This window comes from Chenopodium album, chromosome 12, assembly GCF_948465745.1.
Source record: "Chenopodium album chromosome 12, dcCheAlbu1.1, whole genome shotgun sequence".
NCBI classification, from domain to species: domain Eukaryota; kingdom Viridiplantae; phylum Streptophyta; class Magnoliopsida; order Caryophyllales; family Amaranthaceae; genus Chenopodium; species Chenopodium album.
In genome coordinates this window covers 18,648,466-18,720,554 of record NC_137845.1, presented here as the reverse complement: position 1 = coordinate 18,720,554, position 72,089 = coordinate 18,648,466, and the positions used below count along the sequence as shown (strand labels likewise).

Here is a 72,089-nt window from a genome sequence, read left to right as displayed (position 1 = left end):
AAATTCTAATTCGAAAATCCAAATGTCGACAAATTCTCCATCTGTCATCCGGTCCGATCCGGTTTAAAGTTTAGATCCCTAGATGGATGAGATCGAGCTTGTTCTCGCTTGTTATATAATATGATTATATTAACCCACTGCATTTAGATGTTAAACACGAAAAACGGTTACATTTGAGTGATTCGAAAACAAACTAAGAACTTGCAACTCTGAATTTGAATTCTAAAATAAGCGGTTATGATCAAAGTGCATAATCCTATTCCCAAAATTACGTCATGATAAGTTGCATGCCTTAATTTTACATTAGGCATAACGTTGTTTTAATTTAATGACCTTATTCCCAAATTTATGATTCCATGAAATAAAAAATTACTAGAAACCGTCCATAAATACAACAAATTATTGCTTCAATTAGTCGTTCGAAGTACAACAAATATCATTACCTACTAGTTAATTCTAATATACGAACTAAGGGTAACATATAAAAACTCATAAAATATTATTTTAATGTCAATTCCTACATTAATCCATTTGTTGCTGTTGTTTACAAAGATTCAATGCTCATATATTCCATATATTGAAGCATCATGACCTGTATGAGAAGTTGGGCATAAATTATTTATTCAAAGGTTCCATCTAACATTAAAGCTAAATCTTAATTTATTGATCCACATTTTATACATAATTTTTAATCCACGAACCGTCTGCCCCATTCAATTTAGTGGTGTCAAAAAATTAATTCTACATTTTATGCGCTAATCTCCCCTCCGTGACCCCCCTTCAGTCTTTTCCTCATTTTATGATCTCAATTTATTAAAGCTGTGCTAATTACACATTTTATTTTAAGAATAATATTTAGACATCAGATTTAAATTGTTCTTGGATTTCTTAATAATACATTTGTCAACAGATACAAAGCTACACATGAGATTTACCGGAGATATAACTAATAAAAAACCTGATCATGACATTTAAAGAATCGTTACTAAACGCATAACTTATAAACGAATATGAACTCGAAATAGAACTGGTAATAGAACTTGAATTCAAGATGTTTACCAAAATAACTAAGTTAAGATTATTTTCCCGAAATATAACCTGTATCAAGAAGGTAACACTCAGAATAGCTAAGTTATTCAATAAGTATAAGATTGTTAGTTTTCAATTATTGATTAAGTATTGAATAATTATTGAACAAGTTTTTAAGTTTTCAATTAATCCTTTGCGTACTTATGAATTTTAAAACAAATTGATAAATTATAAGTTACGTATTACGGTGTTAAGTAAATTTTATTTTCAACTCTTATTATTTAAGTTTTGTTCGGTTAAGTTCTATACCTAATCTCCTTCTCTAATAAAATATTAAATTCAGTTCGGTTACATTCAATAATTCAGAACAGGCCCTAAGTAAGTCATTTATTCCGTACATATTTGTAGCTAACACGGCGCGATCTTATCAAATATGAATTACAACTCGATCGATTAACAATTTATATATAAAAAATTAAATAAAAATCTAAAACATTAACTACACAATGTTAAAGGTAGTTCAATTAAGCAAATTTATGGGTTAACCATTGTTTCCTTATATTTTGAATAATGGAATTATTTTACTCAAAAACCTTTCTGTGAGTAAAGACTTGAAAGGATGAAACCACTTAATTTGTTGTTCAGTTGAATCCAATCCTCCAAGGATGTTGAGGAGTGTTTGATAAATAAAAGAGCCAACCATTTTATTTATAATGATTTTATAGAATTTTAGGGTGGCTTAGCAGAACTGGAGGAAGTTGCAGGAGGGATAGGATGATGTAGAGGGACAGTGTGAAAGCTTCTAGTTTAAGTGACTTTTTATCCACCAAGGAGCATGAACATCAACCATCGTCACTAAATCGTACACACTCCTGTTGAGCTTCAAAGACGAAGTTCAGTGTTTTACAATAACCGAGGCTAAAAGTAGCTTAAGCACAAAGCCTTCAACTGACGTGTAAACTTGTTATTCGCCACCTAAAGGCTTTTGCCATAAATGAAAGTAGTTGAATTGAATTTCTGTATGAGCCTCATCTGTAAATTTTATAGTGCTATTAATCCTAGGTAGAAAAATAGTCAAAAGTCTGAAACACCTAGGTGAAGTAGACTAAGAGGTGGCAGACTCGCTAATAATAGTAGCAACAATGTATCAAATTTTTTTAGCTTCCATGGAAACCATAAAATAGAGTATGAGTTGAAATAATTTGTAAAAATGTAAGTACTTCTTTTTAGCAAAAAGTTACACTATAATATTGTCAAAAAGGGTGTATAAAAATACTTGTCGAATAAGTGTATGTAAAGATAATATGACCTACATTGATTTAAAATATAAGCGAAGAATTTTACATGGGGTCAAAGTTTGTTGTTCACTTAATCGTCAAAGAGGTATATGAAGTACATTGATTTAAAATTGAAACAAAATTTTTTTAACACGGGGTCAAAATGTGTTGTTCCCTTAATCGTTATAGTGGTAACTTTGTGTTCAATTCCGCTTTATTTATAGCGTTTGAAAATTCGTGTGTATATTATGACAATTCAGACAATTGTATATCTTAGATGAATGACTTCCTAATTTTCAAGATATAATTTTACACCTCTTATTTTGATATTATATATTCCTTATTATTAATGGAGATTCAATTTATATAAAATATTTTTATAGGAAAAATAAATAAACAAATTAAATGTTGTAGACTGTCCAAGAAATTACAATAGGTGAAGTTCACTTGAGTGCTCTACATTAAACTATATTGCTAGGTCTAATTACTAGGTGGTTGATATTTTACTGTAGATTCTTAATTAATGCAATTTTGAGTGTTGAAACTCAACAATTTGAGTTTCGAAGATGAGATGTTGTGGATAGTCTTTAATTAGACTCGCTCCAACTGTAAGAAGGATTTATTTTTCGCTATATTAGGTGAAACAATTTGAATGACTGAAGGCTATGACAATAAACCACCCAAAGTTAGATAATTACCACAATTGTTAACAAAGGTTGCTCCAAATTTAGTTACACTAGACTCCACAATGAATCGTGATAGAATGAATATTTCTTTGACATTTTTAGAATGAATATTTCTTTGACGTTTTAGTTACCATTTGCATCAATGTCGTGGATAGGGTTGTAGAATGTAAGTTGTCAATAAGTTTCCTAGGGATAACGATATTAGAATTTGGTTTTATCTTACGGAATTTATGAATCAAATATTAACACTAGACTTGACTTTATCGTTACAAAAATTGTGATGTATTCTTAAAGATTCCCGCCGATCCTTTATATAATATACGTTTACAATTTTGACACTTTTCATAAAGTCAATGAATCCTCTATATTACTATTAATGTATATGACATAACATAATCAAGCTTGTTCTTAATTAATTGGTCTCGAACAGATAATTACTGAATATTTTATTATAATTTGTACTATTAGGCAATTACCGATATTGAGGGTCACACTGTAATAATATCACTCTTACTCTCCCTACCGCCACTTAATTTTTTAATGTTTTGACTTCACAATCTCATTCTCACTCTCACTGCCACTTTATTTATGTATGACCTTATTTTTGTATCTAACAAGAAAGCTTTTTTTAAAAAAAAAATAAGCGATTGAAAAGTTTACTTTTGAAAAATAAGTTAGTGTAGAATAATACAGAGTTATTTTATAGATGGAATAAATAAAGAAATGCAAGTGGAAAATATAATAAAAATACGAATGGTTCTAAAAACACGGGTGTTTAACGTTTGCACGCTGGGCGTCTTAACTTATCTGAATATTATCTCTTAAATTATATTATCGATGATCTTAGAGTGTATTTTAGTCGCCTATTTTAAGGTGACCTATGGTTGACCTAACCCGTTATTTCAATTATTTTATTCAATAACTTAGTAAGATTATAAGCACAACTTTTTGCTTTAAGAAAACGATAAAAAGCATAATTAAAATTTGGTCATAGTTTGATTGTACTCTTACATTCTTTTATGATTGATACATGTACAAAATAAGAATGACTTAAATGAGGCTACGCTTTGAGTATTTACACAAATAAAGAATAAGTTCTTGAATTTTATTACTAATGGTTTTATTTTAGACCAAATTTTATAGTTATATTATGTAATGTAACCATTATCTTAGTAGTGATATGTACGCAAATCTTAGGCCAACTACATATTTCCAATAGCAGCGAAGTACTAGTGTAGAAGGTAATTTTTTAAAACGTAGTATTGGAATGATTATAAACAGTGGATAAATAAATATGTATAATATGAATTAAATGAGATATTTATGCGCATTAACTGGCTCTTTGAATACGAATGTACAACAAATTGGTCGATATTAAAACTTGATTCAAACGAGTGTGTCATAATAACACTTAAACGCATAAGTGAGAGAATAATTTCTGAAGTAAAACACAAGAATTAAATTTAAAAAATGTTTTTAAAATTAATTCTTGCATGGTTCGAAAGTGGTGCTCAAAGAGTATTTGGCTGTCGCCAGATAAACCATCCTAGATCAACACTTCAGGCATCTAAATATAGCTGAAAATTCGGGTTCTCAAGACAGTTTTGGGTCGGGTTAAATAAGGATAAAGTTGTGTCGGATCAATATAGCCTTAGATCTCGTTCGTGTTTGGGTCAAGTCAATATCGTTTCGTGTTATTCTTGGTTGTTACTTGATGGTAGTCGGGTTCGGGTTAGGGGTGGGTCAATTATTAATTCGGACAATCTAAAAGTTTTGTCATTTATTGGTTTTTGTTCAAATACATCAGGAGTTGATATCGATGTGGTTAAGTTGTGTCCACACAATTGCACGCTACATCATAATCAAGACTTTATTAAATGTATATACGAAATTATCTAGAACAAAAGGTATATAAGCTTAACAAGTTGTACCAATATGTTGTTAAGAATTGAGGGTTTACATAATTGTACCTAGCAGCGGATCCAGGATTTTAATAATGCTAATTAACAATTATTACTGATAATCTTTACCAACAATATACTAATCAACAATGTTTACTGACAATCCTTTCTTATTATTATTAATGTTTGTGATTATAATTGAGGAATAAATAAATTGGTGATACTTTCTTTTAAGTTAATATACCTTGTTTTTTCAAGTCTTGTTTACTCATGTGTATTAAAGTATGAATAAACTCCTTAACTCATAAGAGTAACCCTATTACTTGATAATGTAAAAGACATTTTAGGGAAAAGTAAAGATAAAGTTGGAATATTGTATGAATTTGTTTTTGAATTTATTTTTATTTTATAAAATCACCCGTAAATAACAATAGGACATGAACAATAAATATTACAACCAAAATAAATAGAATACACAATCTAATTAATTTTGTCAAATTAGGAGATAGATACAACATAAAATAAATTTGCGGACGAATATTTTTATAATAATCATTATAATTTATAAAAATAAAAAATAACATAAAACGAAAAACTAAGGGCTTGTTTGACATCATTTTTGGTTTTCAGTTTCCTGTTTTTTTGAAAACCAAAAACCAAAAACAGGAAACTAGAAAAAGGTATTTTCACTTTTCTGTTGTCAATTTTCAAAATTATCATGATTTTAATAAGTTTATATAATTTTTGATTTATCGTGGGACATATATCATATATACTTTTAAAAAACAAAAAACCAAAAAATATAAAACCACATCAATGCCAAACGAACCCTAAATTTGTAGGATTAAACTAAATTTCCTGTGACCGACCATGACCAAGGCTAGATCAGCCAATGATTGTACCAATATATAAGCTAAACAAAAGGTCTATACAATTTTATTCAAAATTAGGGGTGTAATTGTGCCGATACGTTCGTGAACTACTCACGAACAAGCTCGGTTAAAGATTGGTAAAAAGTCGTTTGTTAACCTAACAAACAAGCTTGATCAAAAATCTTAAGCTTGTCAAATAAATGAATAAAGCTCGAACAACATCAGTTCGACTCGGTAGCGTTCACGAACAACTCTTTTTGTAATGGGATGAAATCTCCGTCATTACCTTTTTCTATGAAAGAATATATGTATCTTATATAAAATTAAAGGGATGTGTTAAATTTTGAAAGAAATCATATTGTAATGATAAATTTGGGCTTGTTTATTTAATCAAGTCGATTTAGACCCGTTGAAGCTCGAACTTAAAGTTGAAATGTAAACGACTATGTTCATGAACAAAGCTCGAACATGCATAATATTTAACGAGCTCAGCTCGAATAAGATTTTTACAAGCTCGTTTAAGTTCGAGATAGTTCGACCCAAATAATTCCTATCAAGATTAGCTCGAACAGATTAAAACTCGGCTCAACCCGGATTGTTTGCACCCCTATTCAAAATCCCATGACTCGGGCGTATAGCAGGTTGTTTAATTTGTGTTATGTTATAACCATTTTCAGGTTCTAATTAATTGGGTCCGATATAAGTTGGAGTTCGGATTGTTGTCGTTACAAATAAAATGGGGTGGTTTTTCCTGTCAGCTAGGGTCAGGTTTGCGTTGTGAACATAAAGTGTTGGATCAAACCGGTTGTAGGTTAACAACAAGTGGGATTCGGTCGGGACGGGTACCTAAACTGAATTGAAATTATTGTGTATGAACTGAACTGCACTGAATTAAAATGAACTGAACTAAGATGAACTAAAAATAAGATGACGAGAACATGCCTAATTACCATGATTCATGACAGGTAAAAAAAAGGTTTCATGAGTAAGATTTTTTAATTTATATGTAATAGTTTTATGCATCACTAGATATATAGTTCTTGATTATTCAAATATAATCCATATTAACGTTACAGAAAAAAATTTATTCCTATTACCGCGTTTTTATATTAACTATTATTGATCCAGCATTGCGCCACATTGTCTTTAATTCTTTTACTATGAGTTGCCCTATTTTTAAACCAAACACTATTTTTAATTTCAATAATCAATATCATCGAATAATAAAATAACCATTAGGTGTTCACCCTCCTCGTCAATTACTCTGGCCACAATATAGACACGTCACACTCCAACCAAATTTATTATTGTTCTATTGAAATCATATGCATAAGAATTCACACCTCCTCCATCCACACTACCTTTACCTTCAAATCATGCAACCAAGTAAGAGTGATAAAATCAGTAAATCCTGAAGCCTCGAAGTACCTTGACAAGGATTCAAGTACTGCACAAAATATAATCACTACCCAAGTATTCGACTGATTTTTCATAATCTACTTAAAGGTAAATCCTAATTTGATTTTCGTTAGTTTTCTTCTTCGTCTTCAATATAAGTTTATGTCTATGTACTTTGCATGCAAACCATATATTATTAACAATATTACGACATGTATCCAACTTGTAAATCATTGATAATAAAGCCTTTGTTGTTATTATCTGTTTAAGATTGGTGTAAATGCTGATATTGTTGGTAGGATCCTTATTTGTAAACCTATAATTTGCATGATTTAAAAGTTTTCCTGGGTATACGAATCAGTAGTATAATTGAGAAATTCATAAAATTACTGATTATCTGATGTATTATGTTATTCTTCGTGTACAGTGTTATGTTCTTAGCTTTAGAATATCCTAAGATAATATTGTTATGGTAAGATAATATTGTAGAATATGTGGGAAATTATTTTGATTTGATGTGATAGAAATATGGTAATTATCTCCTTATGAAGATATGCTAGGTTGTAACTCCTAGTGCTATATATATACTTGCAAATCCTTAAACATCAATGAGGAGAAATACATTGAACATTGTGTAGGGAATATTTCAAGCATTACCCCAAACTTGAGCCTCACTGTGATCATACACTTAAGCATGGTGGCGTCCAAAGGGAAGGAAGCTAGAGCAAAAGAGTCGCCAACAAGTTTTAGGAACTTGTAAACCGTTCACAGGGTGAATGTTACACCCCTTAACGATCCATGAGATCGTCAACTCCAAAAGGTCTTGAACCAAATAGGGTTCGGGGATGAAGGTACAAATCCAACCTAAAAGAGATTGAACCTGCTCTAAAAAGGCCTCTATTTTATTCTACTCGTATTCATGTGCGCTTTCTGACTAACATACAAGCATTAGGTTTACCCTAAACCTGTTTATCTTTGTTGGTTGAATATTAATGCACAAGTAAAACTATTATTGGCGATCACTTGAATTATAATCATATTAGCCTAAACAAGATTATTAATTATCTTATTAAGCGTGATTACAAGTACAAATTCCCTTTAAACATACATAAAAGGCGTGATCAAGCAACAACAATAATAATACATCAAGCAACATAATAACAATCATCATAATTATAAAAACAATAATTATAACAATAATAATCATGTTAAAGCATAATATTAGCAAGATCCTAGGCATGATACTAACAAGATTAATAACAAACCCTAGCATGTCACTAAGCAATAAAGATCAAAGCTTTAAACCTAACATGATACTGACATGATATTAGAAAAGAGTAAAAGGCACCCTAAACATGATACTAGAAAGCAATAAAAACATCCTAAGCATGATGTTAGGAATTAATAAATAACAAACATGCTTTCTACAAGAATAGAGCAATAAGACTACATACTTTGATGCCTCGTATCTCTTTTTAATAACAAAATACACGTGTTAGTAACTTCAAGGAAAAGTAATACATCAAACAATCAAATTAAATAATGATTAAAAAGTTTAGACTGGATTTGGGACCAAACCCTCAGAAATTATAACCTTTCACGTCTAGGGCGAAGGCAACTTCGAACTTGGCGAGGCGTTTCTAGATCTCGTGTATGCGGAATTGTGTTTGTGAAAAGCTAGAGAGATGAGAGCTTAGAGAGAATTTAGAGAATAGATTAATTGTGGATTGTAGATGAGAATTGATGATCGTTGATGATTCCTGATTGTTGATGAATAAAAACGGAGGTTCAGGGCCCTATTTATAACAAAAACAGTCCGGAAATAGGTAGAATTTGATAAGGAATAAAACTCCACGCTGTCGCCGCAAAACCAAACTTGTCGCTAGGCGACAAGCTCTGTCGCGTGGCGGCGACAAGGCTTGTCGCGTAGCGACAGGCCCGTCGTTTGGAGACAGCCTGGATTCCTACGCACTTTCAAACACGGAGTCCACTTATCAATCAAAATTGACTCGTAAAGTCCGTATGAAAACTGAAATCATATTTTTCATAAGATAATATTTTATTCCAAGTAAAACTTATCAAAATATAATTATTAATTCTAATTTTATTAGGACTTAATAGAACCTTCTAGAGAATTCTAGAAGACTATAATTAATTCTAATAACTTTAGGAATAATAATTAACATTGGGCCCTCCCCTAGATCATCGGGCCGTATGTAAAGATCAAACCGGGCCCAGTTTAGTATTTTGGCCATAACTTCCTCATTATTCATCGGAATTGGGCTTATAATATATCGTTGGAAAGCTCTTTGCAAGCATCATCCAACTACACTATTATTAGACCCTTGTCGTGGACCAAACTAAACTGGATTGGCTGTTTTCATAAAATAGAGTTGTTTTTCGAAAACAGAAAGAAAGAATTTTTAATAAAAACTAACCGCAACACCTGACCTTTCACACTTTCACTTTATTCGATTATCATTTGAAGCAAAAGGTATTCATCACTGGGTTTGGTTTTGGGAGACACAAATGGGTGTCTACACATTGTTGAATCGTTGTGACTAATTTAACATTAGCCTTTTAAAATTAACAGAGCTAATTAATTGAGATATGCTCGTCCAAATCTTTGTAGGAATACCATCTCTAAATTTATTTTTTAATTAAACATTATCACGTACGTAATCCTGTCATTGAACCCGAGACTTAATCAATTACAAATTCAAATTGAACATTGACAACAAGACCTCCTTATTTAACATATTTAATGTTTGACTTACGAAGAGCACTATTTTGCTTAATTTTATTAATAAAACGTACATGTACAGTAACAACAATGGATGCCATATCAACCCCTTGGTTCCAATTCAGGGTCGATGAATCGACCAGGCAACGACTGGTACGATTTCAACCCTCTATTTCCATTTTTATCGCACCACTATAAACATTTTAACAGGAGATTCAGTGTTTTTGTAATTTGTTGCAGTATGTTCCCGATAAAATAAGGGACTTGCTTGGGTCTAGGAATGGGAAGTACTATGTTCTTAGGGGACACAACAATACACCCTTTCCAATAAAAATAAGACTTGTAGAAATGGGACCGGTTTGGAGATGCTTCATTAAAGATGGGTGGGTGAATTTTCTCGACGAAAATGACATCATGAATGGTGATGTGGTGGAGATGTTCTATTTTAGAAGCTATTATTTTAGGGTGAGAGTATTTTAAAATGGGAGCCTAGTGAAAGGAGTTGGTGATAAGGAAAAATACATTCATCGAATGAAGAATACGCCAATGTTGATGATGTGGATAGTGACCCCCTACATTCAAGGCTAAAATAACATAGCCATACATAAGAGCGGGGAGACTTATAAGATAGTCAATATGCATTGTTACATTTACATGGCACTAATATAGCATATTATTCGAAACTAATTATGTTTAATGATTTGAATTCTTATTTTCAGTATGTTCCTATCACATTCGCAAGAGAGAACATGAATGGATTTTCCGAGTGCACAAAAGTGCAAATGCTCATGGGGAGACAAATTTGGGAAGCACTACTTTAAATAAAGTATGATGCCAACAATAACATCGTGCTATGCTTTCTTGGGTGTGAGGAAGATGATTGAGTGCAACTTCATTCAGCCAGGGCAGACTCACAACGTAGAGCATTATGGGGACGTCACACCACCCCTTCTCTACATTACTTTAAATGTGTTCATGTAGTGGTGTTTAATCGGGCTATCTATCCCAATATTCAGATCAAGTCGGGGTTATTGGTTTCGTTTTTTATGCTAAAGTTGTAACTTTAATTACACGACATTTTACAATATGTTTTCACACCTTGTTCCTGCTGCATCTAATGTCATTCAGTCTAAGTTCTGTGTTGATAATTTGATATAATGGACCTTTAACTGGGTGATTAATTTGTGAATATTAAGTGGATAAGGTACCAAGTGTAGCCTCATTGCTTTAATGGATCAACAACCTCAAATTTGAATGACAATGTAAACTTGCTGCTCAAATAGAATTGGGAAAACTCGGAAAAAATTAATTACTCTTATTCATTGTGGCCTTTCTGGGTAATTATGTTTTCAGTCTGAGTTGCACTATTAGCCTCTCATTTGTATCTATTGTTGACCGAATTGATCTTTTGTCCAAGTCGACCTCTAGTAGCATCCTCTTCATTGTGTTTGAAAGTATTTTAAAATTTCTTGTTATTCTTTAATAACAAGTTTCCTGCTATTCGGCTTTTAGGAGTCGAATAGTGTGCTATTCGGCTCGTCTCATTAACGTATCGACGCACTTTAGATTCAAATTTTGGCCAAGTTTCTCTCAGTTAAAATCAAGTCGCACCAGCATTGTCTCGTATCGTACTTAATTTTCACATATATAATTTTTTAAATCATATTCAACCTTTACTCAACCCGTGTCTTCTCTCTTGTCCTTTGGGAAATGAAATACGTGTCCTACTTTTTTGCTTATAGTGTAATTTCTCAAGCACACCTTGTTGCCAAAGTACAGTCAATTTAGTACATGACTTCGTTTGACCATGAGTATTTATACTGACATAAATTGCAGCACATTGACTTTATATGTCATTCACAATCATCTACGTGAAGCTTATTCCTTGCTTGTGAGCGAAGTAACCTATAATTGTGGTGCTCCTGAGGCACACTTTTTGCTTGAGTTAGGAATGTATATACAGTGTTTCCATTGCAATACAATTATAAAATATGTAATGGTTAATCAACCACGTCTACTTAAAAACCAAACCAAAAAAAAAAACTTATGTAAATCAATTTATATAAAGTAAACTTGCCTTTCAAGTTTCGTTATGTCATAGACGAAACATACTATGTTAAACCAAAATAACAGCATATATGGTCTAACATTATTTCAGGTTTTGTATTATATATGAATATATTTGGGCTTCAGATGTGATGGCAATCTAAAAAAGTAATGTTACCACAGTGTTACCATATTTCGTACTTAAAACATTGTTTATGCTTCAAACAAAGGGTCGTGTATCATTGTCGAGGATTAAAACAAAGGATCGTTCATTTTACACGAGTGTTGTTGTTGACTTCTTATGAACTCAAATGTAGATCACCACATTCAATTAACTTACTAGCCAATTCATCCATATCAACTATAAGTGAAGCTTGTTTATTAAGATAACTTAAGATGGCATATGAGTAAGACACACTACAATAAAAAGTTGTATATGGTACATTGTGCACCATGAAGCATAATTTCGAACTACATTAATTTCATCTCTTTTGAACCCTCACCAATGGCTTTCCAAACAAGCGTCATGTCCATAAATTCGACCCTATGAAATGTACCCATGGTGTGTTTGCGCGACTCTCAACGGTGCGTAGGGGTAGCTACTTAGGCAAGCGTTTTTTTTTTTGGATATCCTTATTGGAAGGTATTTTACGTGTTAGATCTATTTGATAACATGAATTTTAATCCAAGCTCTATCTAATTAAAATCCAAATTATGGTATGTATTTATTCGTTGTATTGCAGGACCCAACTAGGGATTGTAAATTCGCATGGGAAGAGGCTGAGGAAAACTCAGGTGGTGAAGACCAAATCTTCCAATTAACTCGAACCAATGAAGCTTTACATAAAGAAAATTTAGATCTACGCCTTGAGTTACAAAGATTAACCAAATTAAATGTGTCGTTGTGTAAACATAACATGACTCTGTCATCTAGCAGGAACAACATTGTGTTACTAGTGTTTCTTATATCCGTAGTTCTATACTCTTTGTTTATCATGTAATCTAGAAGTCTCATCTATTTTAGGGTTTAATAGAATTTGCAACAAATTGTCTGCCTCAATAATCACTAGTTAGTTAAAATTATCTAATATATTATTTCGCAATTATCTAATATATTAAATGAGTCTTTGTTTCTCTTGTTCTCCAGAATATTTCGCAATTATCCAATATATTAAATGAGTCTTTGTTTCTCATGTAATCCATAACTCTCATATATTCTAAAGACAATTCATTACAAGACATTAAATTTTACTAGGAAATTTTATGAACCAACCATACTGCATCACAATTACAGGTATATGTTTTTGATAATTCATAGTACATGTAATTTATATGAACCTACTTGGATAGGAAGCACTGACTTTAAAAATCTAGCATAAAGTTTATTGTCATAGGCTTACCTATAATCTTAGGTCATATCACCATACAGAGACTACTACAAAAGTACGAAACCTTAGCTTAAGCTAAGGAAATACATATAACTTAATTTATTATAACATAAGCATTGAAATTTGTTGAGTTCGCCATGCTGGACACCATGGACTTGCTTCACCCTTCTCATTTTAAAACAAAGGACGCCTCGCAACCAGATGTCCCTAAAAAAAATGGATTATTGTTTCACAACCTGTTGAGCATACCATTTTATTACAATACAATAAATTAGGAAATTTTTTTGTTATTTCAAAGTGTAAAGGGGATGTTAAGACAACCTTAAAATATGCATCCGATTTCACAAAATCAGATTGTATGATCCTGTGGTCAATGGCAATAGTGTCATTCCTCCATAACATGACCACACCACCACAAAGTCCCTCAGGTGGGTAAAACAAAACTCTATACTTACCAGGAAGTGCATTAACAAGAACCTGCACATTCTCCAAACTCTGCCTCAACTCCAGCATTATTACAATACCTGGCCTATAGCGATCATAAGTTGCTGGAAATGTGCCACAAGAGAAGGTCTACCTAGACCTCTTACATTCCAGCATCATACATAGGTTTCTTTAGGCATGGGGATACATGGCCCTTTAACAACATTCACTACATTTGTACCCTGAAAGGGCGTGAAATCAACTTTATGGTAGCCAGGCATGATATTAGTTTCTTTTTCGAACCCCACCAACCCATGTAACACATGTGGGAAGAGAGGAAGTTTGATAATTGGGAATGCGTCGGTGTACGTAACAATACACAATCGAATTTCGGTTGGTTCTAGTACCACGACTTGGTCATTAAAGTTGATGTCAGGCTTTAAATCAACAACATGAAGCGCAAGGGTGAGGTTATTTGGGTTAAAATTTTGGCCTAGACACCATCTCAAGAATATATGAAACTAACTTCTCTGGGGATAAATGTCAAAGTAGTTTGGAAGATGCGTAGGGCAAACTAAACCTTCACCTCCAACCCTACGCATCAAGAGATTGTTCAGTAAATTTTGGATAGGACTAGTGGGATTTAGAATTAAAGAAGCAATAGTGTCACGGGAAACGACAGTGAAGGAGTTAGAATTGGCTGTATTTTTGAGTAAGTACTTAAAGGCAGTGAAGTCCATCTCCGGAACTAGTCCGAATGGTGGAGCAAAGTACAACATGGCTATAGTACCGGTTTGAGTGTGCACACGTCTTGCCATGGTTAGAAAATACGTCTTTAGAGTGATTTGGGTAGGGTGGCTTACTAGTTGAAATATGTCTTGGATGCTACAGCTTTTATAGATAAAGATATTCATCATTACTTGGGCTACAAGTTTCATATATAATGAAAATGTATACGTACATCATTGTTGCCAATTATTAAATGACCTGTGTGTTAAAGGCCTATGAACTCGTATAGTCGTAATTACTATGTTCAAAACTTATTGTAACCAATTAAAGTGATAATCTTCCAAAAAAAAAAAACCAAAGATTTGTTGCATGTTTTGCAATATTGAACAAAACATTTTTGTTAATGGAATAAGTACACATGATAGTGTAACGGATACGAGATTGAAGTTGTACATACCTTATCATTATAACAAATCACAAAACAAATATAGTTCATCTTTCTACATACCTTATCATTATGATAAATCACAAAACAAATATAAAGTACTTCTTAGAAAAAATTAAAATATACTCTTAAGGTCTGTTCTCTTCAGCTTAAGTTCAGTTCAGCTCTAATTAGTACAGTTCAATTCAGCTCTAATAAGTTCAGTTCAGTTTATCTTTATGTCTAATGATATTGCTAATGATAATTAAAGCCAAATTTCATACTTTTTAGCATATATTACAATGATGATGATGATGATGATGATGATAATAATAATAATAATAATAATAATAATAATAATAATAATAATAATTATTATTATTATAATAATAATAATAATAATAATAATTATTATTATTATTATTATTTTTCATAAATATTTTATTATGTATTTTTTATATACCCTTATATATATATAATAATAAATAATCAAAGATCATTAATCGGTAGTTAAAAATCACTTATCAATAGACAAATAGTTCAGTTCAGTTCAGCTCTAATAAGTTCAGTTCAGTTCAACTCTAATAAGTTCAGTTTAGTTCAATTCAGCTCTAATAAGTTCAGTTCAGTTTAGTTCAGCTCATTTCAGTAAATCAGAATAGGCTCTTAATTAGTAACAATTAATTACAATAAGGTAAAACATAATTTGAAAAATATACGAAGTACAATATTTAAAACATTGAAAGTTACGTTCTTTTTTACTGTATGTCACAAAATCATATCAAGGCAAACTCTACTCTAAATAATTGACAATTAACAAAAACAAAGAGAAGCATAAACTAGCAATAAGCAGTATCTAGATTAGAAATTTATGTCACAACATAATTTTTAAAGGCAAAATCATGATGGTCATAATTAATCAAATGTAGAAAAAGTATTTTGAATTTAAACCACTGAATCTTCATCTATCTAACAACTTATAAAACTTATACAAGAAATAAAACAAAGAAATAGGATTATAAAAGGAAAAAAATACAGCCAAGTTATCAAAGAAAAATAAAATATCGAGAAGAAATTAAGTGGGATCATAAATGAGGAAAAAAATGGGATCATAAAAGAGGGGGAAAAAGAAAAACCAAATTTGGAGAGTTAGAAGAATTGATCTTGTGACCTTGTGCAACGTGTTTTACCTTTTTTCGGTAAAGCAAGACTATTTATGTCTTCACCTAATAATACGTATACATAAATCTCTAAATAATCTAGCTCAACATGCCGACAAGCCCCTGCCAGCCCCCCATGAAGCTCTGCCCCTGATACAGAGTGAAGCTGAATTTAACTCAATAAAAAATGTTCTTGAAAGGATGAAAATTATAAACTATATTGATCAAACTTGGTGATTTGACTGATTTCACGGTTTTGAGTGTAGAACTACCATTTATATGTTTGACGTAATATTTTGGTCAAACTCGAAATCATGAAAGTATTTATTGAGACAAATCAAACATGATTTCACTTTGGAGTGTAAATTTTGCAAAGGCTTGTGTGTAATTATCATAAAATTACGAAGGTTGCAATGTAAAAAGAACGTAGCACGTATAATTTACAAACTTGATACACACGTTTGAATATCTTATTTCAGCGGACAACATAATTTTCTACAATGAAATTATGTTATATAGAGGAATTTACAAACAAAATATAAATTCTGATTATTATACTTCATATGAAAAAATTTGAAAGAGAAAGTAGTTACGGTGTAGGGAGCAATCTTTTGCGTATTGGGGTTGAGTAAAGTAATTGAAATAAAAGGAAACAAATTAAAAAGAATGTTGGGTAAAATAGAGAAAAAAGAATATAGGGTAGGAAATTTTGTCAACAACTACTAGTTAAAGCATGTGTTTTGAAAACAACTACCTATTAACTTTTTTTTTTAAAAAAAAGAACTATCACAAAGTTATAAAAAGTTTAAGTAGCACTACCACGCTAACAATTTTGGCTAAAATTTTCGGCATTTGGGTCTCACTTTTTATCACTTTTTACCTTAATGAAGGGTAATTTAGTCAATTTAGATGGGGATTTTAAGAGGTAAAGGTAAAAAATAGAACCTACATGCCGAATATTCGAGATGGAATTATTAGAGTGGTAGTGCTACTTAAAATTTTTACAATTTTGTGGTAGTTCTTTTAAATGAAATTTTTAATAGGTAGTTGTTTTCAAAACACGTGCTTTAATTGGTAGCTTTTGACAAAATTTCCTATAGGGTATTAAGGTTAAAATAGATTAATTGATGCAACCTACTACTCAAAAACAATATAGTACAATAATTAATTGAACCTTTAAAAACATGGACTGAAAAAATTGACTGACCAGGGATTGAACCGCAAACCCTTGAGCCAAAGTGCACTATCCAATCACTGACTTTACAATCGTGATACTCTAGTTCCTTTGCATTATTTACACACAAATTTTATTTAATTGACTTATTCTGGTTCGAAAGGACAAACTTGTACCCTTCTAAAGCTGGATCAAATTAAGTATAAAAAGGGCACAAATAATAAATTTAAATAAATAGACAAAACTTAAAACCACAAAGTAAACACTCTAGCCAGGGGAGGCGAACCAACTGAGCTAACATTATCAGCATGATGTGTAGGATAAGTAGTTGCTATTTATTGGTATGTCTAATTTGTCTCACAAAAATATATGTTGAATATATTTATATAAATTTTCCGGTAATACCATATAATTTACTAATTTCATTGTCACAATTATGATCATGTTACTGTTGGGCACTTGTGTTTGAGTACATTATTGCACATGTTTTTGGCTCTAATTCCATTGGCATTTTAATTTTATTAACATTAATTGCAAACCATTCAAATCATTACATTGTTAATGTAATCATACTCCAAGTGATATTTGCAAACAATCAAAAAATGTTTTTGACGGCCTTAGAGTACACCCCTCAAAGAATACATTGGGCCTATGCCTAATGGGCCAACCCATACGCTAGTTGACAAGCAGGCCACATAATTCGAATTTAAGAAAATACATTTAACAGATCACTTTGTCAGTGAAAGAACACTAATACACACAAACCATTCACCTAAAATTCATTTTAAAAGTATCCTTTGGCTTAACAAATGCCTTACGTAGTTCATATCACGAACCTACTCAAATTCAAACACTGTTTATATCATGGGAACGGGTATATTCTGCATCTTCCTCCTTAAAGGCTACTAAATGCACATTTAGAAACTTAGAACTCCTACGGCTAGAACGCAAGCTAAGTCACCGCGCCTTCTTCTATCCCTAGTACATACCACCTATTTGGAGACGTCCTACATCAAACACACAATCAACACTGTTACAGGAAATGGTTTATTAAGAGAACATGTTCATAATTAGGGATCTCATTGATTTACATTTAAAATTAATAAACACTCACATGATACAAAGGATAATCTGGGGGTGCTAGTGTGTCCCGCGCTTCTCTAGGGCGTCTTTCCCGTATGCGGCGTCCAACAACTGTATCATCATTAACTTTTATGTTAATATGACAAGAACATAATCTACAGACACAAAATACTCTATAATACACATTACTTTGCGACATTTAAAGGTAAATATACAACTTACCCATAATTTGCCATAGTCCCCTGACTTATTGAATTGGTCATGCTTGGCAGCAATGCCTATTTGCTTCATGTCCCAAGCCTTTAATCTTGGATAAGTTTCCCAATTCATAGGCTCCCAATTGAGTCAGCAAGGTAGAACAACTTCAGCTGATATTAAACAAATCATTAGGCTCTAAATCACACAATAAAGGTATTAAAACTTCTGTGAAATTTAAGTACTCACAATAACAAAAATGGAGCATCCACCACATCCTGCTGCAAAACCATTCGCATAAAAATGTCCTGCAAAGCTAGATACATTGTCCATTAGTTTTGCAAGTACCAACTCACTCCAATCATACTGACTACTATCCATGGCACAACTAATAGCAGGTAACAAGTCATGAGGTAGTCTTGGTGATTGAGTTGGACAAAAAATCATCTGTGCTATAATCAAGAACAAAGTCTTAAATTCTTCTTCTTGGTCCTCTTGAAAATGACCTTCCAACTTATCCATTCGCAACAGTTACTGGAATGCCTATAGAGGTGTACGACCTACCCAATTCGGTGGCTGGTTTGGTCTCCCATGTCCTACCATATTTCAATAATATGCTTTGTACCTTATCCCGTACAGTATCAGACATTCCTTTTGTAGAAGGTACTACCTTTGTTCCACATGGGATTCCTAAAACCCAACGAACTTGATTTTTAGAGAAGGGAAATACCCGGCCGTTTATGCCTATTAACACCCTACTCACTAGATCAATTCTTGTCATCAACCAATAAGCTAATTGTCGCGGTAGATGCATACCCTTAGCAAAATGGAGCAATCCCCCAAAACCCATCTCACTAACCCATCTTGTTTTCCTCTCACCAAATTTTTGACATATTCGTCCAAATGACTCGACCCGACAGTTCATATTTGGAGGCTGGACATAAAATTTAAAAATGTTATACCTTAAGGGCGCAACTAATAGTTTCATTACAAGAATAATATAAATTAGTTTAAATTAGTACGTCTCACTAATCCACCGAATAGATTTAGAATATTCCCGTATCACCATCCTTCTAGCTTCCACATATCCACCAACAGTCAAGGCATTATCCTAGATGTGTTACACAGATCCGAATTCAAAATGCGTATAAACAATAACATTACATTCCAGAATAAAAATATACATTTACAAATTAATACCTTAAACATTTCAAGATTTATTTCTACACTTTTCGGTGACAATCCAAGTTTAATTGGTACCCAAGACATTACAAACTTGCATAATTAGCAGCAACCATTGTCGTGATTTTACAAGGACACACATGCATGTTGGTAGCAATACAATATTCCAATTGTAGAATTAGGGAATAAACTTATTCATATTCTAATTAACATTGTTATACTTCAATTAACAATTTCATACTCCAATTAACAATATCAATTAACTATTTGAGTATAAAGAAAACAGATGTAAGTATGAAACATCTACAAATAGAAGGGGTTATGAACTAAATAGAGAGATTTGTAAGCGTATTAACATACAATTACACGGAATAACCATAAATAAACCTTACATATTTGCTGTCGTCGTCCAAATTAGATTGAACGGAGTTGGTCTGCGATACCGGCTGAAATCCGAACACATCATCATCCAAATGCATATGAATGCCGCAGAGAGCTTTTGGCTTTAATCCGGTGCCAATATCTTGTTTCAGAGAGTTAGATCGGTAGCGTTTTCCCAATGCATTGAGGGACATGCTTTCCGAAAATATAGTGTGTACACCAATTTGAAAGGTTTAGAGAGGTTAGTGAAGGAGATGGGTATTAATCGCAGAGAAATCTCTGTATAGGAACGTTTAACAAACCCTAACACTGGTTGACGACATTTCCAACGGTAAAAGTAGTTGCAAAGGCCGCTGACATGGAAATAACTCCGTGAATTCCATGTCATTTAGTACGTGGAGTGATATCCAGGTCAATGTGTGTAGCTTACCGTGAAATGACGAGCATGTCCTTAAGTAATGAACGGGAAAAGACAACAATAACCCTAGATTAACTTGTTACAACAATCATAAAGATAAACTGGGAAAATCTGAAAAGAAAATAATCCTCAAACTATTTGTCTATAATAGTAATAGGCGCACCCTGGTGACTTGTCTCGAATCAAAGATGAAATATGTGTATATGACAACAAACCAGAAAGGATTATGCAAATGAGGAAATTTATACACTATAATTCAAGGCAATAATAATAAACCTTAAATTTCTGCACCGTCGTTGTTGAAGTTGAGTAGTGCATACATCAAGCTATAGTCTGAAGTCAGAACCTAAAAAGTATCCTGTTTATTGTAAATTTTCTCTAGAACCTAAAAAATATCCTGTTTATTACAAGGTAGTTTTTGTAAATTTTCTCTAGTAGGAAAGTCATCTTTATCAAGTTAACACTTTAAAAGTTAGTTATTTGCACAATAGCTCATCGACTCAGGCCCTTGGAGAAGAAGTATCAACATCTTTACTGAGATAAGCCCGGATTCTAGTGGTTGGTACTCATGTATAGTGTCCTTGGATGTTTCAATAAACCAGAGAGTCTGAGACATGATAATAGCCTAGTCCTACAATCATGACAGAAACAATTAAAAATAAACTAATTGATTAACGTTGTGTTGCTGAAGATTAAGCACTAACCTTACAGAGTTGAAGATAATTAGCATAAAAAATGCAAATCTTGATTCTTGAAATGCTTTCATACATTTGATTTCAGTAAAATCATATAAGCAAAAGTTTGGCCTTTTCTTCACATTCTATTGCACAGGAACTTCTTACAAGTATTGGATTGATTTTCAGGGGGAAAACTGTTTAATGCTGTAATTATCAAAGATGAAAGACTTTTTTGCTATTTTCTAAGGGACTGTAATAGACTAACATTAAGAAAGGCATTTTGGGAAGTCTAGTACTTTTAGGTTAGTAGTCCGTGGCCTCAGTATAAATAGGGGATAGTATATGCAGTAGGACATTGTGTGAATTGTGAGGAAATATGTTGAGAGAATGGTAACCTCAAGTTACTTAGGAGAGTGATAACCTAAAGTTATTAAATAGAGTAATATCCTAAAGCTATTAATATATCACTTTTGTATCAAATTCTGCCATTATTAACCAAAATCCCAAGCTTTCATCTTATAATCCATATAATATACAAATCTAAAAATCAGGCTATTACAAGGACATTCAAGATGAGAAAAAGTTGAACCCCTTAGGAAACTACTGTTAGGAGAAAGATAGTCTACTTCACAAGACGAAAAAAGGTTCCATTCCAAAACCATATGGTAATAATGCGAGTATAATATGAGGAAAAGCCTCTTACCCTTATAAATTGTTTAACCGTCTCTTAGAGGCACTCATATGTTGGGGAAGGTAATGATCAACAACACCCAAGCAAAAGCTCTTTTATTATACCAAATATAGGACATGGAAATCGTATTCTGTACAAGCAATCATGATCATATATTGTTGAATTTCAATGGACTCACATATTTAAACCATCTTCAAGCTGATGAGGTACACAATTGAAAGAACAAAGAAATTAGTTCAATGATCGAAGTTTAGACATGCATCTTTAATCGAGACAATCCATGAGTTGAAATTCAAAACAACTAAGATATTTCTTTGGATTATCATCAGCAACATAACACTACATCTTAAATTGGAATTGACAACAAAGAAAGAGTTTCGAATACCTGGAACTAGTAGATGCTATTACTACTGATCTTATCAGCTTCTTCAGTTTTTAACACCATAATATGAGCAAACAGTTGCACTTGAAGGTCATGTACCTGATATCTAATATGTTAGAACATTGCACAATGACAAAGGTATGTATAACTACAATTCTTTACTTTCCACAATGACAAAACATTTAAATTCGAGCCAAACTTAAATTATATGTCATAGAAGATATGTAAATACTATGTACTACAAAATGGTTGATTAAGTGCTTCCTCCCACAACTGTTAATTGCATTAGTTAGGAATAGAAAACAACCAACATTATGAATTTATGATGTTCCTCCACTTTTTAGAACTGTACATGACATATCTATTTGAGAATGCAAAATAAAAGTAGGCAAAAAAGGGAGACATATCATTCTCACTTTGCCAAAACCAATCACAAAACTAATACAAAAACTGTCAGGTGCACCAAGCTTATAGTAATTTACGATTAACATTTTAGCAATTTTGGGGTAATTAACTAATTATCAACCTCCTATATTTCTTTTAGTGTACATGAGGTATATTTAAGCTAGACATAAATTTTATTGAGGATAATATAGTCGGTCACCTATATACATTATGAGTAATTTTTACAAAATTTATTGAAAAAATTGACAAGAATAATCTCAACTTTGCCTCATTCGCCTAAAATAATCTCAACTTTGGATTATTTTTTAATAATCAGAACATTGATATGAATTTGCTTCAAATGGTCCCAACCGGTGATCTAACTTGTTATAACAAGTTATATGACACGTGTCGTTACCAGATTGGTCAAAAAAATAAAAATAAAAATAAAAATAAAAATAGTTTAAAAAAATTGGTTTTTTAAAGAAAAATTAAAAAAATTATTAATTATTATTTTTAAAAAAGAAATTACTAATTAAATAATTAAAAACCCAACTCACCAGCTACAACCACCCTCTCCGCCGCCCATCCCGCCAGCTCGACCCCCTGCCCCACAACTCCGGCCTTGCGCTGACGCCCTCCCCCCACACTGGTGCTGCGCAGTCTATCTCCTTCTGAATCACCAACCCTCCTACCCCACGAAACCCTTTAAAACTAACCACCCTTCTCCTTCTCTTTCCTCCCACGCGCCACCCAATGTTGGTTTCGGTGGTATTGCAGCTTGTTCTGTGCTTGGACTCATCCAACCGTACCGTTGTTCTAATTTAACCGCCAATCTTAGACGCTGCCTTGTCCACGTCGACGTTTCTTGGTCCGAGGAGATCGCTGATAAGTCATAGTTCATTAGCTCTTGTTCTTGGACTTTTGCAACGGACGTTTCTCGGTCCGAGGAGATCGCTGATAAGTCATAGTTTATTAAGTGTTTTTTTGGAGGGAAGTTAATTACGTGTTAATTAGTAATAAATATTTATGCTTTAATTTTTTTAAAATTAATTTTTATTTTTGACCAATCACATGGTAACATGTATAAATTTAACTTTTTTCGAAATAAAAATTACCTACTCTACAGGTTACCGGTCATTTGGGACTATTTGAAGCAAATTCATCTCAAAGTTCGGATTATTTAAAAATAATCTAAAGTTGGGATTATTTTGAGAAAATAAAGCAAATTTGGGATTATTCTTATCAATTTTTTCCAAATTTATTATCAATCAACAGAGCAATTTTATCAAAAAAAAAACCCTTAAATAATCATATCACTAATATATAAAGTCGGTCTCGTAGCCATGCCACGAGACAGCGACATTTGACATTCTACTTTTTGCCAAGTGTCGCGCCACGTGGGAGATAAAAATGTATTATTGTGACACATATAATGTTAAGTAAGTGAGTTTTGGATATATTTTTTAAGATAAAATGTTGTATAGAGTTTTATTATCGATAGAATTATAATATTTCATATATAGAAAAGTAATCATAACTTTTAATAAGTATTCTATAACTCAATTCTTCCATCATCAAATTCATTTTAAAAAGTACTTTAAAATAAGATCAATTTTTAATATATTTTAATAAAAAAATAGAAAATCTGTAAAAATAAGTTTTAATAACAAAACTAATTTTAGTTTTGTAAAAATACTTTCAGTTCATTAGAAATAATTTAAGTGCAATAAAAAAGTATCAAGTTAATAATACCATATATATATATATATATATATATATATATATATATATATATATATATATATATATATATATATATATATATATATATATATATATATATACTTACAAATAAAACTACAAAAAGTACACTATTATATAAATAAACGATATGATATCGTATGTCTAAATATTTTACATTATCAAAAGGATTTATATGATTGTATTCAACATTTAAGCTAAAAAGTTTAGGACAATCCGGGCATCGCCTAGGCACAAACCTAGTCTATTATTTAAAAGTATAAAGTTGTGCATAAAAATAACTAAAAGTTAGCAATTATATATGGATCAGAGTAGATTAGGTGAATATCATGTTGCACTACCCTCTAATCATTATTAAACATAATTAAAAGCATGCTAACTAAAGTAAGTGATTATATATCTCCACTAACTCACTGCTAATTTAGTGCTACTACTTTGCAGGAACCGTTGTTGTTAAGCATTAATCTTAACATTATAATCCTAACGACAATGGAAGTACTGACTTAATTCATCAAAAGCGCTAATGCCTATGAGGATGAATTCCAGGAAGCTTTTAGTTGGTAATACTTACTTGTATAGGTAGATCTTTGTTGACTTCAAGACAAAGGCAGTGAGCATCTTCCATAAAGCGTAAGTATAAGGCCATTGGGATCAAATCTCAAATGTTGTTCTATCATATGCCATTATCACCAAAGGATTCAAGATTGGGGAAAGAGTAGATATCAATATTGGTCAGGTTGGGAAGAGTGGAACAACACATTATTGTCAAATTTGGTAAGCCTACAATGTGTAACTTATACAGGGAAGAGGGAAGGTCAAGACCGCTTATGCACTCTACTAAGCTGCCTATATTTTTAAGTTTAATAATTTGAAGGGAAGTTAGAAGGTGCAATCCCCACTCTTGTATCGGTTTTTCTATGTTAGTTCCTGAAGTTGAAAGTTGCCTCACATTAGATAAACCTGTTGTGAAGTAGCAGAATTTTGGACAATTTTCCTGTGATAATTCTGTAAGCGAGGCAAAGTCACTAACCAAAGATTCAAGCTTTGGGCAATCACTAACATGAATATCAGTGAGGTTGGGAAGGGTGTTTCCATTGGCTGTAGTTTTTAAATATCGAAAACTCTTGATAGTTAGTTGAGACAAGGAAGACGGAAGAGGAAAATCTAGGCACGGAAGACACTCTACCAAGTCTGCACAGCAGCCTACATTTTGAAGAGAAAGAGTTCTAAGTAAATGAAGAGAACCTTTTGGAAATGAAGTAATCTGAGGGATTCTTCAACCTTAATTGAGCAATTGACCAGGAAGACTTTCCATGTTTTCGCAATCTCACAAATCAAGTGTTTGTAAAGCTGGGAAAAGCAGACCTTTTTGTAATGATAATAGACTTGGGCATCTTTGTAATATCAATTTGGTGAGAAGAGGAAGTTCTAATGAATCCTTTGGGGAGACTCCAATGCTTTCTCCAGTTTTCAAATCATTGTCATTTCCACAAGACAAATATAGTTCATTAAATTCTACATACCTCAGCTTCTCACAGTCATCAATCTCTAATGATTGTATAGTCAAGGGAATATGACCAATTGAGACAATAGACTCACACTCATTGTTGTGCCTAAATTTTTACTACAGGTTCAGATGCCTGCAGGTTACTAGACCCGCAGGTCACAAGTTGATAGATTACAGGTTACAAATTGATACGTGATCAGCTACTTGGCTCCAGGTATTAAACGAAATCAAACAAAGATATTTCCAAGGAATATTCTAAGAGAATCCAAGTTTGAACAAAGTAAAAATTGTTCCTACTATCAAGGAGGAGCTATTTCCCACTAGGAATAAGTCAATTACAAAAGTTAATTCTATCTGCACCACAAATCAGTCCACATTCGTCGAAGACCAAATCAAAGGGCTAAACTATGTCTCCTACTTTTATAGTGGATACTCCCACTATTCTCCAACTAATCATGGGCAAAGAACAAGTCAAAAGGCAATGGATAAGCACAAAGAGAACATGGCACGAATCTCGGAGCTGAACCTGACAACTAACTCTTACTTTCAAGGAATCATTAAAGAAGCTGTTACAAGACTTCAAAAGACTCCCCTATTATAAATAGGATGGAATACCATTGTAAAAATACAAGATACGATCCCTAGGCATTATATTCTATAGCAGTTAATAATTAGCACTAAATTACAGGTTCGTTCTTGATCACAAAACAACTCGTATTGTACTTGTAATTTATTACCAAACTAGTAGTTTGGTGGACTCAACGCACCCGCAATTTTTACCCTTATTCCTGGGGTTTTCTGCGTCATCATCTTATGTCTATTCTTCCCTTTGCACTTTGTTCATCTTTCATAGGTTATTTACCCTCATTCATTGAACCTACACTATCATTTGCTTACTTTTTAATCTAGTTGTTGTCCTATAGAACTTGGTCGAATCTAGCAGTTAGATTTTGGCCGAAACAGTTTGGCGCCGTCTGTGGGGACACAGTTAGATCATCCTAGTCATTTCATTTGATTCATCATTCATCATGGTTAAGACTCCCAGTCATGAACCTACCATGGCCGAAATTGTGGAGCAGTTACGGGAAGAGTTTAGAGCTACCCAGGTAGAACCTGAAGCTCTAGGTTGAATCCCAATCTCATTAAGAAACCTTGGAAAATTTGAGCAAGGAGCTCGAATCTGTCATGAGCAGCAAGAAGAGACAGGTCAGAACCAAGGATACCCCTCTATTCTCCAGATTTCATCCGATGAATCTGAAGGAGAAGATAGTAATCCCAAGAAGCCTGAGAAAGAGTCAGGTGAAGAGACTAACCCTATGGCTGAGAGAGTATCTATTCTCAAAGCCCAAAGTCGGAAAATGATGAAGCTCTTGAGTCGGCTACCAGGTGTGGCGAAGCCTATGGCTTATGAATCTCCTAATGGATTTAATGAGTCTCCCTTCGTGGAGGAGATTGCGTGAGTTCAGATTCCCAAAAAGCAGAATATTCTAGTATTCCCCAAGTTGTTCGATGGGACTACTGACCCTCAAGATTATGTGGCCCAATACAAGTAGAGGATGTGGCAGCAATCAATCCCGTGGGAGCTTATTGAGCCCACCATGTGCAAGTCCTTTGGCGCTACTCTATCTGGACCTGCACTCCAGTGGCTAATAAACTAGAAGTCGGGATCTATCAGCAGCTTCTGTAGCTTGGCAAACAGGTTCAGTCAATAGTTTGCAACTAGAAGGGAGCTGGAGAGGTAGAGCAATGACCTGTACTGCGTCATCCAGAAGCAGAATGAGACAAGCAGAGAATATTGAAGCAGGTTCAACAAAGAGATAGTCAACATCAAGAACTGCGATCATTTAACTGCCACAGAAGCATTCCGCAAAGGCCTCATTTATCAATCTAGGTAGTATTATGAGTTGACCAGATATACTTGTGCTTCTTTTGAAGATGTTAGGACTAGAGCAATGGCTGAAGTTCGTGCAGAGGAAGATGAGTCCATCTGAGTTCTCATTTTAGAGTACCTGCAGGTAGCTGGGGGCAACCTTAAAGGTCAATACTGGGTTGATAAAGAACCTATAGGTTAGCTACGCAGAAGGTAAGCTAGTACCTGAACGCTTGAATATAGCACATCTAAAAGCTTGCCATTTCTAAGAACCTTTTAGGTTGTCTCCAAGTTTCATCTGAGTTTTCTTTAAGTTATTTCTAAGTTATTTCCAGGTTATCTACGCATTATTTCTAACCTGTTTACTACTTTTGAGTTATTCCCTTGTTGCATACACCTTCTTTCTAAGTTAGTTTCTAATAAAAAAAAATATATATATCTATATATTTATGTTTATTGCTTTAATTTGGTTATATGTTTCCGTCAAATCAGTACTAACGTAAACGTCGGAGGACCATTGGCGGCGACGCCAACGATCATCTCTAACCTACTACTTTACAGATTCAAATGGACAACCTGCATCCTAGATACAATATGAGTTCTGGGTACAACTATAACCTGCCAAAGCTACGAATAAACCAAGGGCCAATGCGCTAGATATCAATGACATCCGAAGCTATGAATGCACTAAGGGCCAATAAGCCAGATACCAATGACGTCCAAAGCTACGATGTACTAAGGGCCAATGCGCCAGATACCAAAGACATTCAAAGTAAAAGCAAAATCGCAGAATAATGAAATTCAAATCAAAGTCAGTTTTATTTTAAAGAACCTAGCATCGAATGTTCAAAGTCTAAAGAAAAACTAACGAATGAAAACCTTTCCCCATGAGCTAAGTAAAGCATAAGTTCAAAAGCTAAGATCAACGTTTTAATAATAAGAAACTATTGTAACTTTTCGAATCTAAAGAATTATCTTGGGAAAACCTTTATCTTTCCGTTAGTCATGTCAAAGTTTATCTTTCGAAATTTCTAAGCTTGCCTCATAGAAGCAACAGGTACATCTAAGAGACAAGCTGGGAGCAAACTATTGTGCCTAAATTTTTACTACAGGTTTAGATGTCCGTAGGTTGCTAGATCGCAGGTTACAGATTGCTACGTGATCAGCTACTGGGTTCCAGGTATTAAACGAAATCAATTAAAGATATTACCTACTATCAAGGAATATTCTAAGTGAATCAAAGTTTGAACAAAGTTAAAGTTGTTATAAGGTTTCCTACTATCAAGGAGGAGATATTTCCCACTAGGAATAAGTCAATTGGAAATGTTAATTCTATCTGCGAGCCCTAGGCATTATATTCTATAGCAGTTAATAATTAGCACTAAATTACAGGTTCGTTCTTAATCACAAAACAACCTGTATTGTACCGGTAATTTATTATCAAACTAGTAGATTGGTGGACTTAACGCCACCCGCAGTTTTTACCCTTATTCTTGAGGTTTTTTGCATCATTATCTTGTGTCTCTTCTTCCCTTTCCACTTTGTTCATCTTACGTAGGTTATTCACCCTCATTCATTGAACCTACACTATCATTTCCTTACTTATTAATCTAGTTGTTGTCCTATAGAACCTGGTCGAATCTAGCAGTTAGATTTTGGCCTAAACACTCATCAACACTAAGTTTTCAAGACGAGAAGTTGAGGAAGAAAAATTCTTCAATTCTAAGAATTGTAGATCTCTGCAATTAAAAATCTTAAGCCGTCAAAGCATCACTGATATCTGATCAATGGTAATGGGAACAGATGAGCAATTGACAATGGAAAGCTCTTCACAAAGGAATGGAAAACTCCAGTTAAAGCTAATAATCTCAAATATATTGTGAAGAATCAGCCGTTTAGAATAGAAAATGACATTCGCAGTTGTAGACAATACTTTACATCCATCTACATTTAACACTTCTAGCAGAGGAAGGCTTGGAAGTGATACACTTAACTTCTTGCATTCTTTGATTTTTAGTGTTCTAAGAGATGAGGAAGTAAATCTCCTTGCAATGACAAACAATATATAATGGAAAGCTTTTCAAGGAGAGGGAATGCTCCGCCGTTGTTGGCAACTGGTGAGTGCACCCACTTTTTCAAGGACACCAAATCCTCTATATATAAAGTCTTCAAATATGGAAAAGGAGTGGTATAATTCCCATAAAATTTAAGGCCAACCTCTGTGATACCATTCATACCTTTGACAAGAAGACTCTTTAACGAGGGTAGCTGCCCTAACGGAGGCAAGCATTCACATTTCTCACACTCCTCAAGTCTTATGTGAACCATGTTGATGAAAGAAGGATCTCCCAACCAACTTGGGAGTGTCGAGCCCCTGTACCCATGTAGTTTACATTCTTTGATGAAGTGTGAGGCCGCAACTTCTCAAGAACATCTCTTTTAGTGTTGTCATCAACCTCATACCAACACCTTTCCATTTCAGATGCAACTTATCTACATTATCTTTATCATGCAATCGTGCTTGCACTGCATCCTCAACTTTTGTCAAATTTTCTAGTCCAAAGATAATTAATCTTCCATGAAGATGATTCAACTCTCCCAACTCTCTAACCCTCAACCCTCCCTTAGGTGCCAAGATAAATTTATCTAAACTCTGCAAGCTTTTTAGTTTCTCAATTCCCAGCAGCATCTCTTTTAACAAGGTATAATCAACGAATAGATGTCGAAGTTTAACGAGGAATCCAACACTTGGGATCTCTGAAGATAAGAACACTAACTCAACTCTAGTGTTTGGAGGTTTTTGAGTTTGCTGATTGACTTCGGCAACACTTTAATTTGCTTTAATATGACAGCAAGAAGCTTCAAGTGCTTCAAATCACCAATACACTCTGGCAACACTTAGATTTTTTTCAAAGATAGACGTAGAGTGTGTAAATATCTAAAGTGTTGAAAGTAATTCAACATTTCAATATTCAAATCATTAGAGGATGAATATAGAAAAGTTCGTAGTTGAGAAGTGAAGAGTTGATTCTCTACTGCTTCATTTACACCAGCATCAGTCACATACATATGGCGTGTTCTTTTAAGAACATTATGCATATTCACAGTATCTTTTACACAACAGAGGTCATCTGCAACCCTTTTTGCCAAATCATGGATGAGGTCATGCATAGTGAACATTCTAGGACCTTCCACAAATATGAATTCTTCTACATCAAGTGTATTCCTCAATTAATGACCTTGATTCTAGATCAAGGAAGCAATTGTGGCCTACATCTTCTATTCTTTCATTCATGTTTTCTGGTAGGAAGCCCTAAGCCATCCAAAGTTTTATGATCCCTATCTCCTGAAAATGGTAATCTTTGGGAAGCATAGAGCAATAAGCAAATAAATGCTTCAAATGAGATGGCAGATGATGATAACTCAACCTTAGAACCGGTAAAACACTGCTCTCCTCGCTCCAAATATTGATATCTAATATTCTTTGGCGATGACTTTTATCTATTGCCTTTCGTAGGAGACCTCTAAGAGTTTTTGCAGCCAAAGGTAATCCTTTGCATTTTCGGACTATATCATCCTACTTCTCAGAAAAGTCAGAAAACTTATTAACAGGGCGTTGAAATATACACCAACAATCCTCATTTGACGTACAAATGCTCTATATAGATGATGTTGTGGCGATAATTTCTCATCACGATTCTTGTAGTCTTCTCACTTCTTGAAGTTACTATAACTCTGCTTCCTCTTGCAGCACCAAGAAAAGGTGTTTGTAGCTGGTTCCAATCCACGTATTCCTCACTCCAAACATCATCAAGAACAATAATAAAGAATTTTTGACCTTTTAACAGTTGCTGCAATTTCTCTTGTGCTTGATTCAGGTTACTACAGTCAATATTCCCCTGGGTGACCGAGTTGATGATATATTTTGTTATGCATTTCACGTCAAACACATCAGATACGCACACCCATGCCTGAAGATCAAAGTAACCACTAGTAGAAAAAAAATGCTATTTGTAACTAGTGAAATTGACTTTTTGTAACTGGCATTGTTGGTTGCGAATGCCACCATAACAACTAGTGAAAATTATTCATAACCGGCTAATGTTAGTTACAAATAATGTATTATTCGTAAATGTCTTAACCCAACGCTAGTTACAAAAAGTTTATTTTTCAAGTTAGAAATCATTATATTCGTAACTGGCATTAAGTGACGTCGGTTACAATTAGGGTATTATTAGTAACTGGCAAATCTTAACGCCGGTTACGAATATATTTTTTTTTATTTTTTTTTAAAAAATACTATTAGTAACTAGCATTAGATTACGCCAATTACTAATAAATAAATATTTTTTTGTTTATAAATATTTGATTCGAATATGAGAATGGTAGTATATCCTTCCAAATGACCCATCGTCAGATGTTACAATTCAACCAACAAAACACGTACTCTGAATACTTCCATATAACTTAAATTCACCCACAACATATATACAATACAAACACTCCAAATAATTCCACACAACTTGAATTATTCATCCACAACAATACAATACAATAAAATTAACTATACTTTAATTTCCAAAAAACAATTAAAACTTGAATAAAAAAAAAGAATCATTGATTTATAATTTAGAAATGTAATAACAATAACCAATAGGCTAAATAAAAGTAGATATATAGAAATGTATTATATTGTTTTATTAAGCTAAATGCGATTAATCATAACATCGATTAATAAGATAACTAGTCTTTCAACAAAAAATTAAGCCTAAAAAACTTAGCCCATTGTTCTCGAATCTCATCCAATTCTACATCGTTGTAGGCTGCAAGTCTTGCCAAATACTCCTGCAAATATATATATATATATATATATATATATATATATATATATATATATATATATATATATATATATATATATAAATGTGTCTATTATACTTTATAAAAATTATCAAAGATAAAAATATAGAATTTTTTTCTGCCAATTTTGATTGAGCTATTTTGGTTGAGCTAAAATGTCAGAACCCAATGATTGTCAAGGAAGGAAACAAGGAGACAGAAGCAACTGGTAGAGATTTATTTAAAAAAAAAAGCTGAATGAAAAAACTTAGAAATTACTAAACTCCTTCATGGAAATAGAAATTTGGAAGTTAAAATAAAATGAAATCAAAACTTTAAATATACCAAGATTTTGATTTAGTTATATGATTAACATTACAAAAATAAATATTAAGCTACTATTCAACCCAAGTATCAAACATTTTAATAAGCAAATTTAAAGGTAAAGGATAACTCAAGTGATTAGAGGTTCTCTCAAAAATTTTAGAAGATCTCATGATCGATACTCAATGACATGAGAAAAGGCATATTGGGAGTTTTATCCTCTCTCATTGATGCTACTTCTAAGTTCCAATTAATAACATAAATATCGAAACACAAACATCCTAGTATTCTACACAGTTAGTTAGTTACTAATGAGCTTACATACATTTCCTCGAAAAAAAAAAATTACATATTCTCCAATTAGCACACTGCTGGACCTATGAGAGGTTACAGCCAAGGAAGCCCTTCTCCTTACCAATGAAAAAAATTAAAAATTAGTAGCACACTACAGGAACTTTGAATCTAATTCAACACTCTTTTAATTAAGTAGTACGAGTAGTAGTTTATGAAAAGCCACAATATTGCTCAACTGATCAAATATTACATGACATACGTTATATTAAATTACCTAGTGAATTAGGCTAAATGCCAAAGTCTTAAGCATATAATACATCATGAAAGGTCTTTTTTATTCTCTTTTAAAAATAACATAGTCTTTTCAACAAACAACTAGAAAACTTTATCATCATAAGCTTTGAAGAGTCTAGGACTATATAGTGCGATAATAAAATCATAAGATTAATCACCCAGTGGTAGTAGGGAATACACCTTAATTGAATAAGGAGTGCTTTTGGAAGTAAAAGAGGGGGTGGGGGGCGGGGGAGGGAAAGAGAGAGAAGGAAGCACACAAACCATTTGACACAGCAAGGTGGCTAAGTCAGTAGTAAACAATCTTGTCATCCAAATACCTACATCTAAACAGAGGTTTGAGCAAAGCCTTAGATTTCGGCTTATCCCATACTAACAAGTCCCACCATTTCTCTTGGCCTTCAATCCGTTCTAGACAAGAGACATATGACTCTTCTCGTGCATCTATCCTGGAGAACAGAAGATGATTCAGTTTTGGACAGTCCATTATAGTACAAACAGAAGCAAAGCACAAACAAGTCGACCCTTATAGATGCTTTCCATCTGAGGCAATAGAATGAGAACAAGCTGCCTAAGTTTGGGAAGACAAATGACAGCATGATCTCCTTCAGTTAAACCACAATCCACAACTTCGACTGCCATTAGCTCTTTCACTTATCTACAATGTTCAACTTGTAATATTATACTGATTTTCAGTTCTGAATTCAGTTTTGAACTTCAGCTCTGATTTCAGTTTTTATTTTAAGTTCTTAATTCAGTTCTGAGATTCAGTTCTGAAATTTAGCTTTGAATTCAGTTTTGATTTTCAGTTATGAATTCAGTACTGATTTTCAGTTCTGAATTCATTTTTGATTTTCAGTTTTGAATTCAGTTTTGAAATTCAACTCTTAATTGAGTTCTGAAATTCAACTTTGAATTCATTTCTGATTTTCAGTTCCGAGCTGCAGTTCTAATTTTCAATTTGCATTCAGTTCTGAAATTCAGGCCATAATTTTGAACAACTATCGGACATTATCAATCAACTCCTAGGAGATAAAATACCTAAAAAAACAGTCAAACTCACAAGTATGATCAAAATGTAAGCACACTTCATAGATGGCTACTAGGCTACCACTAGTTCATTTTCTCTATAGAATTATAGTTTTGTAAATTCAATACAATCAATGGGAATAACTGAATAATTAAAATTGCTGTGTTTACTCAAACTTGTAATTCTATTCGATTTAATGATCCAGGGACAGTCAGATAATGAACTCAATGAGGTCGGGAGACAACAAGCTGTTGCAGTTTAGGCTTTGTTATAATGTTTTTATTTAGACATGGTATAGTGCAAGAGATGCGTACTAATTAATATAACTTGCTTACAACATTATTTTTACCCCATGTGTGTAACCAAGTATTCGAATAAAAAAATTCTATTAGGCCTGCTAAATAGGCAAAGCTGCTATATAATCCGAGTTGGACACCCTGTATAGTATATTGATGTAAAAAATCTCTCATATTTTTTAGAATTTCTTTGTGAAAAAACCTCTGTTCAAAACAATTCTGCCATCATCTAGCACCTAAGACATAAAATTACTACAGTATAATAAGCATTAAAAAAAAGGGATTCAAAACCAAGTAATTGAGTCTGAAATATTGATGTAAAATTATTGTCTGACATTTCATAGTAAAACCAATGTAATTTGGTTAAATGAAATTCTACAGGATCCTACGAAGAAAGAGTTTACAAAGGAGTTGTTTTACTATAGCATGATCAATAATGTGATAACATTGTCAGAGCCTCAAAGGACTACAACATTCACATCAAGAGAAACAAAAAGGAAAAGAACAAGAAATAGCTTACAAAACTAACATCTAGAAGTAATTTTCTTGGTTTTCAATAATACAATTTGATTTAAAATTAATTAAGTAATTCACAACAACAACATTCAATTCGAATTTTAGGGCTTTACTGAATTAAGAAAAGGGATAATTACAAGAACCCTAATTCGAAAATTACATACCTTTAAACCTCAATAGAAGCAATATTGCTGAACCCAAAATTCGAAAATCAACTAAAATATCGTTGGAGAAGCTGTAGGAGGAAGACGTTCGTCGTTGTGGAGGAGTACTTGCCAAGAACAAAATCGAAATAACTTAAGAAAACTGATCAACAACAAAATTTAATTCGAATTATAAGACTATAATTGAATTAAGAAAGGGAAAATTACAAGAACCCTAATTCGAAAAATTCATACCTTAAAACCTTGATATAGAACCACTAAAGATGAACCCCAATTCGAAAAAACCAAAGCAATTTAAGTCAAAACTGTAGAATTAAGGAACTGAGGAAGAAGCTATGGAGGAGTTTTCACAATGAAAGCTAGGTCGCGCGAGAGTGAAAATGGGTTTTAGTGAGTCTTTGCCATGAGAGCTAGGTCACGCGAGAGGAGGAATAGTTGGCGTGAAAGTGAAAAAAAATAAAATTTAAGTCTTTTGTTTGTTTTCATCGAGAAGTTATTTCCTTTAACTTCAATAAAAATTAAATACCCTAAAAATTAATAGGAAGAAGTAACTTCATACTTGTAAACAGCGTTTGTAGTTACAAATATTTTGGTCAAAATTTCTCTGACTTAATATTTGTAATTGACGTTTGTAAGCTAGTTACAAACTTTTTCGTCAAAGTTTTTTTGACTTAACATTTGTAACTGGCGTTTTTCATCTATTTACAAAATATTAAGTCAAAGTTTCTCTGACTTAATATTTTTAACTGGCATTTATTTAGTCAGTTACTAATAAAACTTTAAACAATGATAAACCACATATTAGTAACTGGCATTAATTTAGTCAGTTACTAGTGTCATGAAATTAGTAACTGGCATTATTTTAGTCGTTTATTATTAATGCTTTCGTAACTAGCATAACATACGCCAGTTACTAATAGGGCATTACAAATAGCATTTTTTCTACTAGTGAACTCTTCACCTGCTCATCATTGTAAATATATTGAGCAAGAGTTGTCTTCCCAATGCCTCCCATTCTAGTGATCGGGATCACGACATAATTCTCATAACTTGGCTTATCATCCAAAAATTGAGAGATGATATCATTTTTGCTATCATCCCTCCCATAAACATGAGGCTCGCTTATCAAAGACGAGGTCTCTTGCATCTTTCTCTGTTACTCCTCCAACGAGTATGCCAATTTTGGTATGGTGTTGGATAAGAGACTGATGAGTTCCATTTTTGCACTCATTTGATGAGTATTTAGGTTGTTTTTACCCTATTTTCATAGCTTTCTTTATTAATAAATGCTTAGTTTTATACATTTTCTCTTTATTGTGCCTTTTCTCTTTTATTTTGTGTTTTTATGGTTTTTCTAGTGTTTTCTCCTTTATCTAATCTCTCTTTTTGTGGTTGTAGGTATTGTACGAGGTTCGGATCTTGATATTGGTGGTTTTCTAAGTTGAAAGATGTTGTTGGAGTAAGATCATAGCATTGGGAAAGCTCAAAATGCAAGGAAGTGGATGCTGAAAGTTCTAGCTCTTACGCTCTCATGAAAGATGGTGTTGAACCCACCGTAGAGGCCCTTAGAAACTGTCACCCCCAACATGTATTAAGTGGATCTCACGAGACCCATTTGATAGCGTACGAAGTGGCAAAGAAGTCGACGAAACCCAGAAGAGCGGGGGCGTGCATGGTGCGTGCGCGGGCGCGCACCCTTGCCTGTGCGGGCGCTCCTACATGTTTTTCGGCTTCTCTTGATTTTGTTTCCGCGCCTCTTATAAATACCTTTTGACAACCGATTTTTGTTGGAAGTTGGAGACATAATTTTGATCATAATTTTAGCTTAGTTGAGAGTTTCTCTCTCTAGTTTTAGGGTTAGTTTAGGAGTAGATTTAGAGAGAAAAAATGAGACATTTCAATGGTGATTTGAGAGATTGATGATACAAGGGTGACAATGGTGTTGAAGATCTTCTCTATTATCAATGAGCATTTCTAACTCTATCTCATCTTATTGCTTTGTTTAATTTCATGTTTGTTTAATTTGATTTTGAAGTTTTATTCTTAATTATTGTAATTGTTCTTCATGTTTTGTTGATTCTTGATTTCTTTAGTTATTTGTTGATAGATAATGATACTTGAGTAGTTGTTTGGCTAGGGATTAGGTGAAACTTGAATGATTGATTGACTGTGATTTATTTGGGAATTGTTTTTATTGATTATTGAGATTAAAGTGGTTAATGTAAGTTTGCATGTGTGTAATTCGATTAGGCCTCGAGAATTATGCTAGATTGCATTGTAATTACTAATGACACGCCCCATTGATTTAGGAATTGCAATTATTGATTTGTTTAGATTGTGATTCTTCTAATTTGTTATTCGTAGAGACATCTAGCTTAACGATTAGGAGATAGCTCTTTGATTCCAATTGATAGCTCTTATCATTAGTCTTCACAACCAATTATTGGCATGTTCTTCCCAAATTGTTGCAGTTGTCATGATTACTTGTGATCCCCATTCCTTAATGCTTTATTTGTTTGGTTTTTTGTTTTGTTAGTTATTAGTGTTACCTCTTTACCTTTGGCTTCGACCTAACTTAGGCACCCAAATTGAAAGCACTTGAACGTAATTGTTCCTTTGTGTTTGACCCTTGACTTACCTCTATACTTGTATTTAAGTTTGTTAAGTGTTTATAAATGTTGTTTAGTTTAGGGAGGATTAGTCAACGACCTAGTTTTCCCCTATATCAAAATGGCGCCGTTGCCGGGGAACGGTGTCTATGTTTGAGTGTTTTTAATTGCTTGAGTCTAAGTCTTTGTATATACTTTTCTTTTACTTGATTTTTGTTTGTTTTAAAAAAAATTGCATGTCTCTCATTTCCTCAATTTTACAACGATCCTTTTCGTGAATATTTCAATATACTTGAGGGATTTCTTGATTACAATTGATGTAATCTTTAGGAGGCTTGTGAGATTTGTTATTTAGGTATGAATAAGCTGATGAAGTTGAATGCATGCATAATGGTGAATTTAGAGCATTGTCAATTTATGATGCTTGGGATTTTATGTTTGGTTTGCTTGGGATGTCTATAATAGGGGTAATCATGTTTCTAATATTGATGTGCAATGTCTTGACTCTTCTAATATTAGCATGGATTCCCATGAATTGTCATATGATCCCATGATAGAACCTAGAACAAATGTTTTCAACTCTATTTCCCCTTTTGTTCATGATGATGAGGTACATGCTTAAGTTGATGCTAATGGTGTGTTTCAATTTTCTTCATTATTTACCATGTCTTCTTGTGATGTGGTTCGTTCCCTTAATAACAAATCTCATGTGCTTGATTGTGCCCCCACTCCCCAATTTGATGAATATGCTCTTGATTTTAATGTTGGTTCTTCCAATCTTGGTTGTACTCCTTCTTCTTTGGTTGAAGCTCGATCTTCTACACCTTTTGAATCTCTTGTTGATAATTTTGAATCTCAAATTAGGCGCATTGAGCTTGATAATGATCTTAGGCCTAGTAAGGAGTTGATTCTTAAATCTATGAGAAGTCAATTAGAGATAATGAAAAAGAATAAGGAGCGTCTTGAGGAAGGAAGAAGAAGGAAAGAGGGGCTAGAAAGCCAATTGTCATCTTTAATGCTTGTTTGTGAAAGTTCTTATTTTAATATGTGTGTTGAGGATGATGATGATGATATTGAGCAACCAAGAGTGTGTGAGGATCCTATTAGTGAGCATAGGAGTGAAGGAAAGGGAGTTGAGAGTGATGATGATGAGGATGATTTTGTGAATCTAATCCCCCCTTCCTTTGTTGATTGTGATGAGTCTCAAGTGCATGATTGTGATTCTTCTATCCATGAGTATTTGGAATCGTTTGTGGTTATGTCTAATAAGTTCTCTGAGAGTCAAATGAAAACCCATAGCCTTTTAAATGAGTTTATTGAGGATGCTTTATGGAAGAGAGGTGAGTTTGAAATGAATTTGCATCCATTCATGCATGGTTTTGAGACTTTGGGCTTTAAGGATGTTGAGGGAGTTGTTGTTCATTGTTTTAATGGAGGGGATTATGTAGTTCCTCTTGGAAGTTGGATGTTTGAGGGAGATGGAAATTATGAGTGTTCTTCTTTTGAGGATTCTATGATTAATTTTTATGCTTTTATTAGTGATGTGAGGTATAGTGGTGAAAAAGAGTTCTCACGTGAGACCATTACCCCTATTCACTCCTTTTATGTCCCTTTTTCAAGGAAATTCAACCATATCCCCTACATTCCTATGTCCTTCCTTTCTTTTGTCAATAAGCCTTTTGGGGACCCTCCTTCTACTTGTGAAATTCAAGCTCCCCACTCATTGATTATTAAGGAAAATGGTGATTTTGTCACCAAAAAAGATTTTTGTGAAGATAGTTTGCCTTTCTATTCTTTTTCTTCTTCTTCTTATTTTCTTGAATTTTCTTTTGATTCTTCTCCTTCTTGGCAACTCCTTCTTCACTTTCATTTGCATGCACTAATCTTGTTGCATGCTCATCTTCTATCATTTGCCTACCTTCTTTCTTATAAAATGTGTACTAGTGCATTTGACTAGCTCTTACGATCGTTGCAATATTATTTACTGGAGCGGTCAAGCTTGGACCAAAGCAAGCCTTCTTGACCATAAGCAAGCCTTTCTCGGGAAGTAACCCGTGTTTTATTGCTTTCATTTTCTTTTCTTTTTAGAATAGATTTTCTCTCATGGGAATTTTTGTGTGCATCTTCCTACGTACATAACTTGATATACTTTGGTGCATTGGTTCGAATCAAGAATCAAGGAATTTTGGCACCACAATTGCTAGCATATGGAAAATAAGATTCAATTCCAGAGGAAATTGGCTTTGAAAGTTTTAAGTTGGGTCATTTGCGGGTATTTACAACCACCTATATCCGGTAATATCTTTCCTTGCTCTTTCTCTAATGGTTGGTGACTTATTGGACATGTGTTGGTATTGATGGTTTGATTTCTTTCTTTTTCCCTCCCATAGATTCTATGATTTATGATTTGAGTGTATTGTCTCATTCAAGCTTGGGGGAGGGTATTTTATCATGTTTGGTAGGATGTTGATTCATATATGTCATGCACATTTGTATATGCATTTCCATGTTCTTTATTTTAAAAAACCTCTAAAAAGAGTTTTGTTTCTATTAAGGAAATTTTTTAATGTGTTTTGTTTTGTTCTTGCTTTGGACATAATACTTTGGACTTGTATAGTTGAATGTTTTTCTTCTTAAATGGTAATGGTGTACACGTTTTGAGAGTATGTTTAGTTGATTCTAGGATAGAGTATGCTAAGGTAGTGTCTTTAGAACTTTTGGGACATTGAAGCCGGATTCTAATTGTTTGTGGAAAGTTGGAGTTGCTCCCTTTAGTGAAATTGAAACTAATAGTAAGTTATTGCTACAACCATGTGAGATTTCATTCTTTTCTAGCCTTCTACATATTATGCATGAGCGGCACATGGATCCTGGACTATTACATGCTTTATCTAGAACTTGACTCTTATCTCCTGAGATCTCGACCTAACCATTTAGGAAGGACAAAGGTATCTCTTCGGGATGGTGATTTTTCCTTTTCTAGGATAGTTTTCTATTTCTTTATTTTTTGTTTTCATTTGCCTACTTGCTAACCTTTTGAGCCATAAACCTTCTTTTCAAGCCATATCTTTAGATTTTGAGCCTTTTGTTTCATTCTTGTTCCCATTCTTGGTTTTTGTGAAGCAATTGTTCATTATTGTTGAACTTTATGGTGGATAAGTTTGAATATTGGTTCTTATAATGTAAGCAAGTTTATTTTGTGTATATTTTGTGAATAAAGGCAAATGCCTAGTTGAAAAAGCCGTCCATAGTTAAAAGAGGCGAGGATAATGCAATAAAGTGAAAAATAGAAAAATGAAAAAAAAAATGAGATAAAGCGAAGCACATTCAAATGCTTTGGCAAAAAGAAAAAGAAAGAGAAAAAAATGAAAAGCTCAAAAATATTTTGATGTAATTTTATTTCTCCCTATTTTGAGCATTGAGGACAATGCTTCATTTAAGCTTGGGGGGAAGCGTTCTTACGCTTTTTGTATATATGTTTGTGATTTTGGCTTTGAATAAGCTTGGGGGTGTTGGTGTTTTTGTTCGGTGATTACTTGGTTTTGGTGTTAAGATTTGGCCAATCTTTGCTTCACAATTTAGGTATACCACCAAATTTCAAATTTTAGCCTACCTTCACCCTTTTGGCCCTTACATTACAACCCTTTCCAAGACCTTTTGACCTTTTTGGTTGAGTCACAAGTCGGTGGAGGGAGATATGAGTCAAGCCTATGGACTGGTGTGCATAGTCAAGATGTCGAGTATCCCTAAAATCTCTTCTTTTCCAGTTCCTTCGAGGAATCATTGAGATTCTCACTAGAGGTGGATTTGAAACTAGGGAGAACGCGGTAAGATTGTTTGAGATGAAGGTGAATTGTGTCTTATTAGTTCTCTATGCTTAGCATATTTTATGTTTCAATCAACTTTGGCTATCTTGAAACGTGCACTCCCTTATTTGTTTAGAAAGAATTGCATTCATTTATTCTTGTTCATTTGCAAAAGTCCATTCATGAACATTTGTTTTCTATCTTTTCTTTTGATTTCTTTTTCGTGCTTTGCCTTGATTGTTTGGTTTGAGAGAGTTGTGGGTTAACCTCTTAGGAAACCCTCACGAGACCTCACTCGTCCTCATTGGCGACATTGGGGTTTTAAGGGCTTGTTGTAGCTAATAACAATCGTGATTCCTACGAAAGTAAGTTAGTATATATTCTTGTCTCCTCTCTTTTTCTTTTGTTTGTTTGAATAAGTTCATCATTTTTCCCTTTCTTGTTTTTGTTTTGCTCGAGGACGAGCAAAAGTTAAGCTTGGGGGCATTTGATGAGTGCCATTTATGTCATTCATTTGATAAGTATTTAGGTTGTTTTTACCTTCTTTTCATAGCTTTCTTTATTAATAAATGCTTAGTTTCATACATTTTCTCTTCCTTATACCTTTTCTTTCTTATTTTGTGTTTTTATAGTTTTTCTAGTGTTTTCTCCTTCATTTGCTCTCTTTTTGTGGTTTTAGGTATTGTACGAGGTTCGGGTCTTGATATTTTGTGGTTTTCTAAGTTGGAAGATGCTTTTGGAGTAAGCACATAGCATTGGGAAAGCTCAACATGCAAGGAAGTGGATGCTCCAAGTTCTAGCTCTTGCGCTCTCATGTCGTGCTCTCATGAAAGATGGTGTTGAACCCACCATAAAAGGCCCTTAGAAACTGCCACCCCCAACATGTATCAAGTAGAGCTCACGAGACCCATTTGCGAGCGCACGAAGAGGTGAAGAAACCCTGAAGAGCGTGGGCGAGCTGCCCAGCCGCGCGGGCGCGGTGCGTGTGCGGGCGCGCAACCTTGCCCCCGCGGGCGCTCCTCCCTGTTTTCTGGGTTCGCTTGATTTCGTTTGCGCGTCTCTTATAAATACCTTTTGACAACCGATTTTTGTAGGAAGTTAGAGACATAACTTTGATCATAATTTTAGCTTAGTTGAGAGTTTCTCTCTCTACTTTTATGGTTAGTTTAGGAGTAGATTTAGAGTGAGAAAGTGAGAGATTTCAATGGTGATTTGAGATATTGATGATACAAGGGTAACAATTGTGTTGAAGATCTTCTCTATTACCAATGAGCATTTCTAACTCTATCTCATCTTATTGCTTTGTTTAATTTCATTTTTGTTTGATTTGATTTTGATGTTTGATTCTTGATTAGTGTAGTTATTCTTCATATTTTGGTTATTCTTGATTTCTTTAGTTGTTTGTTGATAGATGATGATGCTTAAGTAGTTGTTTGGCTAGGGATTGGGTGAAACTTGAATGATTAATTAGTTGTGATTTATTTGGGAATTGTGTTGATTGATTGTTGAGATAAAAGTGCTTAATGTAAGTTTGCATGTGTGTAATTCGATTAGGCCTTGAGAATTATGCTAAATAGCATTGTAATTGCTAATGACACGACCCATTGATTTAGGAATCGCAATTATCGATTGGTTTGGACTGTGATTTTTCTAGTATGTTATTCATAGAGACATCTAGCTTAACAATTAGGAGATAGCTCTTTGATTCCAATTGATAGTTCTTATCATTAGTCTTCACAACCATTGATTGGCATGTTCTTCCCAAATTGTTGCAATTGTCATGATTACTTGTGATCCCCATCCCTAGTGCTTTATTTGTTTGGTATTTTGTTTTGTTAGTTATTAGTTTTACCTCTTTACCTTTGGCTTCGACCTAGCTTAGGCGCCGAAATTGAAAGCACTTGAACATAACCGTTCCTTTGGCTTTGACCCTTGACTTACCTCTATACTTGTATTTAGGTTTGTTAAGTGTTTATAAATTTTGTTTGGCTTGGGGAGGATTAGTCAACGACCTAGTTTTTCCCCTCGTCAGAGACATAAAGTCGTAGCCTGAGTGTGAATCTGCTTTAAGCGATTGCTTATCTCATCAGTCCTACATGAATAATAGTCTGGTTCAGAGTCATGAGAGTATCCAAATCGCTTAGTGACACACCACCTGATTAATTAAAGGTTATAAGACTGTATGAGTACAAATTCAGTTACATCATCATTTTATAGCTCACCCAAGTTCCACAAACCACAACAAAAACAGGGAAAACTTAGTTAGATTTGTCTATCATCACATTTTAGACATATAAAAACCACTAAAGATAATACATACATTCAAAGAGTAAAAAATATATGAAGTAGTGAACAAACCATATTATGGGGAGGTAAGAAATGATCGAACACCACAATTCTTGATTTTATCATCTTCATCCTCCTCCTCATCATCATCATCATTTGAAGTTGTATTCGAGTTGTAACTAAGAGATTCAAAAGCAAAGTCATCCAAAATATCCTCCAAATCATAAGAAAAATCCTAAAGTTTCTTCAACCATACCCCAACATCAGCTCCGTTTGGTACGCATTGCATCTGTTCAGCACGACTCAAAACGGCTTAAATTGAGAAGAGTTCATCCTCCCATTCTTGAATAACTAGTAGTGTTCCAGTTCAGATCCGACAACCCGAAGACCCTACCGTCCAGCTAAGCACCTACACAGGAAATAAGGATTAGCTAACCCCAAGGTGAATCCAAGGATAACCACTCCGATGATAAAGTCAGAAAGTATTTTGAGAAGAAGAAGAAGATATCAAAGAGATGATAAGAAGAGAGAGAAAAAGAAAGAGGGAGAGAGAGTAATTAATGATCCCCTTAAATTAAGGTAAAACCACCTATTTATAGTGACTCCAAGTGCAAGATGGCTGCATGCCATGCAAACCACTTTGTGCCAAGTGTTGAGTAATTGCTGCCACGTGTTGATTTGCGACAAGCAGATATCTTTACTGTTACGTGTAGTTACCGACATGTCCGTTATGCTTGAAAACCCAGATCCGTTTACTCTGTAATGTTGTAGATATCGGCACTGTACATGTTACCGGTATCTCCCCATACAACTAGCCCCCCAAGTGAGGACGTTAGAGGAACTAATGTTCTCACTTAGCAGTGTTAGCATTTTGTTGTAAGTCATGGGTGTGCTTAGCAGATGCCCTTACTTTTTATTGAATCATTTCGACTTTTGGAAACTGAATTTGTATTCTGTTTCGTATGTTTCTTGCACTCTGTCAAGCACTTTTCTGGCACTCTATTGAGCACTTTTCTTGCACTCTGTAGAGCGCTTTTCTTGCACTCTGTCGAGCACTTTTTTTGCACTCTATCGAGCGCTTTTCTTGCACTCTGTAAAGGGCTTTTCTTGAACTCTGTCGAGCACTTTTCTTGAACTCTGTCGAGCACTTTTCTTGCACTCTGTCGAGCGCTTTTCTTGGTACGTCACGTGCTATCACCCTTGGGTTTGTTGAAGTAAGATTATAAGATTGTGAAAAGATATGTATCTAATTAGACCAACAGTCTGATCTTTGGTGGTTAGCAGTTGGATGATGGTAGGATATTGTCTGACGACGATAACCTATTTTACCCCTGGTCCGTGAATCGAGTTCGTTAAATTTTCTTGTTGCTCTGTAATGTATCTTGCGTACCGTTATCAGAGTCAATATCGCTAATAAAATAAACCAAAAATTAAAAACTCCGTTTTCCCCCCAAGTGACCTTGCAAGCAAACAAGGTCATCTTAAAAAACCAAACAAAAATAATTGGAAGCAAAAAAACTCCGATTTCCCCCCAAGTGACATTGTTTGCCGACAGCAAACAAGGTCATCTTAAAAAACAAAACAAAAATAATTGGGAGCGAAAAAACTCCATTTCCCCCCCAAGTGACCTTGCTTACCGACAGTAAACAAGGTCATCTTAAAAAGCAAAACAAAAAAAATTAGGAGCGAAAAAACTCCGTTTTCCCCCCTAGTGACCTTGTTTGCCGACAACAAACAAGGTCATCTTAAAAAACAAAACAAAAATAATTAAGAGCGAAAAAACTCCGTTTTCCCCCCAAGTGACCATGTTTGCCGACAGCATACAAGGTCATATTAAAAAACCAAACAAAAGTAATTGGCAGCGAAAAAATTCCGTTTTCCCCCCCAAGTGACCTTGCTTGCCGACAGCAAACAAGGTCTACTTTAGGGCCATGATCGCTGACCCAAAATGTTGCGTAGCCGATAATCTTATTTCCTAATTGAATAAGTATAATCAGTTTTCTTTTAGGCCGCGTGGAATTTGTATAGTTTTTGCACTTTAGGCGGGAATTTTAATGAAGTGAAGGACACATGTCAGCTATCCAGGTAAACTATTTTGAATTAAGTGAATACTCTGGGCCGTTGGATATCTGAACCACCTGTCATATCAACCGTTTTTTTTTGTTTATTTTTTGTTGTGGTATATAATCAAGTTTTTTTCCCTTTTTCTCTTCATTCTCTATTCTCTATAATTTTCACAAATAATCTGAACGAATCTCAACGATTAGCCGTGTTCTTCGAAGATAACTTAGAACTTAGCTTTCTGTGTTGTGTTGCGTGAAAGGAAGACTATCAACTTTAATCGTGTTTTGCAGGAAAATTAATCTTAAGGTATTCATAAACCCTAACTCTCGTTTTGCATGTTTTCTATTTTTGCAATTTTTTGGTTGTTTTCTTTTACAACTATTTGAAAATAGCATTGAAGAGGAACAACCTAGTCTCAATACTATTAGGTGTCGTCTTATTAGGCAGTCTTAGGGTAAAGATATCGGAAAACCCCTTGGTACCACATCGTCTCTGTCTGACAATATTGACGATCCATTTCAGCCTTTGACTGCTGAGGAACAAAGGCATGCTTTTATACGCCACAAGGTAATTGCCGAGCGCAAAAAGGCTTTTCGGCCAATCAACCCTGACTTACCTAACGATACTGAAATTTTGGACGTCTATCCCGTGAGTGTCCGATATCATCTTCGCATTTTTTCTGGATTTATAGTTATAACGTTGGTCATATAGGTGTTGACGCTACCACTATACCGAGAACCAAACAGACTAGCTATCAGCCTGAGGCTGCAGCTAAAGCGTCTTCTGGTAAAGCTAGGCCTAGTAAAAAACCTAGGCAAGGTCAGGTAGTAAGATCCGACATCTCTTATTCACTCGTGCGTGAATCCGCTATCCCTTATCAAAAAATAGACCATGAATCCCCTGTGCATGATTCCGCTATCAAATCGGTCTTAAATGAAGAAAAGCGATGAAGGTGAACAGGTTAATCAAGAAGTTGATATGGAAGATTTAGAGAGGAATAAATTGGTGGATATATTGGCGCAGGTAATCGCGGAAGAGCCTCTAGATGAGGAGTACAACTCCGAGACCGATGACGCAGACCACCGACAACCTCTTGCTCTACCTCCCAACGACAAAGTGGGCAAGGCTAAAGTTAACAAAGTATGGAGCAAGCTAGCCTTGGAGAAGGAGTACTGCCGTCATGCTAAGAGGTTTTATAAGCTTCCCGAGGGATATGAGTTAATCGTCCATCCCCTTGATTCTTCCATTCTGGACTGTCCTGCTTGACATGTCGCCATATACGCAAAGCATTTCGATTTCGGCCTGAGACTTCCCCTTCATCCATTTACTGTAAAGGTGTTTAAGGCCTGGAATGTTTGTCTCGCCCATCTTACACCTCCAACCGTTTGTGCTATTGTTGCTCTCATCTGGGTTTTATTATATAAAAATTTTCCCCTTACTCTTAATTGTTATCTTTAAAGCGAGATGGCCAATCTGAGGGGTGGTGGTTGTTATTCACGACTCCTCACAAGTATACTGTCCATCCCAAGCTATCTAGTTGTAAAGTGTGGCAGGATAAGTTCTTTTTCATGCGAATATCTGATGATTTTCCGATTTGGCAAACCTTTTATCGGCCTCATCCTAGGTTTGGCTTAATTGCCGATAGAGAGCTTGGTGAGCAAGAGCGTAAGGCATTTAACTATTTTGATATCGAGGAAGTCGATGTCGGGGATAATGAAATAAGAATTGCACCAAAGGTATGGGTTCCACGTGTGAAATATATTCTCGGCAACACCCCTTTGTCTCAGGTCGGTCTATGCTGGGCTGACAACTATGGTACTTATTCTGTGTTTTTATTATCAGTGTGTTTTATTACTTTCCAGCATGCATTTTATGTTCATTAAATTACTAACTTATTATTTTAGTTGACATCTAAATTGTTCTTTGTTTTCATTGCTTAGGAGTTGACAAATTGGATAATAAGATCTTAGGCCTCTCTACCGACAGGAAGAGAGTTTTAAGATGCTTCCCGAAAGCACCAAAATCCAACTACGAAACCCTCGCCTCATTTTGTAGCCGCGCCCCCACTTAGAATTCAAAGAGAAAAGCTGAAGAAATGGCCGATGAGAACATGAGAAAGAATAGGTGGCTAGTATCTCTTGCCAATCGGCGTGGCGGTGGAAAAAGGATTGTGAGTTCCGGGAAGGAAGATGAACAACCGCCCAAGCGGCCCAAGCAGAGTGTAGATTAGCAAAAACCACCATCTACTACTCGGCATCCCGAACCTCTAAAGAACAATGCGTCCAATTCCGTTATCACGCCTACAAAAAAGACTATACCAACTAATGCAGTTGTGGAAGATATCACTGCATCTCCACCCCAAACCCAGATTGCCACTGGGATTCCGCTGGAGTCCCATACCAAAGGTCCTATTGGCTCTGATGTTAGCGTTCCCGGTATTACTTATCAGGCTAACCAATGGATAGAACGACCATTTGGAAAAATTCCAGATGAAGTTATAACAAGATTTGTTGTCCTAGAGGGTCGTTCTCAAGACCGGTGGCAGCCTGAGCTGGATGTATGCCGCAATGATTCCATCTTTACTAATGATCCAATGTGGGGTGGAAATCTTGGATATCGGTTCCTACGCAACCTATCTACCCTTGTTGATAAGCCCACTAGTCTTATCGGCCCAGTTGTTGTGCAACATATGCATGACTTAATGAAGGTACCTTTTCACTTATATTTTGTTTTATTTGAATGTGGTGTTGCCATTTTTGTTAATTCGTTTATTTATCCTTGCTATATAGGTCGTTGCCTCTGGGACTGAGCTTGTTGAAATGTATCGGCACTATCAAGAACAACACCATCTGACTTTAACAAACCAGGAATCCCTGCAATCAACCTTGAAGAACGCCGACACTAGTAGAATAAACCAAATGGCAAGCGGTTTTTAAAATCTGCTTCGAAAAACCTACCAAAAAAAAACCTCAGATAAGTAATGGCAAGCGGTTTGGGTTGAACCGCTTCCAAAAATGTAATGAGAAGCGGTTCAAACCACATGTCATTTAAAAAAAAGCAGAATCTTTAAAAAAAACCCTTAGTCAATTTTTTTTGCCCAAATTTCAAGCTCCCGCTTTCACACTCCTCTCTCAATTCGGAACTGTGCACCACCTCCGCGCTACTGTTGTTCGTTGTTGCTTCACAACCAACACCACCACCACTCCTTCACTCCCTTTTCACTCTCAATTTCACCGCTGCTGCTGCTGTTCAGGTTGCTGTTGATGCTTCATTGTTGCTGCTTCTCCTTCACCAAAGTTGTGCGACCACCACACCACCACCGAAGATGCTTTGTTGCTGCTCCTACTGTGTAACCACCGCACCACCACCGCCGCCTCCACCGCTGCTTTGTTGCTGTTTGGGTTGGAGCTACTGCCCCTCTCACCTCCCTGCCGTAACTACTTCAAAGGTACCACCACCACACCTCTCCCTCTCCCCCTTGCATTCCTTCTCTTTCTCACTCTCAAATTAGGGTGAGTTCATGCTAAAATTTTACTTCCATATCTATATGTTTTCAACAATTTCCCGAGCTTTAAAGTTAGGGTTTCAAATATAGTTAACACAATTTTATCTTAATTGTTTTATTAATTATTTGTTTATTCCTTAATGCTAATTGTTACTTTAATTGTTTAAATGTTATATATATATACATATATGTTGTTTGAATTTGAGTAGCTTTAAAGTGATTTTTTTGAATAGAAAAGTTATTAGTTAACTAGTTAGTTTGTCAAATTTGGTTAGTAAAATATAATGTATGAATGGATTGTTATGAATGAATGAATGGATTATTAAGTACCCTTAGTTTGATTGTAGGTAGTTTAATTAGCACTATATGAATGAATGAACTTGTGTATTGTTGAATGTCAAATAAATGCAAATTATTAAATGCTTGCATCATCATTTTCCTAGATATCCATTCGAGTCTTTCTCAATAGGAGAAAGTGTTGAATAGTCCCCGGTTGGGACTGTTCTTGGACGTTTTATCTCACTTAGGTAGTGAATGTATGTCTCTTTTTCGATTTTAAGGAGTATCTCGGCTTATCATTTTCTCACCATGTTCTCTGGGTGCATATGTAGGTAAGTAATTACCTACATCGTGTACTTGGAGCACTGGGGGCAAATGCTGCCGGATTTTCCTTAAAATTGAAAAGTTGACATACATTCACTAGTGAGATTAGACGTTCAAGTTTGGGTTAGGTTAAAGTGATAAGGACCTTTTGGGAGCATTCATTTTTGCGCGATATGAATGATATATATGCTACGTACTTTGATTGACATAATATATGTTACATTTATACATTATTTGTAATGTGTTGGTATGTTTAAAGGCAATTTAAAATGTCGATGGATCGCGGTCGGATGTATGGTAGACGTGATATATTGGAATTCTTTAATGGGGTTCAAGAGTTTTGCAAGAGTGCTTCACAGTATCAGCTCAAAACGGGTGTCAATTACCTTTATTGTCCTTGTGTTGATTATAATAATGTCACAATGGTCAATAGTGTTGATACCATCAAGGATCATGTGGTATGTCATGGGTGAAGGCCTCAATATCATGTGTGGGTTTGGCACGGTGAAAAGGGATCGTATGGAGAGAATGTTGTTGGGAATGATGCGCATGATAAAAGTGTCGAGATTCGTGTGGAAGAGGAATATGGGACCGATGATGGTGTAGATGAGGATGAGGAGGGGGATGAGATCGAGGATGGTGGTGGTGATCACTTGGATGAGATGATGCGTGATGTTGAAGGTGAATGTGGTGACCGATCTGATGTATTTGAGTCATTATCAGAGGCTGCCAAAAAGCCTTTGTATCCTGGGTCCAAAAAATACACAAAACTCTCAGCGTCTATTTTCAATAACAAAAGATGCTAAGAACTTGAGATGTCATGTAACGTATGCCGATGTTAATATTTGATCAATAATATTTTTAAGGGAAATTCTACACAGTAATCCTCAGGTGTTCACTTTTCCACGCTATTATAGACACCAAATTGTGTCAACCCAAAAACCAACCCCAGTGATGAGTAATTTTCACGTCATTTGATTATCGAACGAGGTGAAACGTGAAAGAGTCTCGTGATTACTCTATTTTTAAAAAAATACTTCTTTCTGTATTCGAAAATCATTAATTTCGTATTATATTAATGAAAAACGTCCAATCCAGTTTAGTATAGTCTACAATACGGGTCCAATAATTGTGTAGTTGGATGGGGCTTGAAAAAGTCTTTCCAACGATATATTATAAGCCCAATTTCGAGTTATAACGAGGAAGTTATGGTCAAAATAATAAACTGGGCCTAAAACGAGTTTTATGTGCGACCCAATGATCATGTGGATGGTCCACTAATCTTAATTATATTCCTAAAACAATTAGGATTAATTAGAAGGTTCTATGAGTTTCTAAAATATCTTAATTATCCTTTTTTAAAAGATTAGATAAAAGAATTTGAAATTGAATAAAACTCCTTTTTTGAAAGTCCTAATTCTATTCGAAATGAAAGACGTTCAAAGATGATCAGATATTATTTTCGTGTCTCATAACTTTTATCCAAATTTTAGATGGTTGGATAGCTCTTGAAATTATCTTTTTAATAATATATTATAATATTAATTCCAAGTTATAACGAAAAAGATATGAAAGAAATACGAAACTCTATCCAAAACTGACACCCTTCCACTATTTTGGCCATATATTTTATTATACAAAAGATTTAATCTGATTCGAATTGGGTTGGAAATTAGACTTTAAGAGCTTTCCAACGACATATTATATGACTTATTTCGACTTCTGGATCAAAAGTTATGATAAAAATAAAATCCAAAAAAAAAACTGTTTTTATCGCGCCGCGATACTTTTTATCTTACCGCGTCAAAAGGAATTTTACTCCGATTCGAATTCTAACTCTTTTCTATCGTTTTTGGATGTTTTTCTCTATACATAGGAACGATTTTCTCCGTTTTACATCGTCAAAAATCACCAACAATAATCAACAATCATCTTTTTATTCTCTCTCTCTCTCTACAAGTTAGAAACTTATTCTTTCTCCCTTTTTCTAAGCCTTCCTTTTTCAAAAAACACCATTCGTCCATCACAAGACTCAGACACAATAGCCAAGCTCGAAGTTGCCTTCACCCTAGACGTGAAAGTTTGATAATTTCTGAGGGTTTGGTCCCAAATCCCTATTTCTAATATCATGTATGTTTCTGGTATCATGCTTAGATTGCTTTCTATTTCTTATATCATGTTTCTAGTATCATGTTAGGACTAAAACTTTGATCTTTATTGTTTAGTAATATACTAGGATTTGTTATTAATCTTGTTAGTATCATGCCCATGATCTTGCTATTATTATTATGCTTTTATGAGATTGAGATTATCATTTTGATGATGATGATTTGTTGTGTCAAATTATATATAATTTAACGTAATTTGTTAATTAACGAATATTTTGACGTTATTTGTTAATTTAAGAATTGTTTTACGTTATTTGTTAATTAACGAATACTTTCATGTTATTTGTTAATTTACGAATAGTTTCACGTTATTTGTTAATTTACGAATAATTCATCTATAATTTGTTAATGGTTAATGTGTTGCTAGATATATTATTGTTATTGCTTGATGACACCCTCTCTCGCAGGTTTAAAAGGAATTTGTACTTGAAATCAAGCTTTATAAGATAATTAATAATTTTATTTAGGCTAATATGATTTTAATTCAAATGATCGCCAATAATAGATTTGTTTGTGCATTAATATTCAACCAATATAGATTAAACAGGTTTAGGATTAATATATTGATTGTATGTTAGTCAGAAAGTACACATGAATATTAGAAGAATAAAGTAGATGCCTATTTTTAGGGCAGGTTCAATCTCTTTTGGGTTGGACTTGTACCTTCATCCCCGAATATCCAGTCATGGTTCAGGACCACTATGGAGTTAGCGATCTCATGGATCGTAAAGGGATGTAGTAACCTTCACCCTGTGAACGGTTTACAAGTTCCTAAAACTTGTTGGCGACTCTTTTGCTCTAGCTTCCTTCCATTCGGACACCACCATGCTTAAGTGTATGATCAAAGTGGGGCTCAAGTGTGGGATGCTTGAAATATTCCCTACGGTTGTGCCCCACCCTTTTAAAAGTTCCACATTGTAACCTAAAGGTCTATTTATTGATTACGATGTAACCTTGCCGTAAACCCTCTGTTACATGTTGTCGTTAGTGGGGCCCACTTTACACCTATTTAATTTTTCTATCTTGATTTTCGTGCTAAAAAATGTAAATTGAGCTCAGATTTTGCAAGGACATAACGTAAAAACCCCGTTTTGTGAATTATAAATTTAACTAAGGGAATCCGAATTCACAAACGGGGTTCTTATGTTATTTTTTGCAAAATTTGAGCTCAATTTGGTTTCCTTAAGCCTAAAATGACCCCTAAAACCGTTAATAAAACATTTTTTAGCACGAAAAATTAAGAGAAAAAAATTAAATAGGTGTAAAGTAGGCCCCACTAACGACAACATGTAACAGAGGGTTAACGGCTTGGTTACAAAGTAATTAATAAATGGACCTTGAGGTTACAGCGTGGAACTTGTAAAAGGAGGGGGCACAACATGGAAAAGTGAACACTTGAGGGTTACTATGTAGAATTTTCCTATTTTTAATATCAATAAGTATAAATTCTAACAATTGAAAATTAGTAATCTATTTATCATGACAATTCCAACAAATACCTACAAGACTAATTTTTTTTTTTTTTTTTTTTTCTTATGTATACATCACAAACATTAGTTAGAGTATGACAAATAGATAGTACAAAAAGTAAAAATAAGTATTTAAAAAATGAGGGTGTACCTGAATTTCATCGGATTTGATCTTTTGAAAAGTCCCTTGATCAATAATTGGGTATTTATTAAGGGCAACTTTTAAATAGAAGGGACCTTCTTGGGGCCTTGTCAACCCGTATTTGTTTATGTCTCCATACACAACTTTACTAATGAGCACCACGATGTTGTCCACCCATTTGAATGGCAAATACTTTACAAGAGCCACTCCCATGTTCACCATTTCTTTGGACAATATATGAACCTAAACCAAAAATTCAATTTGCAAGAGCTTATCAATACTAATAGTGTAATGCTACTACTAATAGATGATCAACTACATTCGTTGAACCTTTTTTTTTTTTTTTTTTTTGGTAGTATAAGGTACACCTGGCAATTCTGACCCAGACCTGATGATCCGACCCGAATGATCCGACCCATGACCCTAAATTAACCCGAATATAGTGACCCAAATCCCGAATCAACCCGAGCCGACCTATACCTGACCTGAAGTGGAATTGACCTGACCTTGACCTGAAACCCGAAATGACCCGACCCAAAACGACCTGACCCAAGATGAACCGACCCGAAGTTGACCCGAGACCCGAAACAACCCGACCCGAAGTTGACCTGAGACCCGAAATGACCCGAGACCCAAACTTGACCCGATACCCAAAGTGACCCGACCTTTAACTTGAATTAATTAACCCAAATAGACTTGAAACCCGAAGTGACCCGAACCATAAATTATCTTATACCTTAAATGACCAGAATCTATTTAAGCTAAAGCTTGACCTGAGCAAACCGAAATAGAAAAAAACCGCAATTAAACTGACTTTTTTTTATATATATAATTAATTTGTAATGTTTAACAGTGTAAGTAATTTACATATTTTGAGCATTACTTTTCTCGATTTATTCGGCCTTTTATCTCTATAAGTTATTAAAAATTAATAAAAAGATTGAAATTTAACAACTATTCTACGGAGTTTGTCCATAAGATTAAAAAAATTAACTAAAGCTCGTATTAAAAGTCACAATTCTCACAATTACTATATTACATGAAAAAAGTAGCCTTAATAAATATAGTGAGTTTCCCGTCAAAAAATAAATAAATATATATACAGATTTGAATTTAACCCAATGCATTGACCTGAATATGACCAGACCCGAAGTTGACCCGAAAATTGGATCCGAACATTGACCCGACTGAAAATTGACCCGACCCAAACTAGCTCGACCCAATACCCGACCCAACCCGATTATCAGTCGACCCGAAATCAACCAGAAACCCGAAATGACCCGACCCGACCCGGACCTGACCCGATAACTTTTTGACCTGAAATGACCCGACCTATACCCAACCCGAATGACCCAGTTTCCAGGTCTAGTATAAGGTAAGGGAAAAAAGAAAATCAAAAAAGTGTTACATAATACTTCCTCTGTTTTTTTTAGTTGACACCTTTCTATTATCACGCTTGTCAACGCTTTTTTTTACCGATTAATATATCTAATTATCAAAATTGTAAAATTATAAAAAGTGGATATCAATAAAATATACAGTAAAACGATTCAAACTAGATCACACGTGAATATATTTTATCGTATCTATAAACCACAAAAGCGAGTCAAAGCATATTTTGTGAATAGTGTAAAAGTCAAACAGTGTCAACTAAAAAAAGCGGAGGAAGTACAACATTTGTAGGATATTACTAGGGGTAGGAAAAAAAACGTAACCGTTAATCGGCTCGTTTAAACGGTCAATTTACCGAACTGCTAAATATAACGGTTAACGGTTACGGTTACAATTTTAAGCAAACGGTTAACCGATGGTTAACCGTTAAAATAAGTATATATGTTTTTATTTAATTTTTTTAGGGAAAATATATAATGATTCAATTTGATTTTTAGGTTGCTAGTCTGCCAATATACCATGGTCTTAATTTAAAGATGCTAAGTATGTACTACGTATAATATCATGTCATGTTATGCTTTAAAAAGAAGCTTACTCGTAGTAATTAAAACTTTGTAATGTATTTGGTTTATCGGTGTGTACTCTTAATTAGAACATGAATTTTATTGTTTATTTTAAAGTTTGATTTCAAATACAATGTTGAGTTTAAATTTATTAAATGGGTAGCGGTTAATCTGTAACCATATCGTTAAGGAACGGTTAACTAACAGTTAACCGTTCCTTAACGATATGGTTACGGTTTGCATTTTTTAGTAACTAACATAACAGTTAACCGTATCGTTAAGGCTAAACGGTACTGTTAACCTATTGTGCCCATCCCTAAATATTACCATTCTATGTACGTGGTTGCTAAAAGAGTGTCATATTTTATACTCCTTCCTTTATTTTTATTTTTTTTGCATTATTGAGAATGCACAAAGTTTTAGGGGAGTAATATAATATTGTGGATGGGTGAATAAATTATTATATTAAAAAGTAAGATGGGACCATAAAAGAGAAATTATGTAAAAGAGGATAGATATGTTTATTATTTATGTGGGGACCATTGAACAGTGAGAAATCTAATCTAATCTATCAAATATATATAAATAAAGTAGGTATTTTTCGGGAGCATTCGGCGCGCCACAAAAGTAAAGGTATGATTTCGACCAATTAAAAATTAGATTTGTATTTTATTTTAGAATTAAAAAAAATCACTCACCACCTAAGCAAAAGTGACAAATAAAATTTAAAATTTTTGTCATGTAGGTAAAAACGACGAACAGTAATTTATTAGGATTTTAATTATTTTAAAAAACTAAATTTTATCATTTTTTTTTTGTTTAACAAAACTAAAACTTATCTTTAGATATTAGGATTTAAATTATTTAAAAAGCTAAAAATTATATTTTGATATTTAAGAAAATGTAAATTATCATTTGATGTTAATGGTTTTAATCTTAATATCTGATGATGTGATATTTTAATATAAAATTTTAAAACTTATAACGCAAGAAAAAACTTTACCTACTTTAAATTTATGTCAAAAATTTTAAATAACAAAGAAAAATACGAGTTGTTAGAGATGAAGAGATCACACGCACGCTACATAATAAAAAGTATTATTTTGACCAATGAAAAATTAGATGTATATTTTAGTTTAGAATTAAAATTTTCATTCGCCACCTAAGAAAAAACTTAACAAATGATATTTGAGAATTTAAAACAAAAAAAAAAACAAAAAATAGTAATTTAAGATTTAAATTATGAAAAAAAAAAACAAAAATTATCTTTTAAATTAGGATATAAATTATTTTTAAAAATAATTAGAAATTAAAAATTATATTTTGTTTTAATGATATTATCCAACTATCCGATGAATGAGATAATATTTATTTCAATTTATAAATTCAAGTTTTATATACGTAAAAATTGAATCCCGTTCACTTCACCTTATTTTTGCTAAACTGAAATTTTTGTTATTGAACTAAAATTATTTTTTGCTGAATTTAAATTATTTTAACTGAACTGAAATTAATTTTACTGAACTGAAATTATTTTTGCTGAATTGAAATTATTTTTAGTAATTTTCTATTATATTTATTCTTTAAGTTTACTGATTTTTACTGAATTGAAATTATTTTTAATGAATTGAACTTATAATTACTGAATTGAAATTATTTTTATAGAAATGAAATTAATTTTATTAAACTGAAATTAATTTAATTTAATATTGTTTTTTTAAGGTGAAGTGAACAGGGCCTAAAAATAATTTTAAAACTTAACAAAATAATAGAATAGAAAAAGAAACCAAAAGAAATTAAAATTGTTAGATATTAATAAATTACAAAAAAATATACAAAATGAAATATTAAAAAACCGTCCATCGCACGGCTTAGGCCCTGTTCACTTTACTTTTGCTGAACTAAAATTATTTTTACTGAACTGAAATTAATTTTGTTGAACTTAAATTATTTTTACTGAATTGAAATTAATTTTATTGAACTGAAATTATTTTTGTTGAACTAAAATAATTTTTACTGATTCTATGTTATATTTCTTCTTTGGAGTTACTGATTTTTACTGAACTGAACTTATTTTTACTGAACTTAAATTATTTTTGCTAAACTGAACTTATTTTTACTGAAGTAAAATTATTTTTACTTAATATTATTTTCTTTAATGTGAAGTGAACGTGACCTTAAATCTAGTGATAAAATAATTTGAGTGGGGTTTAAAGTAAGAGAGAGAAATAATAAAATATAGTAAAAAATTTCTAAATATAGAAATGATGCATTTAAAAAAAACACTCATAAAAGGAAAGTTATGCAAATTAAAAAAAAAACGGCTGGACTATGAAATATTATATTATTAGAAGAAAAACTTTTGTATACACCCGGTTTACACTAATATATATCGAGCAGTATAAGGGTAATTTTTAGCTAATTTAGGGTAAGTTTTTGCCTTTTTTGGGTAACTTTAAACATAATACAATTTTTATATAAATAGACAATAAGAAAAGTTTTATAAAGATAATTTAATTACATTCAATCACTAATAATTGATTTTTTTTACTAATAAAACGTAGATAATTTTTATTTGTATTGGGTTACTTTTATGCATATTGGGGTAACTTTTGTATTGGGTAACTTTTACTCATTTTAAGGGTAATTTTTGATCACTTTAAGCTATCTTTATAATGGATGTACATTAATTATTGTACAACCCGTTTTTTTTTAAAAGTTTGTGTTACTAGAATTGTGGAGCTTTTTTATTTTATTATTTTAGTTTTTTATTTTTTATTTTGTTATTATTTTTTTTGGTTTGAATAGAGTTTTCAGATATGATATGACCTTGTTTCATAAGGTAGCATATCGATCATCATAAATTCATAAGTTGATTGAATTAGCTAGGTAGGGGAAGGGGTATCAATCAATCAATAAAAAGATTGAAAATCACTCATTTGTTGTTAACTTGTTAAGTAGTGTACGTAATATAATGTGCTACAAGGTCAATTATGCAATTAATTATAAGTGCACTACTTATAGTTAGATCTTTTCCTATGGACTAAAATTTAGGACCCTTATTTGCTCATATATATAGAGGTCCTAAATACGATCATGTAGCAGTGCTTGTGAATTAATACCTACCTACGAAGTATAATTTATTTAACGGAAATTTCACCATATACTAATGAGTTAAAGCTTAATTCACCGTATACCACCAAAAACTTTCTAATACACCAAATACCACTCAGTTACTGTACATTAACACAAAATGCCTTTATTGGTAACTGTCGTTCGTCTGCCGTTTGGGGTTATTTACAAAGTCACCATATACCATTACTTTATAAGTTATTTCACCATGTACCATTTAGTTTAAAGTTATTTCACAATATACCCAAATTTTTATAACAGTTGTATTTTTAAAAAAACTAGCCGTTGAAAGTTAAAGTGGCTAGTTGGTGTATATAAATGTAGTGATTGAGGGATTCACTTAGCAAGTCACACTTCTAAAAGCATTTGCAAAGATTTCCACACACTCGAGATCATCATCGTCCTCTTTCGATTCTTCGTACGTAAGAGTGCCTAACAAAGCTTGTTGTTGTGGTAGGAAGTTTGCAATACGGAGCTCTTATTTGGCCAAAAATCCGCAACGGTTGTACTATAAGTGTGATGTATGTGAGACATTCAGATGGTGCAAGGGTAATGTGGAGCAAAATGTCCTATCAGGTTATGAAAATCAGAGTAGGGGAGGGATAGACACACAATTCTATGGAGGTGAGAGCTTGTTGAAGAAAGAGTGGAAGGAGCTCAAGAGAAGAGTAGCAAGGCAGCAAAAGATAGTAGACGTAGTAATAAAAATAGGAGTACTTATGTTTTTGTTTATTGTATTTGTAGCCTTGAAATGATTATTGTAAACAAAGTTTCATTGCTAAAACTTAATATGCATTTGAATTGTTAGCTTGGCACTTCAAAAAATTATGGCTACATAATTGTGCAATAGTTATAGTACATTTCCTGGAAATGTAAAAAACAAGTTCATGTCAAAACAACCAAGTACTTAACATTTTGTTCAAACAAAAAAAAAAAAACCTGACACATAACACTTAAGTTTTAAAAGTTTTCCCCAAAAAATTACACATCATGCCTGGTAGCTTCAAGGATGCTGACTGTCAGCCTTTCTCTTCTTCCCCCTTCCTTTGCCTTGCTGTGAAGTCTCAGCTTCTGCCTTTTTTGCTGATGCCTTTCTTTCCTTACAGGTTAAGGCATTGTGTCCCAATTCCTTGCAAAGACTGCATTTGTTGTTCTTGTGCCTCTTTCCTCTCCTTGCTTCATGAGGTGCTCTTCTTCTCTGCTTAACTGGTTTTCCTGCACTTCTTTTGACAGTTGGTGGTGCTATTTTAGGCACATTAGGTGCTGGCGAGTGACTTGGATCAACCATGGGATGGATGTGGTCTTCATAAGTCAGCTTATATGCAGCCCCCTTGAAGTATGGTGACGCAAAATCCTTGGGTTGAAGTCTTTGGTTGTAAATGACCCTTACACCATGCTTGTATGGTATCCCTGATCCTTGCCATTTCCCACACCTACAGGTCATAGTCTCAAGTGTGACAGGGAACTTGAAATGTCCATCGCTGACTTCAAACTCTCCACCACCAGCTGCTGTCACATGACACAACCTAGACTCTTCACTTCATGTCTCCAAAACCCCTTTAGCAAACTCTATCAGCTCATTAGGATCCATGTCAATTGCTTTATCAAACCTAGAACCTATCCTTTTCATGCACCAATTCCTTACAGCTGGTTCAATCCCCAAAAAAAAAGGAAAAAAAATACACCACAAGACAAACATATCACCATTAATATCATAATATGTTGCTGTCCAAAGTACCAATTGCATACATGAAATAAGGTGTCAGATTTTACCTTCCAGTAATGTCAAGACAGGAAAATCTCTCTTGTCTTTTGTCTATGAGTTGAATGACTCAACAAAGTTTGTTGTGTTATGATCACAACAAACTGTTCTGTCTAACTTGTGCACACTCCACTGCTCTTCAACATTTGTATGATACTGAAATGTCTTCACATCATACTTCTTAATCTTAGACATTGCTTTGTCATACACATATTCATTATATGCATTTCCTGCAATCTAAAACAGCTTATGGAACTCTGTCCCACTCCATCCAACAGTCTTGCAGTTTGAGTACAAATGATGACAACATACCATCCTAGTTGCTCTTGGGAACACCTCAAACAGAGCTGATTCAACACCCTGCAACATACATGGCAAAGTCAGTTAGAAAAAAAGGAAGAAACTAACCCTAATCCAGTCATTTATAAAAGTCCAGTCACCCTTTTGAGATCTGTACTGGGCAAATAAGCACCTTAGGTTTCTGAAGAAATAAGTCCAGCTATCTACGCTCTCTGTATCAACCAGACCATAAGCTATTACAAAAATATCATTATTCCCATCAATTGCAAGTGCAGTAAGCACAATCCCCTTGTAATAGCCAGTGAGATGTGCACCATATATCCCTATAATGGGTCTGCAACCACCCAAGAACCCTTTCACCTGAGCTGCAAAAGATATGAAACATGTCTTGAATTTGATACCTTGAACCCCACTGTCAATCCATGTAGTAAGAGCATATGACCCAGGATTTGTGGCCTTAATCATCTCTCCATATTTTGGTAAGAGAGCATAAGACCGGGCAAAACCACCATGTATTTGCTCCCTAGCTAAACACTTCAGTTTGTAAAACAATTTGAGCTTCACTTGGATCCTATACCTTTCCAGGCACATTCTCTGCAATGACTCAACTAGAATTTTTGGGTTTGCCTCCAAGTCTTGCATCAAGTGTCTACACAGCCATGCTGAAGAGACCATAGGATTCTCTTCCAGCCTCCCACAAGTTGTATGTTCACCTTCTGGCTTCTTTATAGCCCAACTGACTTTATCAACAAGAACTGATGCATGAATCCTCCAATTGCAATCATTGATCAGACACCTTGTTGTGTATCTCTGATTGTCAGCATAGTCAACTGAAACTGCAAAGCTTTCTTGTATGAAAAAATCTCTGAATACCTCATGAAATTGTGTTTTGATTTCAAAAATTAACCATGATTCAAGTTGAATTGAACCAAATGGTAAGTGAGATCACTCCTTGCCATTTCTGTACAACTTGTCTAAAATATGAGACCCATCTAGGTAATCTTCAAATGTCTTCGCAAGGATATTATCACCTAGGGCTTCCTCTTCCACAATGTAGTCATCATCAATGTTGAAGTCCATATCAAATCATCCTTAACTTCAGAAACTTCATAGTCATCATCTTCACTATCTTCAGAAGGCCATGCATCAGACTCACACTCACCATCAGTTTCCTGAACATTCATAGGTTTCTTGCTCCTAGTATTCACTTGCCTCCCTCCTCCTTTATTTTTCCTAACCTCAACACCATACTTATTTGCTGTGCTTGTAGGCACCCTCCACTCTGAAGGTTTAACTCTAGTTTGTTCTTTAGGCTTTCCAGCAGATTTAGAAGAATCCCTAGTTTGGGTTGGTTGCCTTGGTGCAGCTGATGTTGGTTGTGGTGGTGGTGGTGGTGGTGGGGGTGGGGGTGGTGTAGGCTGTCTGGGTTGGGTTGGTGATCTCTGCATATGTGGGTTGTTTGGGGAAGCATGGTGTGTAAGTGTTGGTGGTGGAGAAGGATGCTCTTGGGAAACATTTGGTGGTGGAGGTGTGGCCTGTCTTGGTTGAGTAGAATGTGAAGGTTGGGTTTTTTTCTTCTTTGGAGTTACTTTTTTCCTTCTTGGAGTTTTCTTTGGTGGTGATGGTGTCTTATTGTTTTCAGTTGTGGGTTGAGATGTTTCTTTTTGTGAGGGTTGAGGTTGAGAATCCCCTGGAAATAACTCATCAGGTGCTTCTATGTTGAATATCCTAACATATTCAATCTCATCTTCATCTGCATTCACAACAGGGACCTCAACAGCCACATTAAATGGTTCTTGGGCCTTAAGCTCCTCCCCAGCTTCTGGTGCCTCAGCATTTCTTCTATTTTCTTCCTACTTCTGCCTAATTTGTTCAGCCCTCTTTTTCAAAGTTCTTGCCCAACTCACTTCTGCAGACTGAAACACAACAGATGGTTATTTTGTCTCTTCTATGAACACTTCTACTTCCTCCTTCCCTTCATTCCACTCCCACATTTTCAACATTGCCCCATCATCAACTAACTCTAACTTACGATTAGTTCTAGGTTTACTCACAAACAAGGTGAAGTATTTAGGGAGGAAAACATTCTGCGTCACTGAATCCTCGGACATATACTCAAATAACTCCATCAAATTGGTCTTATCAGTGTCATCTACCCTAACATCAAAAGTACCACCCGGCGAACGAACTAACAACCACATTGCACTCATCCTAACAATGAATAAAAAAAACAACATTTAACATCACACTCTTAACAATTCGCATACAACACATCAAACTTAACCTAAATAATTCAAATTCGAACTTAATAGCATAATAACCAAACTAACATAATCATTCTCGAATAAACCTTAACCCTAACTCAATTTCGCAAAAACACAACAAAATCAGAGCTCGAAAAACAAATCGATAAGGACAGTATTACCTTGACAAAGCTTAATCGAGCCCAAATGCGAATTAGGAGCGAAATTCAGTCACGTACACCTTCCTCTATCTCAAACCTCACCAAGCTGGTTCTTTGTTCAATCAAAAGCCCCAATTTACTGCCCTACTAGCAATGTACACCTAGATCGAAGAAAGTTTGAAGCTTTTTGATTGATTTTTGGGGTTCAACTTTAATAGAAAATAACATAGAGACGCTTCAATGGAAGGGGGAAATGGGGGTCAATTTTTTCGAATTGGAAATGTGATGTTTGGGAGAGTCTACCATATCAATGGCGCCAGTTGGATGTATAAGGGCATTATGGTAAATTACCCCAAACCTCAGACTAACGGAAGTTACCAAATTAGGCATTTTGTGTTAAAGCACATTAGCTGAGTGGTATTTGGTATATTAGAAAGTTTTTGGTTGTATATGGTGAATTACGCTTTAACTCAGTGGTATATGGTGAAATTTCCGTTTATTTAATTAAGTACGATGCATCTCAAAATATAATACAATGTAGAAACTCTCATTTTCTTGATATTTTTTTTAAACCGCTCATTTTCTTGATATAGTATGAAGCTTGATATAAAGCTAAGTTTAGTCTAGTAGTACGGTTTGTCACCTTACAAAAAATAAAAGATTGTGGGGATCAAATCTCATTAGAGGCAATTTGGGGTGGGAATTCCCTTACCCTTCCCCCCATTTCAAATTGTCTAGCCCACTAACTCGGATCGGATTGGACTTGTGAGAGGTTCTGACCCGATATGACCCTTTTCATCACCTTAAAAAAATGGAGCTTGATAAAGTCAAGAAAAATTAAAGGAAATGTATTGTGTAGAACGGATTCACGTGAGTCCGGTCATACAAAAAAAAAAAAAATTCTTAATTGTCAGAAATTAGACAATAAAGGTCAAATATTAAGTTAAAAATATCAGATATTAGATTAAAAATGTCAGAAATTAGATGATATTGGTCAGATATTAGATAATATTGGTCAGAAAGTAGATGAAATTGGTCAAAAATTAGATGCTTTAGTCAGAAAATAAATGATATTGATCAGATATTACACAAAATTTCCTTTTCCATGGCTAAAGAATCACTCACCATGCTTGTATGTCAATGAAGATAAATTATACACTAGTTGTTATAGCTACTACTACGTTTATCATATTGTTACTATAGTCAGTGCTTATCACTTAGTTGCTAGATGTAGATATGTATGCTTTCATGTAATTATCTTTTGCTTTTATTAATTAGCTTGTAATTATCTTACTTTAGTTTGTTACCTCAGTAAGCCTATTTAATGGCTCGTACTACTCAATGGAAAATCATTAAAGCTTTTCCAATTCTTATAGTCGGCACCTTAGCTTCATCATCATTAGCGGCACCTTCTTCATCATCTTCTGGATTGTCTTCTTCGATCCTACTTCTATATCCTACTTCTATATGCTTTGATCTTCCTATGTCAACGGCAGCACCTCCATCATCATCATCTAAATCGTCTTCTTTGCCGCACCTTCATCATCATCATCGGATCGTCTTCTTCGATCCTGCTTCCGGCCTTTCTTTCGCCATCTTTAAGGTCGGATGGATATTTGGACTTATGTGAAACGGTCTCACGTAAGACCTTATAAAAATTAAATGCCAATTATTCCCCAAATTTACGCAAAACAAACCTACCCCACGATCCTACGGACTTTTATTTATTAGGAACAATAAAAAAATACCTAACAATTGACAATTGTACTAGTACTCAGAGTATTTTTCCTTTTCTTTACGAAAATAATTGTAGTTTTTTTTGTTAAGCATAATTATATGAGAGTGAGAGATAACTCACGTGATTAGAGCTTTCCTCTTAATTTTAGGAGAATTTGAGATCGATTTCCATCATCCGTCTTTTTTGGGATCGATTTTCATCGCCCATTCTTGTCTTTCAAATAACATACTACCTCCTCCCATTCCTTTCCGGCATTGAATTGAAATTATTCTTAATAGCTAGAAAAATTAATCAACAAAATTGAAGTGGGTTGAAGTAAGATTTTGGTCGAGAGTGTGAAAATCAGAAATTGACGAATTAATTAATTAATCAAAATCAAATAATTCAAAGTGATTAAGGTGAAGAATCAAACCCGAAAATCCAAGAAATTTCCCCGAACTTACCGATGAATGAAGACAAAGAACCACAGATTCTAGATACAATAATAATAATAATAATAATAATAATAATAATAGTATTTCATATGAAATAAAATTTTTTTAAAAAAAATTCTAAAAAAGTTCAAAATTACATGTTATTAAAAAATAGAGAATTTATTTTATTAAAAAATAGAGAAAAGTTATAAAAAAAAAAAAAGTTTTAGCACGGGGTGAGTATAGAACATTAATAAACCGAGGGAGTTAATAGCAATACTGTTAGGGCCTGTTTGCATTTATTGAGCTGAACTGAATTGATTGGAGCTGAACTGAACTAAACTGATTGGAGCTGAACTGAACTGAACTGAAATTTTATGAGAGAGGGAAATTAAGAGTTGAACTGATTGGAACTCAACTGAACTGATTGAAGCTGAACTGAACTGAAATTAAGTAAATGTAAATAGGCCCTTAGTTCTCTAAAAAATAAAAAAAAATAAAAAAAAATAGCAATACTTTTGAAATAAAATTAGAAAACTTACAGGGCTTCTAACAGCAATGGAAGTTTTAGCACCATAATTAGCAAGATCAAGACCAATTTCAAAGCCAGAATTACCAGCTCCAATAACCAATACACTTTTGCCTTCATACTCTTCACCAGACTTATATTGCGTTGAATGCACTACTTTTCCTTTAAAGCTACTCAACCCTTCAATTTCAGGATAATATGGATCACATGACTCACCACTTGCCACCACCAAATACCTCCCTACATACTCCTCCTCCTCGTCGTTATCATTGTCGGTCACTTTCTTTGCCACGACACGCCATTTCTTTGTATCATCATCTAACTTGGCACTCACCACGCGCCTCCTGTACAAAGGCTTGATCCCAAAATGATCGACGTAGTTGTCCAAATAGTCTACGAACTCTTTTTTTTTTTTTTTGAAAAAAGTCTACGAACTCTTTTTTTGGGACGTATTTTGGGTAATTAGAGGGCATTTTCATGTGGGGAAGTTCACAAGATTCCTTTGGTAAATGTAGGTGAAGGCGATCATACGCCTTTTTCTTCCATAAAGAAGCACAACAATCTTCTCTTTCGAGTAAGATGTATGGTATCGAGTGATGGGTTAGGCAAGCTGCGGTGGCTAGCCCTGATGGCCCTGCCCCTACAATAATAACAGTCGATTCAGCCATTGTATCTGACTGTTGTTGTGCTTAATGTAAAACGCTTAATATAGGAAGCGGCTTAAGAATAGTTGAAATAGATTAGAGTTTGAAATATTATGTACGTTCACTAGATGAGTAGGTTTAATTGTATAGAAATTATTGTATAATTAAATATAACTAGATGAGCCCCTTTGTTTATGTTTTTTCAAATAAAATATTTTATTAATATATATTTATCTAATAAATTTTGTGATATTCGCTTGATTACTAATAGAATTTTTTATTATAAAATGAATTATTAACTTTGTTTCTCATATTTAGATAAAATTTGTAATATATAAAAAAATATTATTTTAATTCACAAAGTTTCATTGTGGCTGGTCACACCGTATGGTCGGAATTATTTGGTTGGTCAAGCGTTACTCAATCGATCAGGGGTTACTCGGACGGTCGGGAGTTACTCAGACAGTATTTGAGTGTGTCTTAACCGGCCATATGATATGGTCGCCCACACAAAAAAACGCGCTGATTTTATTTTTATAATTAGTATAAATTTCTTAATCTAAAATAAATTGCAATTATTCTTTTTTTTTTATTATTGGCTAAAATATAACATTTTTCTATGTGACGCTATAAAATTAATCTCACGTGATATACTCCTATTGTAGCGTTTTAAAATTATTAATCCTATTTGACAATTTTTTTTATTTTTATTTTTTATTTTTAACTATAATCCTACGTAACGCTTAAAACCAAAAAAAAAAAAAAAAAAAAAAAAAAAAAAAAAAAAAAAAAACCTTACGTGGAAAATCCCTAATCCTAAGTAGCGCTGTAATAGTTTTTGGAAAATTCTCAATGATAACACTAAATTTCTTAGTTTTCTAAGTGGTAAACTGCAAAAATACTTATTATCAATGGTGAACTCTAATTATTGACTTATGCTTAATGGTAACATTAAGAATGGATTAGAGTAATTTTAAGCCTAACCCTAGTTAACTAATTACTGAAAGACTGATTTGACCTTTTTTTAATTGTTTTCCCACCAAAAGTTAACCCCTCACTTTCCTCCTAAACGGTTTCTCCAAATTTCCCTATATAAACCCTAATTTAACCAATATTCCCAATTTCCCTCATTTCATGAACCCTAGTTTTCGCAAATTATTTGAAGGAAGGGGATGTAATTAGGGTTGGGGATGAACTGGAGGTTGAACAAGGTGTATGCGCTGCTCTGTTCAGTCATTTTCACTTGCGCATTTTATCGAACACATGGAGTGCACTAAAAGCAAACCCAGAATCTGAGTATATTGTTGCTAACCCAAATGGCTAATGCACGCAGAAGAAGAATTAGAGAGGAGTAGTAAATTTTTGAGTAGTTTAATACAGAAGAAGAAATCAGTTGAACTAGATCAAAATCATGAGCTTTTTAAAGTTTGAATTAGAGCATCTGATATGCCCATTTCATTACAAAATAAAGCCTTTCAATTTGCTAAAGATCTTCTTGATTCAAAGCCACTAGAAGGATTGATACCAAATGCCTTGCTGTTGCTCTTAAAAAGGTCATTTCTTTCCTCCTTAATTTTTTCGCACACAAATTCGCAATCTTACGAAGGTAGAAGATGAAGCTGGATGAGTTTTAAACCCTTCATCAATCAATTTTGATTTGACATGGATGGTTGAGTAAATTAGTGAGGGCAGTTTTGTAATCTCATAAGTTTTAGTTTTGTTTTTTATTAAAAATTCGTTAACCATGGTTAACCATTAACTCTAATTCATCATTAATGTTACCATTAAGCATAAGTTAATAATTAGAGTTTAACATTGATAATAAGTATTTTTGCTGTTTACCACTTAGAAAATTAGAAAGTTTAGTGTTACCATTGAGAATTTCCCATAGTGTTTTAAAAATTAAAATTCTACGTGGCGCTCTAAAAACTCGGGAAAAAACTCCCATATATATATATATATATATACATATATATATATATATATATATATATATATATATATATATATATATACTCCCTCTGTCCCATAATACAGCTCTTGTTTGTGTTTTTTCACGTTATTTAAAAAATAGGAGGAAAAAGTGGATGAATACATTAATAAAAGTGAAAAGTACTATTATAAACAAAAGTTATAGAGAGTGTGGAAAAAAGTACAAAACATCTGCAAAATTCAAGAGTAATTTAAGAAGTATAATGAATAAAGTTAAAAAAAATGAAGGTTAAAGTCTTTACATACTATACAAAAATAGAAATATGAACAATATTTTGGATCTACAAAATTGGAAAATAGAAATTAAATTATAGGACGGAAGGAGTATATATATACTCCTTCCGTGTTTTTTTAAGTGTTACAGTTTGACCGGCAAATAGTTTTAGGCAATTTAATTGACTTAAATAAAATAAGAGGTAAGAGGGGTAGTTGGAGTATTAAAAAATTGTAAAAGAAAAATCGTGAGGTTAATAGTTTATTGAAAAGTAATGAATGTGAGAGGAAAAATATAATAAAAAATGTAGTAATGGGTTTGGCTGGGGACCATGAGAGAAGAGAGATATAATATTTTAATATAGTTTTTTTGCCAAAAAGAAAGTGTAGCACTTGTTAAAACACGGCCGGATTTGGTAGGTGTAACACTTATTAAAACATAGAGGGAGTACTAATTTTGTGCCCGGACGATGTCCAAATAGATGATAAAATTTTAAATAAAATTTTTGGCTTGAATACGGTTCTATAATCCCTTTTGATAATACTGGATATTTAAACATACGATAATACGATATCCTCTCACTTACAATTAATCAAGGTAGGATAAATGAATAATGTAAAAATAAAGTGAAGCAAATATTTAAAAACGGAGAGAATATATATTTTACTAAAATAGAAGACACTAGGTGCAAAGCTAATAATTCATGCTTTATTTATTTATTTCTTTATTTATTTTGACAACACGTGTTTTATTTTAATCAACTTAAGTTCTGTTGTGCAACGCCCAATTTTTTCCAGATTATATAGAATTATTATTATGTTGATTTAACAATTACTCCATCCGTCTATATTTTTATTCTCCATTGTTACCTGTTATATTAAAAAGATAATGTGTGAATTACTGACAATCAAATTGTGGTCATGTGGTACTCATAGAAGACACATGGTAGCCTGGTACTCTGGTAGGACTAGAAAAAACTTGTTGATTATAGTGACTTTAAAATTGTGGTCATCCATAGTACACGATGAAAAAAATAATGTGTGAATTATAATTACTATAAATATGTGGCCACCCATAGACGACGTATAAGGATTTACCAACGCATTAAGGAGGGTTAGGGAGAATAGTCACACGAATCACAATTTTTTTTTTATTTTTTTTTTAAATACTTCCTTCGTTTTTATTTTGTTGCATCATTAGGACTTTTACACTATTCACTTAATCTTCTTTGACCATCATTTATGATTTATATATTAGGAAAAATATAGTCATGTGGGATCTAGTTAGATTCGTATCAAACTCTACTTTTCAAATATCAAATTTTTATAATTTTTACAAAAGTATAATTGAAGATATTGATAGCTAAAGTAATGTATTGGCAACCGTGAAATCCCTTATGGTGCAATAAAAAAAGAACGGAGGAAATATAACAAATTGACAAGTTTTTTTTTTTTTTTTTATTTTTTTTGACAAGAAGAACTAAGAAAAATAACAAAACAAACGTAAAACCTAAAAAGACCAATAAAGTAAAAGTCTACGTCGAGCTTGAACAGCCAATCAGTGAGCTGGAGGAAACCACTGCCTAGGAACCTTACAAATCACGCAGACTGAAAAGCGCAAGAGAACAATTCGAATATCTTGAAGTAACCATAAACACGAAATATCGCCATCCCAATTATAACGGAGAAGATAAAAAAGAGTGAAGCAGTCGGTATAGATCAGCAAACTATGAAAGCCTTGGTGATCAGCGGCTCGCAGAGCCCATAAGCAAGCCTGTAACTCAGATCGAAAAGCAGTAGAAGAAAGACAAGCTCTGGAACAACCACCTAACACAGAATCCGAATACACCTTCCTAAAAACCCATCCCGTACCTGCATGATTATCGTGAGAACTCCACGCCCCATCCACAAGAAGACAAACATCAAAATCCGAGGATGGAGAACCTTGCAAGTAGCAAGAGTTAGTAACAATTGAGCCGCGAAAAGAAGGTCTCCTAGTATAATGAAAATTGGAACTAAAATCCCGCACCGAGACACTCCTTGAGACCCAGTCTTGGGCCAAATGAAAAATCAATCCCGGGGATAAAACTGCCTGTCTAAAAATCCTATGATTACGCCCAATCCAAACAGCCCAACAGAAGGAAACAAAAGAAACCAACCCATCCCAATTCCGAGAGGACCGGAGGTCGGAGATTGTATCGGCAAACCAAGCAACAAAAGGCTTTCCAGGATCAATAGACGGAGAAAAAGCAAAGGGAGCACAAGCCCAGTGTAATACCCCGGAAATTCCCTTATTTTAATTTACTCTTTTTATTTTAATTAGAACTATTTTAAGGAAATAACCAAAATATTACCGCCACCGTGATAACGGCTAAAACTATTTTTCAAAGTCACACAACGGAAATCTAAAATAAAAACCAACTTTTAAAATAAAACTTAGAGTTCACAACCTCAAAACATAAATAAAAGTAATTAAAGCACAAGTTGTAACCATTCCAAACATGACCCTTTTAAAATCCAACTTTAATCAACACATAAGGTTAGTCCATAATAAAATAATTCAAAACATAAAACTAGGAAAGCATAACAAGAAACTCTTGGCACTCATTCCCATCATGCTCTTCATGCTTCAAGTACCTGTCACTTCCCCTTTATTTCAACCCTCTACTCACCGTATAAATGGGTCATAGTAGGGCCAACCAAAGGAAAGCCAAACACAAACACAAAAGTACGGATCAACAAAAGCTGAGTACATATGCACCACACTAACATGAATATCCTATCAACAAGAATAATAATAAAACATGCTTGCCA

At 33.9% G+C, this 72,089-nt stretch overlaps 2 long non-coding RNA genes and 1 pseudogene across 3 annotated transcripts; all 3 read right to left on the bottom strand.

Moving 5' to 3' along the window:
* Positions 1–17,888: 17,888 nt before the first annotated feature.
* On the bottom strand, positions 17,889–20,810 carry LOC145572184 (uncharacterized). The gene is made up of 5 exons (XR_014096712.1): positions 20,103–20,810; positions 18,778–18,836; positions 18,556–18,701; positions 18,365–18,444; positions 17,889–18,257 (listed from the first exon to the last, which is right to left on the bottom strand). It is a non-coding gene; the product is annotated as an uncharacterized LOC145572184 (long non-coding RNA).
* Positions 20,811–27,560: 6,750 nt separating this feature from the next.
* LOC145571022 (putative disease resistance RPP13-like protein 1) lies at positions 27,561–36,688 on the bottom strand (annotated as a pseudogene).
* LOC145572183 (uncharacterized) lies at positions 32,439–35,996 on the bottom strand. Of its 2 annotated transcripts, XR_014096710.1 has the most exons (4): positions 35,776–35,996; positions 35,542–35,683; positions 33,800–33,984; positions 32,439–32,629 (listed from the first exon to the last, which is right to left on the bottom strand). It is a non-coding gene; the product is annotated as an uncharacterized LOC145572183 (long non-coding RNA). The 2 variants fall into 2 exon arrangements; XR_014096711.1 differs by lacking the exon at positions 32,439–32,629 and having other exon boundaries at positions 33,636–33,984.
* Positions 36,689–72,089: the final 35,401 nt, after the last annotated feature.